This window comes from Rhodamnia argentea, chromosome 7 (genome assembly GCF_020921035.1).
Source record: "Rhodamnia argentea isolate NSW1041297 chromosome 7, ASM2092103v1, whole genome shotgun sequence".
Taxonomy (NCBI): Eukaryota; Viridiplantae; Streptophyta; class Magnoliopsida; order Myrtales; family Myrtaceae; genus Rhodamnia; species Rhodamnia argentea.
The window spans coordinates 21,835,594-21,905,408 of record NC_063156.1 but is presented as its reverse complement, the minus strand read 5'-3'; the positions used below and the strand labels follow the sequence as shown (position 1 = coordinate 21,905,408).

Sequence of the window (69,815 nt, the reverse complement as noted above, 5' to 3'; positions counted from 1 at the left end):
GTTTCTTAGTCTACCATAGTTGAAGATTAGTAGAATATTTACTTGAAGGACGACATCAACCTCCACCAACGTTAATGGACGAGTTGGAGGATGTCAACTCAATGCAAGCTGAATGAAGGGTTTAGCTTCTCTGGCCAACCATTTGAAGAAGAAAGTTTCAAGAATGAAATTTGAAAGAAAACATTATCGAGCATCATTGTGTTGTTGTCGTCTTGTGTAACTTATTTTATGGTTAAATGTAAAGTGAGTGATAAGAAGAAGTTTCTCGGTCTACCATAGTTGAAGATTAGTAGAATAAGTACTTGCATTGTATAATTTGTAATTATAGTTGTGTTGTTGGTTTGCTGCAAATTTTATATGAAACAAGAGGGTTGCTGCCATCTCTGGTTAGAAATGGAAGGTTGGAATTCATTGGTTGTGAGCACTTACAAGTTGGTTTGTTTAGTTATGCATTGTCAATCTTGATTTGCCTAGTTTTTGCACGAGAAGTTTCGTTTGCTGCAATGTTTGGTGGTAATGGTTTGTTGGTTTGATGGTAACAGTCTGCTGCAAACGCTGATCAATTGAAGGAGTAGTGACAAGTTCGCGAGTGACTATTTTAGTGCCCTAAGTTATTAATATGATAGTTTGAGTGCCAAGTTTTTCTGAAAGTGATCACTTAAGTGTCATAAGTTGTAAAATGTGACAACTTAAGTGCTATAAGTTGTAAAATGTGATCACTCATGCTATACAAATTTTTAAAAATGCGTAGAAATATGTGCATTAGAAGTCCTAAACCTTGTCATAAAAAAGCAATTGATTTTTAAAACTTACAAAAAGTACAATCAAGTCCTAAAACTTATCAAATTAGTGCAATCGAGTCCTTCCATTAACTCCGTCCATTTAAACTAACAAAAATGCCGACGTGGCATTTTTTTTTAGTAGCTTGTGTCGCCTACATGGTAATGATGTGGCTACAATGTGAAACGAAAAACTAAAATGAAGTCGTTTTGACATAAATTTCAAATTTTTAATTAAAATATTAAAAAACACACAAAAAGAAAAAGAAAGGTAAGGGTGGCAGGCCCTTGCCATTGCCGTCTCCATTGCCCGGCCAACAGGGGACGAGGGTATCCAATTAAGGCCGTGGTGACCCTCGCTTGTGACATCCCGAATTCTACTTACCCGATGATAGTAGCTAAATTGCACGATTAATTTTTGTTAATTTGAAGCTTAGATTGGTCCTCAAGATTAGACTGATTGTGAAGTATCATCGCTAAGGACTTTCATCGCGGTGATGAGAATTTTATTTTTTCATGAGATTATTTTTGGACCCGAGTAGTCAATTTTCCTTATAGTTAAAAATTATGTGGGCATAATTGAGATATTCAATCACTCTTTAAGGACCAAAATTTTGGAGCAAAATCACAAGTTTAATTTGCCCTATGGTTGCTGAAAAAACACTAAGACCTATATGGGTATCCAATTAACCTCCCATGTGTTATTTGCATGCACAAAATTTAGATAAAATTTCCAAATTAACCTTGCATGGCTGGCCACCCATCTCCCTTCCTCTTACCCGCACGTGTGTCCACGTTCAAGCAAGCTTAAGGGTTTAAGATCAATGACAAGTGGCATGAGGGTCTTGACACTTGTCAAGGTAACTTATAGCATGAGTTAAGTGAGCTCAAAAAGCTATTCTAGCCCTCAGTCTCTCTCTAATTATCCCCCCCACCTCTTTCAGCCGATACCCCCTTCATTGTGCCATTTTGCTCTCATTTTTGTTCTCACCTCTCTCTTTCCTCTCCCTCACCTCTCGGCCGAACCCTCTCTCTCGCTCTTGGGGTGTAATTTATTCTTCAAGTTCAATCTAAAGCTCTCAAGAGATCTAAGAGCATTAAGATGAGAGATTCTCAACTTCTACCCTATATAGATATTTTTCCCTTTGTTCTTGAGGGTAGTAGTTAGTTTTATATTCTCTTGTGTTGCATGTGGAGTCTAGATAGCTCAATGTAGAATTTTCGGCTTTTGGTCCCAAATTCGGTCTTGCATATTAAGAATAGAAGGATTGATGGAGAAATTGTGACTTGTAGTCGATAGATTGGTAATTGCATGCGACCTCGCAATTGATTTTCAAATCTATTTGTATGTTCGGTTCGAGCATGTGGTGTTTTGAAGACGTCGTGAGCAAGCCTTGAACTAAGTCCTTAAACTAGCTGTTGAATGAGTCTTTGTTAATGAAAGACCTAGCCGTGAACTCTAGCTCGCTAATTGGTCATTGCATGTCGAAAATTGATCAAAATGATGCAAGAATAGTATATATATGGTTCGATTCAATGGGGGTGTACCGAGATTTGAAAATAGATGCCTTAAAGTTAATAATTGGTGTTGGAATTAATCAAATGCTTGCTGCTTATGGATTGTTCGTGCTAGAATTGGACGTATACGGGCTGTATTTGGAGTAATTTTATCGTATATGGGGTAGTACATAGATGCATATATGTGTATGTGGCCAAAGGTATAGATAGGCCCACTTTTGGATATGGGTCATTGGTAAAAAGGGGTAAAAAAGGAAAGTTATGTAATCGATCTTGATATATGAATTATAATTGTAGCAGTATGTTATATAAAATGCGCTTTGTCCTAATATTATGCACAGGTGAAATGTTTCGTCTTTCGCTTGTGCTGATAAGATTAATCAAGGTTAAAGAGTACATACTAGAAAATGGCGTCCTAGAGTGTCACATCGCTAAGCCCCCACTGGCCCTTTTCGGTGATGGGAGCGGCGGTGGCAAGGGCTTGTTGCTCTTGCCTTGGGTTATTTATTTTGGTGTTATTTAATTATTTTTAATTTTATTTGAATGGTTAAAAAATTGGAATTTATGCCAAAACGACATGTTTTAGTCTGTTGTTTCACGTTTTAGCTATGTCATCACCATATAAACGAAGGAAATTATTAAAAAAAAAGCTATGTCAGCATTTTCATTAGTCTAAATAGACAGAGTTAACGGAAGGACTTGATTGCACCAATCTGACAAGTTTTAAGACTTGATTGCACTTTTTGTAAGTTTTAGAACTCAATTGCACTTTCATGACAAGTTTTAGGACTTCCAAGGCATATATCCCAAATGGATAATTTTGGTTCAATTTTTTTTTTTTATTGAAGTAGCTATGTGCTGGTGCATCTTATACTTGCACAAACACAAACGCAAAACAAGCCCCGCTCGAATACCAACACACCAGCCCAACCAACCTAACTAACGCAACCAAGCCCTGTACCAGCACTAGTACACTAGTCCAACCGACATAACCAACACTCCACACACCAACATAATTAGGAAAACAAGCACTACCAAAAAAGCATAATATGAAAATGTCAAAAACATTGAACTGAGTCATTTCATTTTGATCAAGTTGAATAACCAACTCAAACATCCACATCCACATATGTGTTTCCCACCAAAACAAAACAAAAGTATTGAACCGACATATCCAGCAAGAACCTATGAGACAATATGTGCAACCTTCCAGCAAAAATCAAAACTAAATTAATATATCCATCAACTTCCCATCACTCAACTTCCACAACCCCCAATTACTTTTCTTCCTTTTGATGGTTTTTAGTTTTGATTCCTAATCCTTATACTCTTTCTAATTGAACATACAGGCCATTCTTATGACCTTCTTGTCCCATATACTTTCTTCTTAGTAGTAGCCATTTTCTTTATAGGACTTATCATTTGATGGGAGCTCTCCGTAGCGTCATTGGTGGTGCGAGGATCATTTGATTTAAATGGAGCTGAGTTCTTTGTTAGTGGCTGTTTTGAAGCATCGGCTGTCTTCTTCTTTGGAACAACACCTGATGTTTTCTTCTTTGGAGCATTCTTATTTGGCGCAGCCTTTAACCGTTGAGTTTGACCACCATCAGAGATAAGCATAAAGGGAGAAAAGTGGACTCCTCTTTAGAGCCCTAATTTCACGTGACTCATGCCTTGCACCAAAAACCCCAAATTCCCTTTCGATCCCTAGTTTTGCACGACTCATCATCCACACCAATAACCCCAATATCTCTTTGGAGCCCTAATTTTTTGCTACTCACACCAACAACCTCAATTCCGAGTCCTAATATCATGCAACTCACACCGGACGCAGAAATGAACCTTACTGAATGTGAGCAATGGCCGGTGTGCTAGCGATAGAGAGTGACGGGGAGAGTATGATGTTGAGTGATATCGAGAGCAACGGAGAGAGTGTGCGATAAGGACAATCGAGCCGCAACAAGGATAGTCGAGCCCCGACATTTTGCTTCTGTTGGAACGACGTCGCTCATGCCATCATGGCAGTGGCGATGTCGTTGAAGACATGCCCAGCCACGTCGACCGAGCGACATTGTTTCTAAAGTCCACACAGATTGAATTTTTTATTTCAGGATGACATGTCACTTAAATGTTTCAATTATCAATGCTACACATATCTTTTGACCGTAATCTCTCGCCGTTGGTACTTAAGTGATCCTATTTTCTTCAATTTGACATTTAAGTGAGCCGGAGAAAAATTTTGGCACTAAAATGAGCACCATACACAACTTTGGCATTTCTGATGTTCTTTTGACCCAACTATTTAAAAATAGGGATGATGACACGACCCTCCTCCTATCCGAACGTTGCAACTTCAAACATAACCAATAATTTGGTTACGGGATCGGAGCTGTAAAATCGATCATATATATTTTTCCGATCTAACAAACTAAATCTCTAGAAATACCATTTTAATAGTATATCATACCCTAGATTTGACAATCAAAATTCCCCGTCGATATCACTTGTCCTATTTGCCACAAACTGAAAAACCCGAAAAAGATTTAGAAAGAATGGTATAAGCAACCACAGCTCAATGAATAATATATATCATACAATCGTTAAGCTCACCAACTTGATTGTCAAATACTTCTTTTATATATATACATATATTAATCATGTTATATACATCATCTATTATAAACAAACGAATACATAGGAATGATTCAAAAGGAAACCGCCTACTACCAACTACGATCATCAACGTGCTCCATTACCACCACTTTCATCCATAGCCACCCATACTTGAGTATCCGAAAAGGGTACAACAAACGACAGTGAGCTGAAACTTAGCAAGGAGAATTATTAACCCAAGAATTAAACCATCAATTCATCAATCGATAAGCAGAAATAATCAGCAACCAACCACAGTGTACATGATGAAATTCACCATAAAACAAGCACGTAAAGGCCAATGTTAGGCTACTATCGATCCTTGCCGATATCCAAACCCCTAACTTCTGTCCAAGCCTCCTCGAAGCTTGTAGTCTATGTCCTCATTAACTCAATCCTTAATTTGTGTCAATTCAATGGCAAGCAAAGTGATCCAATCCTTAAATCCAGCCTACCCGAGGTCTCAAGATGTTAGACTATCGCTTAGATCCAACATGCAAACCACAAATGCCACAAAACCACCCTTCACACACACGGTCGAACCACCCTAGGTACTCGATCCTCAATTCGCGTCGGCTCATGAACACTATAACAATCAACTCATATTTTTGGGTTGCCCAAGGCCCAGGGATACTAACTTGAGCAACAAATCGGACATGCAACTTCATCTTTCCCTCCATACAAACAAGACTTTCAATTGACATACCCATGCCCAAAATTAGCAATCCATGATAATCAAACGATCAATGGGTAAATTAGTCACAAGGGTAAGGAGCCTACTTACCTTAGGTTCGTGTAGGAGAAAAGGGGGAATCAATTCGCTGCTCGAATGAGCTCAAATAGCCCTTCCTTCCTCCTTAGCGCTACGGCCACTAAGAGGAGCGAGCTAGCGAGAGTCAAATGACTTCAAGGGCTGGATTACGAGGCTAGAAGGGCTCAAGGATCATCGGCGTCAAGCCATGGAATTGCCGGTGCAAGAAAAGAGCAAGAGATCATAGAGAGAGAGAGAGAGAGAGAGAGAGAGGTGAGAACTTTGGGGTGGTCTTCAAATGAGAGGAGAGAGAGTGAGATTGCACTTTTATAGAGGGCTTGAGTCGATGGGGGTCTAGGACGGTTCATGGGCTTCACGGTTGAATTGTGAACCAATTTTGCACCGGATCGATTTTACATAAGCTAAGCAATCAATCAAACACAAGCGGTCCATCTAATATTACCACTTTCGATTGTAGCATTAAGCTCAAATAATCCACTGCTCACCACATAATTGACCCCAACGTCACTTTTGCCACTAATCCAAGCCCGATATATACTATTCCGCTTATAAATTTCATCTAATGTAAAAATCACGCATGAACATAATCCGCTAACAACATTTTCCAATAATCCACAATTAATACAGAATCCATTTCAAAACTCAGCTTAATTATCCAAAAAATATTTCTTTTCACGATTAAATTCATAAAATATAAGATTTTTGATAAACCATATTCAAAGTCAAAAAAATTTCATGATTTTTTCATAATGATTAATACCATGAAAAATCCCAAACCGTACGCATATGACACATACCCTCCATTAGCTTCCATAAAATTTTACCGTGAAAATTGTTGAGTTAGATGACACATACTTGACAAGAAGAAAGGTTAATCTATTTGTTCACCGACGCTTTTGACGAATAAAGGGTAACAATCTTTCGATCATTAGGTTCTATGAACCAAACTCTACCAACGATAGAAGGTTTGCTCAGATATGCTCAAAAATCTATTTGTTCATCTCCTAGTTTCCACATTAACTTGTTAGGTCGACTCAGTTATTACTATGTGTTATCCAACTTAGCAATTTCTCGGTAAAATTAACGAAAACTAACAGAGATTAAATGTGTCACGCATGTATCGCTTTGAGATTTTCGATGACTCAAAAATTAGTTTTAGTTGAATTTGTTACATGTGTTCTAGTTTAGGACTTTTGGTGATCCAAAAATTAGTTTGGAGTATATTTGTCATATGTGTAACGATTTAATTTTTTTTGCGGTATTTACCCTTTCATAAAAGGTTTTGCAAACCATTTACAAGCAATCAACTCAAATTATAATTGAAAGATATCTTGCCATTTCAAATAGACAAAATGGTAGTAAATGTCGATCCAGTTTTATGCAACTAAAAATATAATTTCAAAATATTAGTTTATAAACTCAAAGAAGAGATAACACCGCTCACTTGGGAAAACTGAAAACCAACTTAAGAAGGTTACTCGAACCAATGAACTCGTGTTTTTATCTATTAATTAAAAATGATGTCAAAATTTGAGGAATACAATACTCTAATGAACCACTTGACTAAACTGCACTTAATCGTCGATAAAACGACTTCGACACACTAATGAAGCAACTCGTTTATAACGAATGTTTATGTTACGCGTATGTCGCATGCTATGCTTAGAAAATTCGTTCCAGTCAAATCATACTTTGGAATTGATTTTCATTAAACTCTATGGTTTCATAACGCCCTAAACTATTATTTACATATAAATCCACAGCTCAATAACTCCTCAATCGAACCTCATAGTTCAAATTCACATAACTTTAAATATGTGGCCTAATTCTGAAAATTAATTTGATAAGATGGATAACGAGTTCGATTGCTTAGGGCATGCATGATAACTATTTTATTTCACTATTTTTCTGTTCTCGCGAATAGGTGTGGAAAATAAATCTATCCAAGAATGCAACTTCATTTGTCTATATCCATGATAAATTTTTAGCCTAGAAATAGGTTTGGAACATAAATACAAATTTTCTACTTATCTATTTCTATTCTAGAAATAGAATAAAGACTCTTCTCATTGTTCACTTTCTCTCCGGCGTTCTTGTTTGTCGTGTGCACAAAGTCCGCCAAACTTCTCCATCTTTTCTTCACTCGAGTTCCGTCACCACGGGGAGCCTCGCTACCATTGTTGAATGTCTATGGCCGCAGCTGTAACTCCGCCTCATTGCAACCCCGGCCTCCATCGCAACAAGGTGAGTCTCTCTCCCTCTTTGTTGTCATGACCTATATTCGTCTCCCTCTTTGTTGTCCAATTCACGTTCGACTCGCAACCATTGCAACTTGTAAAACCCGATATGGGGATGTTCCGTTCCAATTTTCTTCATTTATTTTCTTTTATTACAATCATAGAACATTACATTGATATAATCTTGGAATCAAAACTTCTGCACTTGAATTGGTACACTATCTCTAGATGTTCAGTGACATGTGTACTTTTGCTAATTGGTTGATCGTGCTAATTAGTGACAATTCTTCTATTCATTCCAACATGTTGGTCTATCATTTATACGATCAAAGAGTGGGTTATTCGTGCCTATATTAGTTGTAATGTGAGGTGACATTAATGATTACACATGAATTTAATATACTTTGATGTTATTGTAATTGCAATTAATGAGTTGGCTCATTTGATGCTTAACCAGTCAAGGTTAAATGACATCCAACAGAGAGGCATTTATATTGATATCAAATGAATTTTTATTCTAGGACAAAAAGTTTGTGTTGTTATCAAACATGTTTCTTTGCTTGGAAACTCGTCCATGGAACCAAATAGTTATCATTCAAGGCCTTACTGGGCCGTAAAAACAAAGTTAATCCGACTTAGCAAGGTCCCCATGACGTATAGGCATAACCTTTCTCATCCTCTCTTTTCCTTCTTGTTATTGCCGCCATTTATGTTTCTTTTCCCTCTTACGATCCACATGAATCTAATGAAGAAGAAAAAAAAGGGGATTACATGAGCCACGGCTTGGTAAGGTAATGGGTTGAGCTCTTACAAGTTAATTGGACTTTGAGATATTATTTAGTGATATATACACTAGAAGTCCTAAAACTTGTCACGAAAGTATAATTAAATCCTCAAATTTTCAGAAAGTGCAATCAAGTCTTAAAACTTATCAAATTGATGTAATCAAGTCCTTTCGTTAGCTTCGGCCAATTCGACTAACAAAAAATGTTGACATGATGTTTATTTATTACTTTCTTTCTCCCACATGGTGCTAACGTGGCTAAACAAGAAAGATAAATCCAAAGTAGCGTCGTTTTGATCCAAATTTGATTTTTTATATATACAAATTAAATAACATTTAAAAAATAAACTAATTTTTTTTAAAAAAAGGAAAAACCAATGAGGGCTCTATATGCCCTCATTGCCGTTGCCCCCACCATTGGGGCAATGTCGACCCGGGTTGCCGAGCGCCACCGCCGACCGGGGTGCGGCCGGGTGGAGACTTCACCGGTGGCGGCCCTCGGCTCACTTTGGGCGAGGGCCGACGACTCTCACCCAACCTGGGGGAGGGTGCGACCCTTGCTTGGGGTTGGCTAGGCCCATCGGCGAGTGCCTGACGGCCAACCCTCACCCCAACCATCCCCAACCCTTCCAAGCAATGGTTAGGGTGGTGGGGCGTGGCAAGGGCCCCGCCCTCGCTAGTTTTCCTATTTTTTATTTAAGGAATATATTCACTAGAACTCTTAAAATTTGTCACGAAAGTGCAATCGAGTCCCAAAACTTTTAATCGTAAAATCAAGTCCTTCCATTAACATTATCATTTTTATTAATGGAAAATGCTGACGTGACATTTTTAAAATTAATTATTTATCCTATGTGGCATTTTTGTTATTTAGATTTTATCTATGTTATATTAAAAATAAGAAGAAAAATAAAAAATTTTATTTAAAAAAAAAACTAAAAAAAAAAGGAGAAAGCTGAGCTCGCTCGTTTGTAGGGGCAGTCGCCCCTCACTAGAGGGACCCGTTGGAGGTCGCCGACAAGGGGCAGGGTGACCGGCCCTCGCCGACCCAATCGAGGGCGCCTAGATCTAGGAGGCGCCGGCCCCAAGCGATGGTCACCAAAAGCGACTCTCCCCTGACCTGAGCTTCCACCGCCATTGCCAAAACACTTTGCATATTCTCCGTCCTTCACAGAGGATACTTCTCCTCTTCACATTCACCGATTCTGCCTCAAAACCTGAAGGAAATAATTAAACAAAAATGTCCCCAATCAAGCTTGATTAAGGCTCCAATCCTTATTGAAATTCAGCTTGACGGTTCTCAAATGCTAACCGTCGAGTCCGATTTTGAGAAGTTCGAGACTTCCTTTAAGTCGAGGATCGAATATGGCCCTGCTCAACAATTTTGCTTGATTCTCAAATCTACACCAGCAAAAACAAAAACAAAAACGCGTTATGCAAAAAAGGCAGAACTCGAATCCTCGACAATATAGGAAGACAAACTGACAAACCCAAAAACAACAGGAACCTAGCTGGGCAAGCCTTGCCTAGGCCTAGCAAGGGTCGCGGGCCCTCGTCTAGGGCCGATGAGGCCTCGCTCAGGGAGGGTCAGCATCACCCAGATTTGGGCACCCTCGCCCTTACCCGGCAGAGGTCGCCGGCCTCTCCGGTGATGGGCGGCCGCCCCTACTAGGGAGCCTAGCTTTCTCTTTTTTTTTTTCAAATAAAATTTTATATTTTTCGCTTATCTTTTAATATATTATAGATATAATCTAAATAAAAAATTATAAAAAAAATTCCACATAGGATAAAAAATTAATTTAAAAATGCAATGTTGGCATTTTCCATTAATCAAATTGACTGTGTTAATGAAAGGACTTGATTTTACTAATTTGCCAAGTTTTAGGACTCGATTGTATTTTTTGTAAGTTTTAGGACTCAATTGCACTTTCGTGATAAGTTTTAGAACTTCTAATGAACATATCCAATTTTTTAATTTATATATTTTTTAAAAAAAAATTAAAAAAATTAAGTAATATATATTAAAAATCAAATTTGGACCAAACAACGCTATTTTGGACTTAACTTTCTTGTTTAGCCACGTCGGCACCAAGTAGGAGAAAGAAAAAAGTAAAAAAAAATGCCGCGTCAATATATTTCGTTAGCCGAATTGAACATAGTTAAAGGAATGACTCGATTGCACAAATTTGACAAGTTTCATGACTTGATCACACTTTCTTGAGTTTGTTTCATCCACCAATGTGCATTTGTGTTTGTACCCCCTTAAATTGAAGTGACTTCTCGCGGCATTTTGCATCTCATAGTCATAGCTACCCCGGTTAGAGAAGTCATCAACTACTCCTCAGTGGCAATTGCATGTGCATGCGATGAGATATGACTTTGTTACTCTCAGGTCAACAATCTATTCTGTTCTACTATAAAGGTTAATGCAAGTATGTAGGATCATGATACTGTCATTGAACACTCTTCCAAGTATCTGTTGATTGATCGTCTGTAACATAGGATGTCTAGTTGGGGTAGTTTTTAGCTTAACTGGATTCTTTGGCCGAATAGTGTATACCTTCTGTAATGGGTCTCTCAAGTAGGTTGCATGTCGTTACGAATGCTGATTTTGAGATGGAATTCGCGTGACGGTTTGTGATGGGTAGCATGTAACCTCTTTGCTTTCTTGATTATGATTAGTTGCATTGCCTTTTCAAGGTGCGACATTTGGTGTCGAGATCTTTTTCGCCATTTCATTGCTGTTATCGCATTCTGAGAGCTAGTAATTATGTATTATGCTGGTTGGCAAGAGTTGCATGTAACTGACTGCCACTTTCTTTTCATTAATGATCAGAAAACAGAGTGTCCCAAGCTATCCGTATTATGTGAATCGTGAAAATTTCATCATACTTAATGTTCCGTAGGATCAACCCTTAAGATCATTTTAAAGAGCTTGCTATACTCTGAAGTGTGAACAGATTTTTCCCAGAGGCAAGGTCTCATCAGATGAATGGTTCGAAGTGTCACGATGCGAACGTAGGAGGCGGTTCATGTTTCTCCTTATAGGACGCATATATCAGCCGGCAGTATGTAAAACGGATTCTTCAAGTGAAAAATTCTACACCCCTCTTATTACTATGTTGAGATACAATTAAGGCGGTCGGCCTAGTGGCCGTGGGCGGGCGGACAGGCGTTTGGGAAATGTAGCTTAGGGTTGAAGGGTTGACGACCCATTAAGAAAGACGAAAGAAATTTTTTTTAAATCCATTTGTGACAATATGCGTTGCTAACTATATTTACTTGTTTGGATGGAGTTTTGCTTTCTAGCTGTGCTCTGAAGCTACTGGTTTGGTTCCTTGCTCAGCAATGTGTCGATCTGGCTAAATGTTGCAGTTACTTGTAGAGGTTGATGGAGTGATGCAACGAATTGATGGCTAGATTTGCCTCTACTTCAGGAATTAGTCTAGCTTGGAAGCACACGACTATGCGCAAGTTTTGGTAGTAATTGAAGTTCAGGTAAGCATATGGGAAATGTGCTTTCATTCAATAAGAGTGGATGTATGATAAAGAAGAGGCGGTTTTTCTGTTCTTCTTTTTCCTTTTTTGGTTTCTTTCCGGGTTGAGCATTCTTACGCGCTTTTAAGCTGGAAGTTCAGGTATAGAAGGCGTGTGAGACGATTTCACGGCGATGCCATTGGTTTGTTCTGCAATCGGTTTTGGTCCTTTGCTCTGTATTGCAGAGTCTAATAAGAATACCGAGGAGTTCGACGTGGCTAATCAATGTAGATCAGTTGTATCAGCTCTTCACTGCAGCAATTTTTACCAATTCCATCAAATTTTCCCCTTCTGTGTGTTTAGGATCTCCAGGGAGATGCAGAGAGATGTGGAAGGCTTCGGAGGTTCTCTCCTACATTTTGCAGGTTAACTTATTTCATTGTTAACACTTATTTTACAGTGAAAATCAACTGAAAAGGTATATGAATCCCCGTGGAATGATGCGAGCCAGTTGCTAGGTCTGGCTTTCCATGAGTCCTTTGATGCAGGATTTTGCTTTGTGTTCTCTAGGGAGTTTTCGCCACCACTCAACAAGCGTGCTCTTATCTAAGAACACATCATCGTTCACCTCCTTTTTAGCTTTCCAATCGTTCAGCTTCTTCTCCAAATCCAAAACCCTGTCCTTTATGCTGGTCCATGGTTTCTTGTTAGCAACTTCGACGTTGAGGTCCTCCACCTCTGCCAAAAAGCAGGATTCGCCGCTTGAATCTCTATCCAACTGCTCGGCATGTTCTCGCCATCTTTGCGGGTAGTGGTACCGCTTTGGCCTTCCTTTGGTCATGTAAGGACCCGCGTCTTCGTTCTTCATGTGCCGATAGTAGTTGGCTATGTCTACTGGCTCCACGAGCCGGCGAAACAGCGTGCCGAGGTCCACCCATTCTTTCTCCGCCTCGAATTTGTCAGGGAGGCGCTCCTGTTTTATCATTTCGATGATCTCGTCCCACATAGCTGCCAGCTCAAGTCTCTTCACGTTGGCCTTGAAGTCTTCTTCTTTCTTCTGCATCTTGAAAGCGTCATAATATCCCACGCCGTCGTTCCTGCACGTGGTCCGGTACTCCTCTAATGCTTTGAGGGCTTTGTTTATGGCGTCCTTCTTCTCTTGGATCGCGTTTCTGTTATCCTCTTTCTGCTTCTCCAACTCTCCAGCAGCCCGAAGGCACAGCCTCGCCGTTGTGCTCTATAATCACGAAACTATACATGGTGAATATTCGATTATCTTTTCCCAATTGATTAAAGATCATGAACTAGAGATTTCATTTTCCAGATTAAGTATGGACAATACCAGGTTAAGGTCATTCAGTGCGGCACCGATCGTCTTGACGTTAATATCGACAGGATCATCTGAGCTGAGAGGTAAATCTCGGAGGTTCTCCAAACAAACTACATTGTGCGTGGCCAAGCATCTATCTAATGCATCTCTATATGTCCAATGTGCCTCTAAGCTTGCCACTGCTATCTTCGGAAGCTCTGTTTCGGACTCGATCTGTAAGGAGTAAAACAACAGTTGAAGAACCGCGTCCGGGTTCTTCACGACCACCAACCTGCCAGTCTCGGTGAAAAAGACATATTGCCCGCACGGTTGGTAAGGGCTTCGCTTGATGAATCTAGACATGGTGTCAAATAATGTATGTTTGCTCCCCGTTACCGCACAAGCCGCGTAACTTGCGGCACATGCTGCATTCTTCATCACATTCCCAAATAAGGAAGCCAGTTTTGCTCTGTCAGCTTTGTGATGAGGGTCGAAGAAAGGGGGAATTTCTCGTAGCAACTCCGTTGCGGAAGAGCGAGGAGTGAGTAGGATCCGGGGAACCATGTCGAGTTTCGCAACAAAGTGAACAAAGCAATCAGACCAGCCGTCACGCTGGACGGCATGGCAAAAGGTGCGGTCGGTGGTAAGTGGGGATCCGAATGTTAAACAGAGAGGACGACGAGGACGAGGACGGGAAGTCTGCTTCTCGTTTGATCTTATGTACTTCTCAAGGAACCAAACAGTCGCGTATATCGCGATAGGACCGCCCGACGAATAGCCTGAAAATGTTATTTGCTTGCCGTCCGCCACTGCCTTTGCCACCTGAAAATCAAAGACAAATCCAGGGACCAAAACAGTCGCAAACGGTAGATTGCGAATCGAAGCGAACCAGATCGTGCTTGTTACGCGATATATGCACCTAAATCTTGCGGTCACATTCTATGAATTGAGGATAAGTATAGAACTGGATGAGAGCTTCAATGAAAGAACGTGTGTGGCTGTGAGAAAATACTTGGGCAAGCTCTAGTTTCCGATCTGTTCCGTTCTAGTGAGAGTTCATAAGGATTTTACAACTGCCGTCTGAGAAGATACTACGAGACAGCGGCGAAAATTAAACATCCAACGTCATTCGAGGTTCAAAGAATACCTCCTTGCGGAACGTTTGATTGCCATCCTCCTCCAGAATCCTTAGGAACCGTGCCGCGAATCCCTCGTTGACCACGGCGAACGCATCGGTCCCGAGTCTCCTGAGAGAAGGGAACTCGCTCCTGAGAGAAGGGAACTTCTTGTCGTCGATCTTGGCCTCTCCGAAGGGCTTTGCTTCGCCGTCGCCGGCGAACCAGTCGTCCGGAGACCATGATCCGGCGAAGGCCACTATGACCTGCGAAGAAGGGCCGTTGTTGCCGATCTCCCTCGCGACGAAAGGGCGCTCCTCCACGTCATCGGCAAGAGCTCCGATGGATACAGACAAGGCTGTCTTGATCACTTCCTCCCTGACGCCAAGATATGCGTCCATGGTCTGTGCGTACATGTGAGCTTGTCCGTGCAAAATGTCACTTTGCCGACAGTTTTGGGTGGGAGAGAGGGAAGCTGAGATACAGGCCCAATGGGAGTTGGTTGGAGTTTACTCAAATGTCCCTTCGATGATCGTTTTGGTGGGGGTCAACGGAACACAAGCCTAATAGAGGTGAGCGGTTTTAGGTTCCTTACAGGTTCCATCTGCAATCTGGAGCCTACTCGTCCAAATAGGTTCCTCATTTTTTGGAACCCGGAACCTACCCGTCACACCTTGAAACCCGGAACCTACCCCGTCACAGGTTCTAGGATCGGTTTCGAGGTACCCGAGAACCTATCAATTTCTTTTATTTTCTTTTATTTTTTCATTTTTAGTTAAGCAAAATGAGAGTGAACACTACAACATCTAAGAGAAAGTAGATGTGAGTGATTTTAGGCTCTGTACTGATTACATTTAGAACCCGAAACCAATCTATTGGAATACATTTATCATTTTTTTGGAACTTGAAATATAAAAAATTATTTAACTTCAAATTATACAGATGCCATATAACGTTATATGATTGTGCAAAAATATATACCAAGAAAAATATAAAAATTTATTTCAGAATCTAGGGTCCGGGTTTTAGGTAGTGGAACCTGGAACCTACCCATTGGAATAAGTTCCTCAATTTTTGGAACCTGGAACCTACCCTACATACCTTGGAACTTGGAACCAGAGCGGATTCTACGGGTTTCGATTCCAGGTTCTCGGTTCTACCCTAAAATCATACTCACCCCTAAAGCCTAACACGATCACAACCGTCGATCGCGTCGGTGGGTCCGCAATGAGTCTCAACATCAAGTGGCTGTGATTGGTGGGAATATGGGAGTGATGCAGGTGATTGGTGTCTCGAATTATTATCGACTTGTCCTGGAGAGTGGGTCGTGCCAAGCTCTGCTCTTTTGTTTTTAATTAGTGAAATGCAAGTTGGACAGCGACATCAAGGTGTGGTCCGTCCTGTGGGACGATCAATTTTAAAAAAATTTGGGGGCTCGCTTTCCCTTTCAATTTAATAATTAATACACCAAATGATAACGACCAAAAAAATAATAATAATAACTGATTTTAAACGACTTTAAAGCGCTTGGCTTTACATAAAGTCACATTCCAATTAAAAAAACAACGCATTTCACGGGACGGGCATATCAAGAGAAGGTGGCATGTGGCGCCATCGACCAATCAAGAATGAGATGTATGCACGTACGACGTTCACTTGAATGACCTTCATAGCACGCGAGCATCGATCATTACTCGATTACACAATGTCGACACTGCAACGTGATGCAGTTGATCACAGTTATTAATGTTTAGGAATAATGGGAGTTATGTGAGGAGACATCGAGGTCGGGCCCTATTGTTAACTTGTGTCCGTTGGTTTCATAAAGAAAAAGAAAGAAAGTAAATTGTAAAAAAAAAAAATGACGACAGCATCGAGAACGTGTGAAGGAATCTCGATGTACTATGGGGTAATTTAAATAGAATAAAATAAAAAGAAAATGAAAAAGAAAAAGAAAAGAAAAGGAGAAAAGGGATTCTTTTTTCACGTGACAAAAGGACGACAGCATCGAGAACGTTCACAACTAGGGGAGGTAGACATAGGCCAAGGGGTTGGTGAAATTTACTCAATTGTCCCTTTGATTGATTTGGTGGGGGCAATGACACATAGGCCCAAATGATTACAATCGTCGGATCGCATAATACTTTTCAAGGGCCTTCGTGTCGTGTCTGACACTTCGATACTCTCCAACATGCGATCGACATATGGATAGTGCTTCAGACACGCCAGCGACATGTCAGTCTAGCATCCCAACAAGCTATTTCGACATACATAAGATCAATTTTAAGCATTTTTAATAAATTAGGGATTAAGATGTAAATTTATTAAAAATACTTAAGACATATATCCAGTAATCCCAAAATTAATATACCCAGCTAGTAAAAAAAAAAAACTAATCGTGAATCCCTAACAGAAGAAGAAGAAGAAACTCACCATCGATATTTATCATGTATATATAAAAGTATACATTCTATATACAACGTGTCTCATCATGTTTGAATTTTTTATTTTTTGAGAAATTACGTGTTTCGCGTGTTGTGTCGTTTCGCGTGTTATGTCGGTACTACGTAGATTGTTACTGTTGTTGGACATTAAGGGCCTGGCCGGTCATGAACATACAACATGTTCAAAACAAGATAGCCCCTTCCGCCCTTGAACACGAACCTACGACGTACCTTATAGCAAAAAATCACATCGGGCATATGTTCCTTAAGATCATCAAGCCTTTAAGATCTTCGTAAAGAGCGTGCACATTTCTCAAGCGTGAACAGATTATTCCACGAGTGGGAAGGTCTGGGAGATGTGGCGTTTTTCTTGTTCTAGCTATAGGCAAAACTGCGTTGCTTGCGCTAAGGATTCCCTCGGGTCTTTGCTGTGCCTCCGTTCTCCTTCCTCATCTTGTGCAGCAATGTTTGCAATTCAAAAATGGTTTTTTTTTTTTGGTCTTCATTTCGTGCAGTGGACTTAGCCGGTAGACACTGATACATGGGAAGCTGACGTCTTTCAGATGCAGAACTCTAGCCAGTATGGGTCGGGTATGGAAAAATAAAAAAAAGTTCAAATTTTTTTTTTTGAAAAATTTTAAAAAAATATTTTAACAATATCATTTTTCTTGATTAATTATAAGAAACAAATATTTCATAATTTGATTAAATATAAAATATTTAAAAAATATGGATTGAATCGGATATGCGTCATTAAATTTGCGCTATATGAAAATGGATCAAAACAGATTAAATGATTCAATATGGATTGGATCATATTCAATCTGATCTAAACCAGATCTGACCCACCTATCTGACTCCTCTACTAGCCAGTTTGCATTGAAGCTACTATTGATGTCTTTTGAAGGGTAATTTATTTCATTTGACAGACATTTGTTTTACAGAGACAATCAACTGAAAAGGGGCACGACGACCCCTCTTCGCATGATGCTAGCCAGTTGCCGGGTCTGGCTTTTCTAACATCTTTTCAGCGGTGAGCGGAAATTTCAGCTTGGCATGAATTTTTTGATGCAGGACTTCAACTTATGGTCTGCACGCAGAGTTTGCCACCACTCAACGAGCGTGCTCTTTCTTAAGAACATATCACTCTTGTCCTCCTTGTCTTTGTTGTACCAATCTTCAAGGCGGGTCTCCAGATCCAAGACCTCGTTCTCTATTTCGTCCCATTGTTTCTTGGCAACTTCTACTTTGAGCTTCTCCACCTCGGCCCAAAAGCAGGATTCGCCGCACGAATCTTTCGGCAACTGCTCGGCGTGTTCTCGCCATCTCTGAGTGTACTTGTACCGGCTTGGCCTGCTTCTTCTCTCCATGTAATGACCTGCCACATCATCCCTAGAGTGTCGATAGTAGTTGGCAATGTCTATCGGCTCCACGAGTCGGCGGAACCGCGTGCCGAGATCCACCCATTTTTTATCTGCCTCGAATCCATCGGGGAGCTGCTCGTGTCTTAGCATTTCGACAATGTCATCCCAAATAGCTGCCAGTTCTAGTCTCTTTACGTTAGCCTTGAAGTCTTCCTCCTCCTCTTGCAATTTGAAAGCGTCGTAGTACCCCACATTGCGATCCTTGTTAGCGGTCCGGTACTTCTCTAACGACTCGAGGGCTTTCTCTATGTCGCCCTTCTTGCCGTTGATCCTTTCTAGGTTATCCAGTTTCTTCTTCTCCAACTCTCCAGCGGCACGAAGGCACAGCCTCGCCGATGCGCACTGTAATCACGAAATCACATATCTGTGAACTATTCAATAATCTTCTCTTAAGAACTTAAAAAGAGTACCAGGGAACTAGACTGTAAATATCGACCATACCAGGTTAAGGTCATTTCGTGCGTCATGATTTGAGCTGAGAGGTAATTCTCGGAGCTTCTTTAAACAAACTACATTGGGCGCCGCCAAGCTTGCATCTAATTCATCTTTGCATGTCCAATGTGCCCTTAAGCTTGCCTCTGCCATGTTCTGAAGCTCTGTCTCAGACTCAATCTGTAACGAGTAAAACAACAATTGGAGAACAGCATCCTGGTTCTCCACGACCACCAACACGCCAGTCTCGGTGCGAAAGACATACTTCCCGCATGGTCTGTAAGGGCTTCGCTTGATGAATCCAGACATGGTGTCGAATATGGTATGTTTGCTTCCCATCAGTTCGCAAGCTGCGTGGTTCGCAACACATGATGCACTCTTCATCACATTCACAAATAAGGAAGTCAAGTTGTCAATTGAAGCGGGTTCGTATTTCGGGTCAGAGAAAGAGACAATTCCTTGTAGCAACTCTGTTGCGGAAGAGCGAGGAGCGAGTAGAATCCTGGGGACGATGTCGAGTTTCGTGACGAAGTGGACAAAGCAATTAGACCAACCCTCACGCTGGACGGCATGGCAAAAGGTGCGGTCGGTGGTAAGCGGGGATGCGAATGTTAAACAGAGAGGACGGGAAGTCTGCTTCTCCTTTGATCTTACGTACTCCTCAAGGAACCAAACCGTCGCGTATATCGCGATCGGACCGGCCGATGAATGGCCTCCAAATATTATTTGCTTATCGTTCTCCACCGCCTTTGTCACCTGGAAATCAAAGACAAATCCAAGCTTACTTCTGAATCTATGCTCGGTCAATGATGAACATTCCTTTTTTACTGCTAACGGTAGGTTTTGAGAGAGATTTAAATTGAACCATCTATGTCATTGTCGACATCCAATAGGGAACACTTGGGGAGGGTGTTCTTTGTATTCCAACCAACGGAGACTGCATGTATAAAAAAGTCTAGACAAACCCCAAATCGTATATACACACTCAGACTAGCTAGTGGCCCCATATGTTTTGGAGTTATTACAGGTAGAAGGGGTTAATGCTAGTAGTCAATTTATAAATGTGAGGGAAAGTCTTTATCTTTTGACATAACTTTTGGAATAATATGGACCCAAGACCACCCAACACTGATATTAGAGCTCAGTTACCAACAAGTCTAGATTCAACAGTCACATGGGAGAAGTACGAATTGTTGTTGTTCCGACCAAGGCCCGATTACTCCGACTCAAGGCCCGATCTGTGAGGGGAAAATTATTGGAGTCATCCACGTCGATTGTGGAATAGGCCGATGGACACCGGGAAAAATCTCATCTTTTGAGTTACCTCCTGAGTTAGGATTAAAGAGGCCCAAGATTATCAAGCGTCATGGTAGATTGCAAACTGAAGCAAACCAGATCGAGTTTGTCACGTGATCTGTATACCTACATGCTATGATTTGAGGTCGAGCATAGAACTGAATGAGTTTCAATGGTAGAGGGTGTGTGGCCATGAGCATATACTTGCGCAAGCTCTGGTTTCCGATCTTTTGTGTTCCAGTGAGAGTTTCTATGGACTAAACTGGACGAGGTGAGGCATGCCCCTGAAGCCGAGAGTAGGCACTGCTCATGCTTTCTGAGCTTCAAACAAAGCTCGGGCGAACTCTAGAAATGGCCTTAAAAACGCTGTCTGAGAAATACTACGATCCTTTGACACATTGTATCAACGGCGAAAAACAGAGCATCATTCGAGAATACCTCCGCGCGGAACGTTTGACTTCCCTCATCCAGGATATGTAGGAACCTTTCCATGAATGCCCCGTTGACCTTCGCGACCGCATCCTTGCCGATGCTCCTGAGAGAAGGGAACTTCTTAGGGTTGACGTCGGTCTCTCCAAAGGGCTTGGCCTCGCTGTCTCCGGCGAACCAGTGATTCGGAGACCATGATCCTGCGAAGGCCACGACGACCTGCGAAGGGCTATTCTCGATCCCTCGCACGACGAAAGGCAGCCCCTCCGGATTTGTATGAGCTTCGACGGACACAGACAAGGCTTGCCTGATCACTTCCGCTTTGATGCCAAGATCTCCTCTCTCCATGGTCTGGGACTCTGAGCGAATGTGTATGGTTCTTCTCTGTGAACTTAGTCTCTGCGGAAGGTGCTCTGTCTTTGTTGACACTTTCAGCTGGGGTTACTCTGAAATAGAATCAAACGTCCCTCAAGTTGACCGGGTGGTGGGGGAGCAACGGCGCACAAGGCCAAATGATCGCAACCGTCGGATCACGTGAGTCTCCCGCGTTAAGTCTTAATGTTGGAGCGGCTGTGATTGTTGGAATAGGGAGTGATGCCGGGGAAGGGTGTTTTGGGCAATCGAGCGCGCTTGTCGTCTTGACTTGTGTTGGATAGTAGTTGGGTCAATGAATAAAAGACAGAGCACATCCTTTTCATTTTAATATGGTGAATAGGCGATGGATAGAGATATTACGTAACAAGAGCTAAGTTCTCTCTTGGGTCGGGTTCGGGTCGGAGACATCAAGATGGGGTAAACTTGTAAAAAATAAAATTTTCTTTTATCCGTCTTATCTCTAGCTCTCCTCTCTTTCTGACTTTTGCTGGTCTTTTTCAAAATTTTCACGAAAAAAAGAAACAAAATGTAAAATGTAAAAGCTATATTTTTTGAAATTACATGGAAAAAAAGAAAGAAAGAGGGTATTCCATTAGTCTGATTTTTCCCCAGCCTAAAAGACTAGTAAGCTTTCATTCGACGACTGGATGACCCGATAGCATTTGTCAAGTCAACAAGATATTGCCAGGAAACATCTCGGGCCAAACAAATGTTCCGCGTTGACTTTTGGTCTTTCGATGAACATGTGAAGCAATTTCAGAGAACCATTTTAAAAAGACAAAAGGCGAGAAGAAAAGGGGAATCCTTATCGCATGACAATTGAATTTCGTTTGTTTCGCGAAAAATAAGTAATTTGAAAAATATTTTCTAAATAGTAGTCGCTCATATCCCTGGCAAAAATGAATCAATGCAATGATAATATTTTTCATTAACTAATTATTTCAAGCAGCATATGCGATCATCTTTAAGAAAATATTTTTCAAATCACTCATTTTCCGCGAAACAAACGATACCTTAATTAAATGGAGAGTCACTTGCATGTGGAACTAGAACGTCACGCCTATGTTAACAAGTTTATTCTCTAATTTCAATGGCGACGAGAGCCTATGGTGCTCCAATTGCGATTAATCTTGATTATGCAGACCTGCGAATGGCAATATTGCACGTTTCAACAAAATGCAACTTCTCTGGGTTCTCATGAGCTTCAATGGATACATCTAGTGCAACCAATAAAAAACAAGATGTGTTCACATGTTGCGCCAAATTTAATAAGATTTATAGCATGCGAGTAATGATAATTGATCATTACACAACATCGTCACTATCACGTGATGTATCCATATGATAAAATGTTTTCTCTTGGCACGGGACAATTGTGGTGGTACCGAGAGACATCGAGGTGGGATTCACTAGAGTGTGGGGGATCAACAATTTTTAGCAAGTATTCGTTGGTTGTAGCTTTAACTTTAAAAAGAAAAGGTTGGTGATTGGCTTTTCTTTTATAACTTGAAAATACCGAATCTCTTAAATGATTTTCGTGTCAGCAAATGTTTTTGTACACTTTCAAAAACTTTAACGTGTACGACTGTTGTCGTGTTTCAACTTTTTCATCAAACGAAAGAACGAGATGAAAAGCAAATGTGAAGTCTTTTTCTAAGATTAATCAGTACCCCATCAACGTACCCTGGTCCCCACACGTGTATTATTAATCAGTACCCCATCAACGTACCCTGGTCCCCACACGTGTATTCTTCTACACGAACAAGAAATGGATATCCATTAGTCTCGTTTCCGACCCTAAAAAGATTACTGTGGAAGGATGGGCAATTGCATTTGTCGGGTCCACAAGAAATTGCCCGGAAACATGTCGGGTTACACATATGTTTTTGCGCAGACTTTTGGTCTTTTTGTATGGACATGTCGAGCAATTTCGGAGAACCATTTGAAAAAAGACAAGGAGAGAGAAGAAGACGGATTCCTTACCACATAGTCAATTAATCAAATAGACCCTTAACTACCGTCTAGAACGTCACACCAATTCGGGTCATTTCGTACCCTATTGGAGGCCCACGAACGTGCTCCTCTTCAAGATCCGAAACGACTGATCAAGGGCCCAAACGAGACAGTTCAGCTCGCTCATGGCCAAAACCTTCCTTTCCTATTCTTCTTCTTGTGTAAACTCGCACACCATAGTATGTATAATTATGTAGTGGCATGTGAAGTTCGATATCATGTTAAAAAGTTTAACTCAAACGCGAGAAGACATCGGCATCATAATGACTACATCGATGCTATAGGAATTTTTTTTTTAGGTGGATGCTATAGAATTGATGAGTCCTTGTCTCGAAGAATCGAAAATCGAGTTCCATTTGTCTTGAGTGTTGAGTAGGTTTGTGCTAAACTCATTCTCTCTCTCTCTCTCTCTCTCTCTCTCTCTCTCTCTCTCTCTCTCTCTCTCGTGAACCTGCAGTTGGAAAAAGGGCTTTTCGTTTCCCGAAAGGGCTCCAGCTGAATGGGTTTAAAGCCGAGATGAAACTTTTGCTTTGTTGAAACAGGTAAGACAACAAATGATGTCTCTAAGATGAGGAAATTGCCTTAAGATCCTCGTTGTCTCATGTTAACTTACACTGTGTAGGGGTGAGCATGGTTCCAGGGTAGAACCGAGAATCTGGAACCGGAACCCGTAGGATCCGGCCTGGTTCCAGGTTCCAAGGTATGCGGGGTAGGTTCCGGGTTCCAAAAATTGAGGAATCTGTTCCAACGGGTAGGTTCCGGGTTCCACTATCTAGAACCCGGAACCCGGATCCTAGATTCCGAAATAAATTTTTATATTTTTCTTGGTATATGTTTTTGCACGATCATATAATATTTTATGGCATCCGATGATGAGTGTATAGTTTGGAGCCAAACAAATTTTTAGGTTTCGGGTTCCAAAAAATGATAAACGTGTTCCAATGGATTGGTTTCGGGTTCTAAATGTAACCTGTACAGAGTCTAAAATCACTCACCTCTGCTTTCTCTTAGATGTTGTAGCGTTCACTGTCATTTTGCTTAACTAAAAATGAAAAAATAAAAGAAAATAACAGAAATTGATAGGTTCTCGGGTACTCTGGAACCGACCCTAGAACCTGTGATAGGGTAGGTTCCAGGTTCCAAGGTATGACGGGCAGGTTCCAGGTTCCAAAAAATGAGAAACCTGTTCCGACGGGTAGGTTCCAGGTTCCAGGTGAAACCCGTAAGGAACCCGGAACCGCTCACCCCTAACACCGTGTTTCCGACCAAAAAAAAAACTTACACTTGCAAGTTGCTGCGCGTGGTTTGCCTTCTGTTCGGTGGTGGAAAGACTTGAATCAATATTGCTCGTGTAGTTTTGCGCTCTCGATGCTATTGGCTCGGTTCCTCGAGCTACAATGTAGTCGAGCCGGGCATGAACGTTGCGGTAATTTAAATAGTCTATGGAGCAACGCATGAGTTCGTGGTCAGGTTTGCCTGTATTTGAAGCAAAGGAGATGCACATGTTTCGTAGTAAATAGAAGTTCGAATTGCTTTTGCTTTGGTCTTGCTCGTTCTTTTCTGTGCAATTCAAGCATATTACCACTGCATTATCGCTTTTATGGGATAAACTTTTACTGATAAGAAGCTGCTAGTCTGCTAATATTCTTAGTTATTTCTGACTACACGATCTCTCAATTAATGAGTGTTTTATGCAAAACTCACGGTGATGATGTGTTAATCTCCGGTTGAGATTGTACCGCCCTTGACAATGCTGCCAGGGAAATCCTCTTTTAGCTAGCTCTCCTCTGGAGCAACTTTATTATACGAGAACACATAGTTTACAGAGAAAATCAATTGCAAAGGGTAATAATCCTCTTGATGCCAGCCAGTTGCTGGGTTCCGGCTGTTCAGGCAAATCCGCTTTTAACTCGCTATTAGATCTCCGATACAGGACTTTGCTTCGTGGTTGTCGGGGAGAGTTTGCCACCATCTTGCAACTGCGGTCTCCTTCAAGAATGCATCCTTCTTCACCTCCCCTTTGTCGTGCCATTCCCTCAGTTTCTTCGCCAACTCCAAAGCCATCCGCTCGTTCAGTGGTTGCTTATTGGCAAACGCGAGGTTGAGCTCTTCCACCTCGGCCCAGAAGCAGGATTGGCCGCATGAACCTTTCTGCAACTGCTCGGCGTGCTCTCGCCATCTTTGTGTATACTTGTAGCGTTTCGGCCTTCCTTTCGTCATGTAAGGACCCGTGTCTTCATTCTTTAAGTGTCGATAGTAGTTGGCTATGTCTAGTGGCTCCACGAGCTGCCGAAACCTCGTGGCGAGCTGCACCCACGTTTCCCCTGCCTCAAATTTATCCGGGAGCTCATCTCGTTTTAGCATCTCGATGATCTCGTCCCATATGCCCGCTAGTTCCAGTCTCTTCACGTTGGCCTTGAAGTCGTCCTCATACTTTTGCACCTTGAAAGCATCAAAATATCCCATGCCACGGGTCTCGCACGAGGTCCGGTACCCTTCTACATCGGAGAGGTATTTCTCTATGGTGACCATCTTGTGTTCCACCTTCGTCTGGTTATCCTCTTTCTGCCTCTCCGACTCTCCGGCAGCACGAAGGCACAGCCTTGCTCTCGCACTCTGCAATAAGAAAACCATAGTTGGTGAACATTCCATTACACTTGCGAAGAATATTGGAAAAGTGAGTTCGTTACATAAAGGAAAATCCTTGGGCGACTCACTAGATTGAGGCCATTTAGGGCGGCGTCGATTGTCTTGGTCACGATATCTGCAGTACCATCTGAGCTGAGAGGTAATTCTCGGAGGTTCTCCAAATGGACTGCATTACGCATGTCCAAGCTCTTGTCTAGTCCATCTTCATAAGCAAGATGTGCTAGTAAGCTTGCTACTGCTGTCTGTTGAACATCTGATGCAGGCATCAGCTGTAAAGAGTAAAACAACAATTGAAAGACAGCATCCGGGTTCCTCACGACCACCGACCTGCCAGCCCCGGTGCAGAAGACATACTTCCCGCACGGTCGGTAAGGACTTAGCTCGACGAATTTAGTCATGGTGTCTAACAGCATATTTGTGCTGCCCATTAGAATGCACGCCGCATGGCTTGCAACACATGATGCATTCCTCATCACAGTGCCGAACAAGGCGGTCAATTTCACCTTGTCAATCGAATCGGCTCCGCGATGTGTGGAAGCCGAGATGAGGCACGGGAGGATTTGTTCTAGGAACTCTCTTGTGGAGGAGAGCGGGGCGAGCAAAATCCTGGGAACAATGTCGTGTAACATGACAAAGTGGACAAAGCGATCGGACCACTCCTCTCGCCGAACAGCGTGGCAAAAGATGCGGTCGGTGGTAAGAGGGGATCCGAACGTTAAGCAGAAAGGGCCGTGAGTCGGAGTCTTCCTCGATCTTTTGTACTCCTCGAGTAACCAAACGGTCGCGTATATAGCGATCGGACCGCCGGAAGAGTGGCCGGCGAATATTATTGGCTTGCTTTTCCTCATTGCCTTCTCCACCTGGAAACGAAAGACAAATCCCAGTTTGATTCGTAGTCAATGACGAACATCTCTTCCATTGCTAAGAGCGTGTGCAGAGAAATTGAACTCAACCCAGATCGCGGGTGATGCGATGTGCCAATGTACTTACTTCCGGGGAGTTAAAAAAAAAAAAAAGGCAACTCATCCGAAGAAACTGGAAAATGGATTCAAGATTCAAGAGTACCTCAGCGTGGAGCGCTGACTTCTCTACAATCTGCAGGAATTGCCTCATGAAGGATTCGTTGACCGTAGCAGTTATGTCGTTGCCGATGCTCCTGAGGGAAGGGAACATGGCGAGATTGACCTCGGTCTCGCCGAAAGCTCTGGCCTTGCCGTCTCCGGCGGACCACTGATCGAAAGACCAAGACCCGGAGAAGGCGAAGACGACCTGCGAGGGGCTGCCGCGGCCGATCTTCTCGACAAGGAAGGGCTTCTCCGGAGCCTGGTGGGCCCTGATGGAGGCAGAGCAAGCTTTCTTGATCACCTCATCTTTGATGCCCAGCTCTTGCCCGCGGCTCCCCGTGTCCATGGCTTGTGCAGATCTATACTATGCGACTTCTTCTCCTTCTTCTTCTGCTGCCGCTGCTGCTATTCGGGCGTCTGTTCGAACTTATTGACTGGCTTAGCAGGGGAAGGGCGAGGAGATATAGGGAAGATGGGGAGTGAAACTTCGTCGATGGGGTTTTGTTCTGTCGTCGAGCTTATCGTTGACTTGCTTTTGGGGTCTTTGTACGCACATGCTTGGAAATAGCCCCTCGTTTGGGAGAAAGGTTGCCGCAAGACAAAGCATACGATGCCTTTTCTTGTTACTACAGAATCCACCGAGAAAATATTAGGTACCGTCGGGGAACCACATCAGCAAATACCCACTCCATCCATCGTGCGACACGTGTCGCACGGGCCCACTTTCCAGAAAAAGAAACTCTCCTCTCTCTTCCCCGTCTCTCCTCCGCGTGACCTCTCCGACCTCCTACCCCCTCTCTCTTCCGCCTGATCCCTTTTCCCTTCTCCGACCTCGAACCCGAGCCATCGCCATTACCAGCTGCGGCGGAAAGCATGATTCGGAGTCTCCGGCAACGGGCTCGCCGCCGATTGATCCCTATCCCTTCGTGCGCCTCACGAAGATGCCCGAAGCCGAGCTTGAGCGGCCATGGCTGCGATGGCCGCGAGTCGAGCTCGAGCAGCCATGGCCGAGACAGCTTTGCCGGTGGCCGGCGAACCCAAAGCTAAAGCTCGAGCGCGAGAGGCCATGGCACCTGCAAACTTGAGAGTCCTCGTCCCTCCCCTTGTCGTCGCCCTCAACTTCATCAAAGACTCGAGCAGTCCTCCCTCGCCGGCATCGCTAACCGAGCCGATCTGATCTGCCCGAACGACGCCGACGACGGCGATGCATGAGCCTTCAGCCGCTCATCCCGAGCAGTGCGCCAGTCGTCGGGGTCAGGCGGACGAGAGATGGGGTAAGACAGAAAGAGAAAAATGGAATTTTGGCAAGTGGGGCCCAATCGCCACGTGTTGCGCAATGAGTGGTGAGCTGGACCACGTCAGATTTACCAGGTCTGGATGCAATATTTTCTCGAATGGACTGACGTCTGCGGCCATTGGAGAAATCGAAAGTAGGGGTTTGCTACTAAAACGGGCTTCCTGAGTCGATGAAATGAAGAGAGGTGTCTTGTCTTGGTAGGAAGATGGAAACGGATGCTGACGTGAGCGAATGCCACGTCAGCAGACATAAGCTTTACGTGCGTAAAATACTCAAAAAATAAAAATAAAAATAGAAATAAAGGATTGGTGCAATAAACCTAATTCGTGATAGTTATGCGCATTTCCTTGTAATTTCGGAAAGCAACAGGAAGTCAAAAGACTTAAAAGAAAACAAAAAAGGTTGTTTGAGATCGGTCATTGGTCAGTCAATCGGATGCTGCGAGGAAACACATCGGAACATGCGAGGTTTTCTTCTCGGTGATTGAACTCCCATTTCCATTTTGAAAATGCGACGCCGTACTGGTCTTGTGCTAATAGATGATAGGGAAAAAAAATTAGATTGTTATTTTTTTCTTCTTCTCGAGTACCAAGAGATAGACATTACTCAATTATCAAGCACTCTCTAAGTGAAATCTCTTACCGACTCAGCAAAGAGGTCACCTGTGGACGAACTATGTTAGAACCATTATGTCGCGACTATCAAGCTTGATAGGGCACAAACTAAGGTTGCGTGCGTTTGGTTCAAAAATTTTTTTTTTTTGGGGGTTTAAATGTGCCTTGGGTTTTCGGCATTTTTGGAAGGTAGGTTTCAAGGTAAATGAACTTTTGCAAAATTGCGCTCACTAGTATTTTCATGTTCCAATCTTATCCTCATAAAAAAAAAAAAAAAAACTGTTCTTCGTTTGTGAATTGCATATCTAGGTCGCCAATGAAGCTCTCCCGAGGGTCCGTGAGGCTAGCAAACTTTTGCCAATGATCGTTGACAACCATGAATCTTGTTAGGCAAGATTTGAAGAATCGCGGTTCACAAGGTCAACGCTAACTAAACCTAGGGTTATCCAACCTTTTCATCCCTAGATTTATGTCGATTGCGAGCCTCACCGGGGTCGTGCGACCTCAGAGCTTCTCCTTTTGGGTTCGTAACGAGCCTCTGCTTCCATGATGAAAATGATGAACAGTAGGGACGCCCTTATGCTTCCACAATGGAGACAATGAATAGCAGAAACGCCTGGGCTCATGCTCGAGTCGCTCAAAGGGCACAACTTTCCACAATGGAGACGATGAAGAGACGACCTCCCTCTGTTTTTGTTTTTCCCCTTTGGCAAACATCGAAACTGCTTTGCAAAAAGGTTACACCAAAATCACTTAACCAGACGATATTTGCTTTAAGTAAATACTCCTTGAGCTTAATGCTGTTTTCGGTCGTGTCCTATAGACTGGATCGTCGTGAACAGCAGAAATCTAAATGGGCTCAGTTTTTAGACCCAATGGGCTCAATTAAAAGGCCCGATAAGGATTTTATTGGAGAAACGTCCGGCCCAAAACCTTCTTTCGCTGCTTATTCTTCCTTTCTCTCTCCGTCGGAGAAGCACCGAAATCGCCATCGATGGAGGAAGAGAAAGCGGCGGCCTACTACGACGAGCTCACTCGGAAAGGCGAAGGAGCCGCGAGGTTCAAGCAAGGGCTCGGCTTCTCCGCCTCCAGTGACTCGGCTCCTCCCGCCAGAGGATCGGCCTTTGTCTCCGCTTCTTCTTCGTCGTCCTCTTCTTTCCTGAGCAACTTCGTGAAAGCATCGAGCCCCACCAAAACCTCGCAGTTCGAAAAGCAATCTCATCTCGAGTCTATCCAGAACAAGCTCAGGAAGAAGCCGGATGATGCCGATAGGCATCAGTCTAGGGTTTCGGATCGGAACGAGCGCGGAGATCGTGGAAGTCGGAGGCACCGATCTAGGAGTGCGGAGAGGGAGAGGCGGTCGAGAAGGAGAAGCAGGAGCAGAGATAGAGATAGGTACAGAGAGAAGGACAGAGACAGGGACGGGGAGAGAGATAGGGACCGAAGGAGGAGAAGTAGGAGCAGGGGCAGAAGTGCGTCGCCGCGGAGATCCGGGGGGGCACGGGGCGCGTCTCCTCGAGAGAGGCGGAGGCCGGAGAAGAGTAGGAGTGATTACAGAGAGAAAAACGAAATGGAACGATCGGGGAAGGAGCAGAACGGCGGTGGAAAGGCGGTTGATTACTCACGGTTCATCGATGGATACGACAAGATGGTACGCTAGTCTTCTTAGTCTGAGTTTTGAATCTAGGCAAGAGGATATTGATTAATGCTATGAATGAGTAATGCCTTGTCCAATTGTATCGAATGGAATCGAATTTTTTTTAACTGAAGCCTTGTCCTTAAACGGTGTAAGCTTTTGTTTCGTGAACAGACTGCAGCTGAAAAGGTTAAAGCCAAGATGAAACTTCAGCTTGCTGAAACTGGTAAAATTCATGATGTCTTGGTGATGGTGCTTCTACCGTCTTGCAATTCCCTTTCTGGAACATTTTCCATGGAAAACTATTTCCTGCGCTTGTTAATGTTTTGTGATTGAATTGCAGCTGAAAAAGATGAATCAAATGGAATGGGCCCTGGCTGGGAAAGATTCAATTTTGACAAAGATGCTCCGGTTGATGATGAGGAAATCGAAGGTTAAAGCCTTATTCCTTCATGTTAACTTGCCGCGCATGCGAAAGTGTACAGAACTTGGATCAAGAATCTTGTTTTGCTTTAACTTGCAAATGTTCCGGTGGCTCTGGTTTCTTGCTTGTGACTATTCTTGTTCGAGCTGTGTGTATTTCTTATTCATATCGAATAAGTCTCGTCAACTGGACAGTTTGTTGACACCTCGTCAGGTCATTATCTCCCTGACCCTTCGTTCCAGTGGTGCACATTTCGACGTTGATGGAAAATGTTGTCATTGCAGATCATTGAGGCATGCTAGTTCAACAACATTTATTATGCCAACGAGTGAGAAGAAAAGCTAGTTTAGCAGTATTTCGAAATTTTCCTTCGTTCTTTCTAGGGATGCTTTAGTTTTGATGAGGAGGAACTGGTGTGTGGCTTGTGGTCTTTTGATCATATGGTTTTCTGCTCTGACACTTTACAAATCAATAGTATAGCATGAACATAATTAGAGCAAACCCCTAGACATTATTTTGAGCGTACAAGGTATTTCATTTTAATGCCTTCAACACTGAACAGTGTGGTAGTGGCATTGTCTTAACAGCAATACTCCAATTGCTAATTAGCATGGACAGAAACCTGGGTTGAATTCAGTGGACTACTACTGACTATGGACATCCATTGGTTTCTGCAGCTGCTGAAGATGATGCAGCCTTAGTCAAGCATATCGGGCAGAGCTTCCGTTTTTCAGCTGTAGAGGTGCTCTCAAGTCTGAATTTGGTTAAAACACTCTAATTGCTCTGATAATAGAGGACTGCATGATATAGCATCTTTTGTGAGCATCTGATGTCTTTTTTTCGCATCACGGTGAAGGCGAGAAGGGAGGAACAGATAAAGACTGCACATGATGAAGCAATGTTTGGATCTTCTCGTACTTTATCAGTCGAAGAGCAGGAGCCCAACGTGGAGAATGAAAACAAGAGTGTTGAGAATATACCTGCAGCAAGCCTTGTCAGTGAAAAGGTACGAATGTACGTCAATTCTCGCAGTTTTCATTTGAGGTGCTTCCTGCGCTACTGAGGTGAATCCATGTCATTTTTAATGTGAAATTAGGTACTTGCTAGGCAACAAGGTTCGTGGCGTGACCGTGCTCGCAAAGCATAAGTGAAGAAATAGTTCGATGGAACAATCTAACCCCCCTTTTATGGATTGCTGAGGAGATGTGCTTTTGAAAACGGTGAAGATTTTGAAAGGATTGTGACAGGCAAAGAAGTTTGGGTGGCATGGGCATAGACCGGGAGCATGACAAAAGTATATGCTCCCTCTTCAATTCTCAAGAGTTGCAACAAAGGAATGAAGCTGCATGGTCCTTGGCTTTGTTTCCCTCCTCCTGCAATTACACCCAGTGACCATGACAATATTGGTTAGTGCCGTGAAGCTTCTGCAAGACATGATCGTTGGTTTGCAGGTTGCAGCCTGCAGATAGTGTGGGTCGCCTGTCGTATTGAAATCTAACTTGGAAGATCGTTGTTTTATCTGTGCTCCGTCTATGACGAGAAGGAAACTCGCCCTCAGCCTCGTGTTTTGCTTGTTTGTTTTTGTATAGTCATCATCCACCTTATACTCCACTGGCGCTGTCCCTCTGAGGCATAAGTCGAACCGATTCCTTGCATTTCGGGAGCCAAAGCTGATGTCAACGTGTCTTCTCCATCATATCTGGCTGTACATTGGCAAATTATTGGGAAGCATGCGTGTAACTCAATACTGTGTATCTATTCAACGGAATGTATGGGACTTACCGTGTCAAAATTGGAAACATTGTATGTCATTTGTTCGGGAAAGATGGCGACGGTTGTTCAATTTGACTGTTCGATGTATCCTGAACGACAGTGGTACAAGTGAAAAACAGTGGGGACTCGCTCTCCCAGCAGATTCTGGCTTTTACAGCATGAACTGGCATTGAGTTCACATTGCGAAAACGTGAGAATTTACTCGAATTTCTTCTTGCGTTACCTGATATTTGCCTTCGAAATCTTCTATATATTAAGCCAAAGATCCCCCACCTTTCGTTTCCCTTTTCATTTGTCCCCAACACCGAAGGATAGAAAATGGATCTGCAACTGAATAACAAGAAGACCCAAAAAAAAAGATGTAATTAACACCGAACTTATAACTTTTCGTTTCAAAAGCTTCTGCATGGAATTACCCATTTTCATCTTTAGCCAATTGTAAGTTTTTTTTTTTTTCGTTTGGCTGAATTAGTCGATGGTACTTTTTTTTTTTTTTGGGGGAGGTCTGGATCAATCGTAAGTTGGCGCTTGTGTCTCTTTCAAAATTTCAAACCCGCCAAAAAAAGGCACCCCCTCTCTCTCTCTCTCTCTCTTCTCTATCTCTGTTTTCATTCATCGGAGGTTTGAAGATGGCCTCGAATGCGATCCCCACGGTGAATCCATCGGAATCTCTACAGAAGCTTCCAAGTTACAGCAGGAAGCAGAAATCTCTTGGCCTTCTTTGCACCAAGTTCTCTCTCCCTCCGGATCTGTTTTTTTTTTTCCATACGTGTCTGGTTCTCGTCTTGGGCATACTCGTAAATCTCGAATGGTTGATGCAGTTTCTTGGGATTGTACGACCGAGAAGGCGTGGATTTGATTGGTCTCGACGAGGCCGCGTCGCGATTAGGTCTGAAATCTTAGCCTTTTTTTTTTTGTAGCTGCCCTTGAGAGTTTAAAGCGAACCGCGCTTTTATTACGATTGAATTGGCGTAAGAGGGTTTGGGATTTACAGGCGTGGAGAGGCGACGAATCTACGATATTGTCAACGTCTTGGAGAGCATCGGAGTGAGTTCTTCTTCTCTGGGGTCTTCTTCGTTATTTCTGAAACGTTCATTAACTCCACTTTTTGAGGGAATGAACGTGATTTCAGGTTCTAGCAAGAAAAGCCAAGAACCAGTATACCTGGAAAGGGTTGGGAGGAATTCCTAACGCTTTGAAAAAGCTTAAGGTAGTTCACTCACCAGTTCATGCAGAACTCTCTACAAGTAAGAAACTGCAATTGGAGTATTTCGGAAAAAGGTCTAATGTGATTCGTTGTTGTTTTTCAATTTAGGAAGAGGGATTGCGCGAGAACTTCAGCATTTCCAATTTCGCTAGCTACAACAGAGTGAGAAAACAGGGACCCTTTTTTTCTCTAGCTTTCATAGTACATTCAATCCAACCAAGAAAAAACTTTTGAGGGTGTCCCTTGGATTCATCCCTTGTGTTCTTTATAGGTATCAGATGATGAAGAGGACGATGAAGTATATTCTGATCCTAACATGGGAAGTCAGGAGGACCAATCCAACCCCGCCCCCGTGCTCAAAGCTACTGGATCAGCAACAACAGGTGATCTCTTTGGAGGTTGTAGTGTACAATTTTGCGACTTTAACTTTAGATATTTGCACATTGAATCCTCTCATCTGTTTGTTTGTTCCCATTTTACAATACTTGGCGGCAAATTCTTTGTCAAGTATTTTACTAAGTGTGCCGATCTAAGACAGTTTTAGTATGATCACTGGGGAAATTTGGAAGGATGATGTGTGATTGCTCTGAGCATCCTTGACTATCACAACCAATTTATTATTCTCAAACCTCTCTCTCTCGTGACATCTCAGACAATAGAAGAGAGAAATCTTTGGGACTTTTGACTCGGAATTTCGTGAAGATTTTTATCTGCTCAAATGTGAGTCTTGTACTTATGTGTGGTCTTAATTTGTGAAAACTTCAAATTTACTCTCTACTGATATAATGAGCTGTCTGAGCGTTCACATCTCTGTATTATTACAATTGCTAAGGTGTCTGTGTTCTCCCTTGATGAAGCTGCTAAAATACTGCTGGGAGATGGTCAGAGTTCAATTATGAGAAGTAGTAATCATCTTCCTCTTCACATCTCATTTTGCTGATGAGGGGATCTTGGAAATTCTAATTAGAGTTCTCTCATTCTGCAGCAAAAGTAAGACGACTCTATGACATTGCCAATGTATTGGCTTCAATGAACCTTATTGAGAAGGTAAAGACTTATAGTATCAAGAGCGAAATCATCCGTAGACCGAACTTTGTCGTACTATTCACTGAATCTTTGTTGCTAAAGCGGAAAATAAATTCTAAGACTCCAATGTTTCTTGGTGATATGCAGACCCATACTACAGATACCAGGAAGAATGCTTTCAGGTGGTTAGGGCTCAGAGAGAAATGGACTGGATCTGTTGACGCTCTAATTAGTGATGATCCTAAGAAAAGAATGTTTGGGACTGAAATCACCAACACTGATTTCAAGAGAAACAAAATGAGTCCCTTAGTTGAGGGAGTTTCAAACTTCAATTCGAATGTACAAAAAAAGTCGAAGAACGAGAGACTAATAAAGGAGCTCAGCAGAAGCAAGTCGGAGCAGGATTCAAAAGAGAATGCAAAGAGTTACCAGTTTGGTCCTTTTGCTCCTCACGACATTCCCAAAGACATTGCCTCGAGGACCGACAACAGGCGTGCGCGGCAACCCCATGACTGGGAGAGTCTTGCATCCGCGTATAGTCCTCAATATCACAACCAAGGTATTTCATGTTTATCAAGTGGTGCCTCAAGATATTATCGATGTTTAGTAGAGAGAAAACACTATCTGGAGCTGTTTTTGCCATGGCTGACCTCCGAAGCTTTCAATTATTTATTGTAGTATGACACCTTGGTCTATTATCTACTGCTAGTAGTTGAAATTACACTAGAAAACCAAGATAATTTGCTTCCAATGCATTTCTCCATCGGCAAAAAAACCCTCACTTTACGAGTTCAGATCTTGGCTGTGAGGTTAAAATTCCAAGCCATTTCCAATAGATAATCCTCAAACTTATTTTATTGCAACTGTTTATTCACCCTGCTGGGGTCATGGTCATAGACGTGGTCATGCTTCTGTATTTACTGTAAGTGTATATTATTGAGGACCGTCTAGCGTCTGTCTGGTTGGATTTGGGTCTGTACAATGCCCTGGTCAAACCTTTCGTTCAGGCAAATACTTTCAAAAGTGAAAACTGAACTGCATCGCCTCGACCCCCGCTGTCACCAGAAACACGTACATACACTACCCTTTTGTCCTTAGAGGTCAGTAAATGCAGAAAAGCAGCCCATTTTAGTTTATTTTCCCCCCCTTTTCGATTAATTGAAAATCCGCTTTGACAATCGTTGGTTTTCTTATGATGTTGCAGCCTTGAGGGACCTCTTCGGCCACTACTCGGAAGCATGGAAGTCTTGGTTCTCCGAAGTTGATGGGAAGAGCCGCTCTAGCGCAAACACATGATGCTCCCGGATCTCATTGAATGCGGCATGATACCTAACCGATTGCTCTTTATCCTCCATTGGGATGGGAGATGATCTTGTTTTGTGCATAATCTCGAGGCCGTAACTTCCAATAGTCTTCATTTGTATATCGACACATCCTAACAATATTACCATACTACTCGTTTGGTAATAGTCGACTACTTCGATGGGCACTTTCTGCTAGTCGACGTCCAATTTTTCTTTGCATATGATCATGTCGTGGGGGCACACAGTGATTGGAAGAGAAGACAGCGTGGAAATGGGCTGAATCTTAGGTGCTTCAGCACATGAAGATAGATTCTAGCTAGGGGTGGCAAAAGCTGGATTGATGTAGCATAAAACAGTTCTCAATTTGCAAGAATTGCAGTTTTGCTATACACAGCTCCCTGTTCGATAACCGTTTCCTTGATTGTACTTTTCATTTTTTCTGGTAGAATTCCTCAAACGTGATGAAGGGGAATAAAGTGGCTGAAGCCAGAAAATATCCTCTCGTTTTTTCCCAAGTAACTTCAAGTTACAAGATGAACCATCTAGGATTTTGTCCGGCCTGAAATCCGCTGAAGGAACATATGTAGAGAGGTGATCGGTACTCCCGATTCCTATCATGAGCATCTAGAGTAACTATTCATCAATTAATCCATCACAAAAGTTCTGAGGGTTTCACTTCCCGCAGTTCAAGAAAAGTTTTGTGTGATAGAAAAGACCTCTCGACAGTCTCTCGTTACAATGTCTGAATAATCATAAGTACCCAGTAAGTATGCTTAAATCACACATTCTGCTCTCGTTTCCAATACATCATATACAGCCCACAGTAAGCTAGTACCAAGATCTTTTCACAGTTCAATATTAACACGTGCTATCCATCAGTATTACCATTAATCAGCAACAATGAGAAAGAGAGACTTTGTCTTCGGGTCATTAATCTCAGCTTAAACCCTTATTCCGGCACCCAGTGTTGAATTCATCAATCGTTTGAACTATCCATCGGGTGCTATCCATCAGTATCACCATTATTATTGTTTTTACCGACTACCTGTATCATAAAATTATCTCATCTTGAACACTGACATTCATAGTCTTGTTAGGGAGGACGATGCTGTTGATCACCACCACCTCGTCTTCAACGGTCACAGCTTCACCTGCATTAAGATATTTCACATAAATCTAAAAGCTGTCCATATATTTACACCTTGACGTAAAACTACAAATGGATGGGAAAGCATCTCAGGGGTACCGAGGATTGTTATTCCAAGTTTCGCATTATAGTCTCCTCCACCCTGTAATCAGTAATTTAACTCAAAATTAATGGCCCAAAACCATTCGAGAAAAGGAAAGAAAAAAGACACATTTTGAATAGAGAGAAGCTTGTTCTAAGGCACTCATTATTTTAAGTTTGATATTGCAAAGGGAAAGAGAAGAAACAGGACGTAATGTCCCACTGTGATTACACCATTATGATACTGTTCTGTCAAAAAAAATTTCGCCTTCAAAACGTAACTTATTTGCATTTTATATCACCCTCAACCCTTAAACGAAAGTCTTTAAGCGTGTCCAGGAGGGAGGGGGTTACTGAGTGAAGTTAATGCAACGTAAATCTTTGTGTGCACCATTCAGAAGTTATAGAGCAAACTGTTATTTTCTCATCCATAATAAATTACAGTATTCTGGCCAAGTCTTTTCACTTGCCTGGGCGCGCGACCATTTCCCAATGGAAGATTTCCACCCAATAATTGAATGAGTAGCCACTGCATTTTCCTGAATGAGGAAAAACATAAACATCAAGCTTGTGATCAAATTGCTGCATTCTCATATCTTATGACCGGTAGCAAACCTTGATCTCAACATCATCGAGGATGATACAATTCATAAGCCTGGCACCTGCTCCTATGCGTGCATTAGCTGATATGGAGACATTAGGTCCAATCTGATTTATACAAAGATGCAAGCTTCAAATATAAATGTGGGAGGGAGAACCATTAAAATGTAACAAAGAACTATGTAACTACTGAGAGACTTTTGTATGGTTGACAGGTATAAAGGTGGTGAAGAGAGTTCATATCTTTGAAAGTTCTGTTGCTACCATTGTTCTAAAACATGTCACAGCAATTAAAAATAATTAGTCTATATAGAAGTTGCTAAAGTTGATATCTGATCTTTTGAAACTTCTCTCATATGGATATTAATACAAGCATCCACTCAAAAGATCCTGATGAAACGTTGACAATTATATCAAGCAAAGAACAAAAGCAACACCTTACATACAATATAAAGCTGACATTTAGGATAGTGGAATTGCGTTCAGCGGAATGCACATACAGTGTTCAACAAATCATCATGTAGTGAGAGTTCAAAGTTCAAACATCATAAGATATCAGTTTTATCAACAGATAATTCAAGCACATCAAGAAGAAGAAATAAAAAAAATGACCTTGGCAGTTGGGTGCACTTTTGCCGATGGATGAATATAGACATCGCCAATAATGGTAGCACCCTTTGTACCATCTCCACTTGCCAAAACATGGGGAGAGGTAAAGCGAAACTGTGCAAGATACAAACCTGAACATTTCAAGGACATTCTGCACGATTTGAAGTAGTCAATCAGTTACAAGACTATTCAAACTCAAGTTGCCAAAATAGATCGAAGAAACGACATTATATCCAGCATACCCTGGAGTCTTTATCTGTTCCCAGAAGTCCATGGTTTCATATGTATATAGCTGCCTTTTTCCAGCTAGAGGTGATAAGATATCTTGATCCAATCGCACAAAATCTGTGGGGAGAGTCCTGTTGAATTGCATATATATTGGGAACGACGACAAAAGAAGAGAAAAAGGATTCTACTGCTGAGACAGAAGACACATAACAGCCGAAAGCAGGGACAAAAAACATGAAGAGCATTTCTAACTTACAAACAATGAATAAAAAGTGATGTAGAGTATAAAGTGCAACAGAACAAAGAATGCCATTCATCAGAGAAGTACTATTAGACTTGAAAATATTTCCTAGACAGATTTGACAAAGTTTCATCACATGCAAAAACAATGAATGAACCTTAATTCTCAACATATTTCTGCTTGATTTGACTGCATAGACAGGTGGTCTATAATTTTTCATTTGCTTCCACTAAAATAGATTGCCATCAGTAATTTGTTTAGTACCATTACACTAGAGTCATCCTAGTTTGTCAAATAGAAGGTTTACTCCGGACAACAAAATCATCAGAAATAGATTACTGCAAAATGATCATGCAAAGTTGCAGAGTGGATAACCCATGCCTCCACTGTATAAGTAGATATCCCAGCAAATAAGCAGAAGGCTCTAAAAAAAGTGAAATCCATACCTTGTCGCCGGTTGTAAGGCCTCAAAGCTAGAGACACGTTTCAAATTGGCTGAGAAGTGACGAAAAGTCAGTTCGAAACTAGATTAATTATAGAAGCTGCTTCTAAGAAATTTGAAAAGCCATACGTAAATTCTTAATAAGCAAAGCAGATTTTAGTGGAAAAGCTGCAGACTTGCTAAAATTGCAAAATGAAACATTCCCCAGTAATGAAGTTTACATCTAGAACCTAAAGGACTTAGTTTTCCACATCAATTTAACTGACCTCTGTCTTTCCGTTGAGTGGACACATTGCGGATGGCACCGAATATATCTGGTGTAAATATGTATACACCACAATTTATCAGGTCACTCACCTGCATCACAACGTAATATCAGCTCTTAAAGGGAGAAAAAGAAACAATATAATGGGTTGTGAGATGAATGCCAATCTAGACTATGCCAGAAGCTCAATTGTGAAAATTGGCAAAGAAACAAATCTCTCCAAGAACATACAAATGTCTCTGGTTTCTCTGTATAATGCAACAACTCTTTGGTACTTGGATCAGCTATCAGTTCACCAAACTGGCTTGCTAATTCTGCATAGACCTGGAGGACATACAAAGAATAAGACACATAAACGGAGAGCCTACAGAGAGACAACAAGAAACTGACCAACCTTAATTACGAGAAGGGTTCCCATCCCACCATATCCTCTATGAGCCTCTGCAAACGACAGGCAAGAATGGAACTAAGATTTCCTCAACCAATAAAGAATCGTGGCATAGCTTCCACGAAAAAACCGCATGTAAGTATGATTATCACAATAGGAAAGCATAGTTCATTTTAAGGAAAAGGATAGCAGTTACCGAGCATTTCGGGCAAGGGGAAACTGCAGCAAACATCACAGTTCAGCAAGAAGATATGAGACTACAAAGAAAAAATAAGCAACACTATCAGTTTTAGCTGGAAACTACAGAAAGAACTTAACAATTATTAAGTACAATGGAATCCTAAATCCACTGCAATTATAGGAGATAATATCATTACAAAGAAAATGCATCACAGCTCTTTCATATGGAGGGAAATATTTGGCCAGCAACAGGCAAAAACTAGATTCAACCTGAAACTGAGGATGGTTAATTTAAGTACAGACAAACTTGTTTCAACAGATTTGGTCAAGTATACCAAAGCTCTGAAGGGGAAAAAAAAAAAAACAAAGGAGACCGAGATTGTCGTCGCTTGCATTTCAATTGCTTCCGCAGATATAATCAGTTAAGACCCGAAAGCCAAACTTCGGATCCAGTGGAAGGACCCCAGAGAATGGGGAGATCCCATTGGCATGAAGTAAACCTTGCCTTGGTGAAATTGAAAGTAAAAAAGGCAAGAAGAAAAGAAAGCGATAGAGCACTTAACACAGAGAAGGGGAAAGGTATAAGAAGTCAAACCGGGCTGTCTTCCATAATTAGATCTCTGAAGTTATAGAGACCACCAGCTGAACCATGTGGCTTGTCTTCCTTTAAATATCTGAAAGCGATGACAAAAGCAACAACAACATGCAATGAAACCAATTTAGTGAGCCTCTAAAGTAGCCTACATGCGCCATTGAATATGAGAACAACTTGCCTGACAGGAACCTTAAGTTCGTTCGAAATTGAGGAGACATAAAGCGCGAATTCGCGCTCCTCATAGAAACCAATGAGATAGATCTGAGCTAGATTTGGAATCTACACCACAACCAGTGTCCCCAATTACATTTAAATTGAAGAGAACGAAAAGGCAGTAGTACCCAAGCAATCCACACATCCAGCAATTGTCTCTTAATCAAACATCCAAAACCACACGTACCCTTTTACAAGCAGAGATTGGGTGGTGAACCATGGGCTGCCCAGCTAAAGGGAAAAGCGGCTTTGGGATATTCAGCGACAGCGGCCGAAATCGAGTACCTGCGAGAAGGAAAAATTGCGGATAAACAACAGTGTGAGCAGATAACATGATCCAGAGCGCCTAACTTTCCTCTACATTAGAACGCATTCAATTCATTTCTCGGAGCTTGACATCCATGATTGGAGAACAAATGAACATGTGCTTTTCATTTGGTCCGGCAATTAATGTAACTGCAAAAGCATATCAGTACTTGAACCAGAATAAGCTAATTTCTACGGACACCGACGCTCCGAGAAAAGATACACCCACATTCAGACAGGTACTGTCGTTCGATCCAGCAAAAACACATTCAACGCACTAATCCCTCCGGCGCTCTCCTCCTGGGGGGGAGGGAAAGCCGGATCGAACGGAGCTCCCTCGCGGAGCTCAGGCGTACCTTTGGTCGGGCCACCGACCATGATGACGGCGACCACTCTCTCCTCGGCGATCCCCATTCTCTGGGGGGGACGAGAGCGCTGGATCCGGATCTCGAGCAACCTCGATCGTTTCGGAAAACGGAGGCAGGCGGAACTAGAGACGAAGCATGCGAGCAGCAGAGGAGGAATCGAACGTGGGAATTAGCCGAGCCAATTATTGGGACGGTCCACGCCCGGTCGCTGGCGACCAGAGGCGCAGCAGGCACTACGCTCCAAAAGTTTTGCCAGTACGTCACTTCGCCAATACAGAGCAGAGCCCGTCCCTCCCGCATGCAGCGAAGTTTCCCCACCTTGTCGTTTTTAGCTTTTTCATCCTCCTCCTTCTTGGGGGGGATTTTCCGTGGCTGATGACGAGTGATGATTGAGTTGAGCAAAGGGTATGCGGTTTCAATATCGGTCCAGATCTATGAAGCACCTAACATTTTTCGGGGCCTCCGTGTCGTCTCGGTGTCGTGCTAGACGTGTCTCGAGCCGTTGGAATAGGTTCGACAGTGCGGATCGCAAGTCCTTGGCCATCTCGTCTATCTGAAGAACGGAGATCACTACAACTATAATAAGAGCCAGAAGTGTTCGACCCTCCGAACACGCGAGTCCAGCATCCTCGTAACGTCATTCCAAACGGCCAAATTCTTTTCTTTCTACTTTAATTAAGTGAAATGAGAGTAAGTGCAGAGATGAAAATCCGCATTCGGCAATAGCAACGGTACATACAAGACGAACACACAAGTAAGAATTAAATAAATAACAAAAAAGGCTCAAAACTCGCGTCATGAAAAGATTCTCAATTCCCAATTTGATTCTTACTCGGGAACAGAGAACCGAATCGAACTGCACAGTACCTTTCACTATTTTTTTTTTTTTTTTGGGAGTTGAAAGAGCGACCCTCGCGCAACATTCTACGCGTCCATAACTTATTCTCACGTATCATTAATGGAGAACAAAAATTATTGGTGCGCATGATATTAATTCATCTGAAAGGTGCGCGTAGGGCAATTAATAAAGACGTATGGTATGGGATTGATTGTCTTTTCGAATTCGTGCTTTTTATTCATGGCATGCGGAAAAGAACAAATGTATTTCGACATTCAATGCTTTTCAAATGGGCAAAACGAGGGGAAAAAATGCTGACGGTTTTAAATTCTCCTTACCATTTTTTCCCCACAAAATAATAAATATAAATATTTGAAAATTTTCAAGTCGATTTTTTATCCCCGCGTTTTTGGCATGGGTGAGCAAAAAGAACCTATCAGACCGGTCCAATTTTCGATCCCATAAAATTGAAACACGTAATTCTTGGTCCGGTTCCGGTTCTAAGGATGGAACCGCCCACCCGAACCCACTGTTTTCTTTATTTTTATTTTTATTTTTAAAAAAACTATTTAAACTCTTAATTATTATGGGTACTTTTCACACATTTAAAATGTGAAACCGACTATGTGTTGCAAGACACATGAAATAGGTTCCGTCGGACCGCCCAAGAACCGAACGTTAGGTTCTTTTCGGTCCGATGGTCCCTCCAATCGGGTTCCTAGCTTCGGGAGGGAAATGATTTTCCATGCTACCACTAGTCAAAATTAAATTTGTAGAAGGAATATGTGAATAGCGTTTGCAAAGAAATGTGAAACACTCTCAAATATATAATAATAACCGTACTAAATAATTTTTCATATTCGAATCACTGCTCTATCATAAAACCGTGCTTTGTTATGACAATGGTTTCTTCACCTTGGTTAGGAGATGGGTGAAGTGAGGGACCCATCGGGGGATAAGAACAATACAAGTGCCATAACTTTCGTACAATGCTCATTTAAGTGCCATTTTGTTTACCACTGCGCAAACAACAACCATTTTCTTCCCGAGCTCTATTTCTAGCCATGAATAGATTTTTCTATTTTTATTCCTTGGAAGAGCTTTCGAGCAAACACACTTTTGATAACGACACAAAATTTCTGTCACCAGAATAGAAATATATTTGATAACATCATAAAAATTTCTACGGTTGCCGGCGGCTGGGCCTCGATGGAGGAACGGCGATGGGTGGATGGAAACCGGCAGATGGCGATCGGTGGATGGCGAACGGCGAACGGGAGCCAAGGACTAGAGACCTGTGGACCGCGAACGAGAGAGCGGCGGCCGGCGGATGGTGAATGACGAATGAGAGCCGGGGACCGGCGACCGACGAAAAGCAATCGCAGCCTGCAGTAAACAACGACCGGCTTCCGACTACCGCTGCCGAGGTTTGGAGACCAAGAGACGGCGACCCACGACAAGGACGCAAGAGAAAGGGAGGCAACACACGAAAGAGAAAGAGAGGGAGCAATGAGAAGAATTCTTATTTCTATTCCAAACCTATTTCTAGGCCAAAAATTTATCCCGAAAATAGAAAAATAAAATTGCGTTATCAAACGGATTTCTATTCCATACTTGTTCCTTGAAACATAAAAATAAGGAAATAGAACTATTATCATGTGCGCCATTAATTGCCATAATTTCTAAAAAAATATTCACTTGAGTGCCATAATTTTTAATCAATCACGTAAATCCCAAAGTTTTTTTAAAAACGTTCACCAAATTGCCGAAAATCGAACGTTGCATAGCACATGTAGTGGACATTCCTAAAAAGTTGTGGCGCTCAAGTAATTATTTAAAAACTATATGACACTCAAGTAATCAAAGAAACAAAAATTATGGTACGCAAGTGAGAGCCGGGTTTAAGTTATAGCGCTGAAGTGATCAAAACAAAAAATCATGGCACTCAAGTGAGGGTTGCATAAAGGTTATGACATTTTTCGTGAAGCCATGAATCTATATAATTCAGGATCGTAGGGTCTAACTAGATTACGGGTGGATTAGATCTCAAAGTGATCGAGTTTGAGTAGGTTGGAAATCCATGGTCTAGAACCATGTATCAAACCAATGGTTCCCAACTCCGTACGCCTAGAACCTGGAGTCTCTCTAGTTCCTCAAATCGGATGTAAAGCTTTTTGAACACCGGATTTACTCTTGGTCAAGTATTAGTGTGAGTAACTTTTCATATTGGAGGCCAATGCTTCTGTTGGGGTATGGTTCATACTTTTCATCGACAGAAAAATCACGGGATCATCTCGCTTGCCTTTACTTTCTATTTCATTGTGTTTGTGCGCCAAATCCTAACGCCTTCAAATCTTGGTGTAAACTCGAACTTTTTCAGGATTTGTTATGGACTAAACTCGGCTGATTGCACGCTTCTAATTTAGGTTCATGGCCAAACCAAAGATATAGTTCGGCTGGGGATTTACTCAAGCATATGGTTGTTTGGTCTTCAAGGTTCTCGAGTCTCTGAATTTAGAGCACAAATCTCGTTCATGAATGAATTTAGAGCTTGCTTCGGAATCAAGTGACAAAAAATTGCTGTTACTTAAGTATATTTAATTATTATCATTTGTTTGGTCTTAAGTATATATATATATTTTTTGTCTGGTTGACCCTTCAACCACACAAAATCCTCCTTGGACGTCAACCGTTAAATTAATTCTGTTGAAAAGGCTAATGTTAAAACACCTCCAATTTTGATCAATTTCCAATTCTACCTCAAACTCTCTTTTTTGTCTCAAGAAAACCTTCAATTTTTAGTGCAGTCTCAATTTTACCCCCAGCTTCCTTTTGTCTTTAAAAAAAAAATCACGACTTTAAGTCCAGTCCTAATTTGAACGGCACAATACCCAAAAAAATTCCAACTTTAACCTATGTCCTAATTATATCCAAAACATTTTTTGTCTAAAAAAAAACCTGCAACTTTGGTCTCTCCCCCAATTATATCCAAAACTTTTTTTGTCTCATAAAAAACATCCCAACTTTTACTTTTTTCTCAATTATACCAGCCTAATACCAAAAAAAAATCCTCAACTTTAGCATTTGTCCTAATTATATAAAAAAAATTGTCTCATAAAAAACCCCATAATTTTTAATTTTAGCCCAATTCTACCACCACTAGCCTTATATCTATAATCATTGTTAGTTAATCCTACGAGGCTCGAATTTCTCACTAAACTTATCAATGAATATTCGAAATTCAAAAATAGCAAGTTACACGGACAAAGAGATTTGAGATCATTCATCTATATAATCAAATCTCCATGTCTAGTCATTCTATGGGCTATTGAGTGCCGGGGAGAATCCGAAACACATTGTCTTGAGTGGCTATATATCTCTTAGCAATGTATAAGGGAAGTGGACAACAGAAGAGAAGTTGGTGGGTTTTTCATGTTAGCATTGCTGAGGTGTAATTCATTAACGACGTGAAAATGACATTAACTAACGATAATTATGAACGAAAGTGATGCGTGCGTGAGGCGGGCGAATGCGTTTTGACCGATTGTCGAAAGAAGTGAGAATAGATCAGAGTGGGTGGGGATGGAAATTGATCAAAGAAGGTAAATGTAGGATAAGATACGATCAAATCAAGGTCTAAAGGCTCGTCACCAGCCAAGAGTCAAGATCGAGATTCGGGACAGAAGCTCACCACCAAGGTTTAAAGGATAACCACGAACCAAGGCTAAAATGCGTTTAGTTCAGCTAAAGAAATCGATATAAAGTAAATTCAACTTAGGAGAAAAATTCTTATTCATTCATTAAATCCGATCTTACAATAGAGAAGACTCCTCAATTAATAAAAGGATTAAGATAAGGCAAAAAGAAAATCAAAGACAATAATTTCGTCTACCAGCCTTGTACAGCCAATAACAATATCAAAAGATCTACTAATATCAAAGGAAATAACTCCAATGAGCCGCCTATTGATGTGTCTTTGATTTGCCATCAAATCATCAACTAATTAAGCAAGATATGGCTTGAAATCAGCAATCAATCACATCTTGAACATGCCACAAAATCAACAATCAACCACATCTTCAATAGGTCTTTGAATCAACAATCAATTTGATGAATCGATTGTTTTATTGGAAAGCAAAGAATGGATACTTTGTCATCAACAATCCTAATCGATAGCCTTCATGTAGACACAATCCACCTAAGCAAGTTGTGACCAAAATTAGCCTTAGTGTGAATGAATAATGATTGTGTAGAAATTGTGGATGGAATCAATGATTGCTCATTAACACCGGATGTATCATTAATGACATAATCGGATGCTACCATAATAGGAAGATTAATGGTCGTAGAATTAGGGCAAACGTAAAAGTTAGGGGTTTTTTTATGAGATAAATTTTTTTTTAAAATATATCGTCGCAAAATTGAATTTCATCCGCAAAATAGTGAAATTAAATGTTCGTCATTAATTTCATCGCAAAAATATTTTTCGCTAAATTCGTCGCTAGTTAACAACAAAAAGTCTTTCGTCGCAAAATTGAATTTCATCCGTGGAATAGTGAAATTAAATTTTTTTCGCTAATTCCATCGCAAAAAATATTTGTCGCTAAATTCGTCGCTAATTAGCGACAAAAAGTCTTTCATTGCAAAACTGAATTGCATCCGCGGAATAGTGAAATTAAATGTTTGTCGCTAATTTCATCGCAAAAATATTTGTCGCTAAATTCATCGCTAATTAGCGACAAAAAGTCTTTCGTCGCAAAACTGAATTTCATCCGCGGAATAGTGAAATTAAATGTTCGTCGCTAATTTATCACAAAAATATTTGTCGCTAAATTCGTCGCTAATTAGCGACAAAAAGTCTTTCGTCGCAAAATTGAATTTCAACCGCGGAATAGTGAAATTAAATGTTCGTCGCTAATTTCATCACAAAAATATTTGTCGCTAAATTCGTCACAATTAGCAACAAAAAGTCTTTCGTTGCAAAATTGAACTTCATTCGCGGAATAGTGAAATTAAATGTTTGTCACTAATTCCGTCGCAAGATTATTCATCGCTAAATTCGTCACTAATTAGCGACAAAAAGTATTTCGTCGGAAAATTGAATTTTGTCTACAGAATTTTGAAATTAAATGTTCGTCTCTAAATTCATCGCTAATTAGCGACAAAAAGTATTTCGTCGCAAAATTGAATTTCATCCGCAGAATTGTGAAATTAAATGTTCGTCGCTAATTCCGTCGCAAAATTATTTGTTGCTAAATTTGTCACTAATTAGCAACAAAAAGTATTTTGTCGCAAAATTGAATTTCATCCGTAGAATTGTGATGTTAAATGTTCGTCACTAAATCCGTCGCTAATGCCGTCGCAAAATTATTCTTTGCTAATTTACGACAATCGTACTCATCGCTAAATTTCGTCGCTAAATCCACCGACAACTTTTCGTCGCTAATTTCAATAGTTCGTTGCTAATTCTGTCGCAAAATTATTCGTCTCTAAATTCGTCGCTAAGTAGCGACAATCGTACTAGTCGCTAAATCCACTGACATTTTTTCATCACTAATTTCAATAGTTCGTCGTTAATTTCGTGGATGAGTAAAATTTCGCCCTTTAAAATCCCTTTACGTTCTCTTTGCACACTCTTCTCTTCACTCCGCTCTCTTATCTCGTTTGTCTTACGTCTTCTGTCTTCTCTATTCTTGTTTGTGCCTTACTGTAATCCTAGAATAAATTATTGTTTATTTTACCATTTTCTTACATCAATTCCCATAAGCTTCATGAATCTTAATAAATTTTTTTTTTTAGGTACGTGTCCATTTGAAGGTCTCGCAATTCAAGTGAACGTTGCAATTCTCGTCAAATTGACAACTTTCTATTTGGGTAAGTGTTCTTGACATGGTAATTTTTTCATTTTTTCAATTTCAAAACTATTGTTTCGTCTGTAAATTAGTCGCTAATTAAGCACAAAAACAAAATTTTCGTCGCTCGACTTTTGGTTCTCTCTCTGCAGCACACTTAATTTGTGATAGCTTTGCAAGATTCAATGCGTGGCTAAATTTTTTGTTTGAATTAAATGGGTTATGAAAACGACGTCGATATCAATTTCCGCATAGGCTATCTTGAATTTTCTATCGATCATATTATCAAACACAAGACTTAAACCAAATATATTCCATCCTTCGATTTTTATCTAGACTACCCTTTCATTGGACTTTCTATGACTATGCTCTTGAAGTGTATAGATTGATAGGATTAATATTCATCATTAACTTTATTAGGTGATTATTTTTTTCTTATGTTGATCGTTTCTCAGCATGTGTAAAGCACGTGCTTGCGATAATTCATGTACATGATATTTAAAAAATCACTTGATTCATTGCTTTCACAGACTTGCTCAACTATATTGTAATGAAAGCCTTCAATAAAGTAGTGTACACTTTCAATTTTATATCTGCATGGCAAATCCTAAAGTCTTCGCGGGATTGGCCATGCAAAAAAAAAAAAAATTACGATCTCTTTCAAAGGAAAGCCAAAAAGCTAATGCATGTAAAAAAAGGCAAAAATGATAACAAAAAAGATTAAAAGAGATGGAATCTTTTTGTTTCTTCCATGAGCTCTGTGACGTCCATGAGCAATTATAGAGATGGAATCTTTTTGTTTCTTCCAAGAGCTCTCCTTTCTAAAGTGATAACTGGGGTTCAAGCCCCGATATTTAGTAGTTAATTCATCGGTTGTTCAATTAGCGATGAAAGATATGGTCGTCGCTAATTAGCGACGGAAAATGTTCGTTGCAAAAAATTTTGTCGCTAAATTGGTCGCTAATTAGCGATGACCATGTCTTTCATGGCTAAATTTGTCGCTAATTAGCAACAAAAAGAAAATTCGTCGCAAAATTTGGCGATGACAATTACCGTCATTAATATTGCAATTCTTAAGTAATTTTTTTTTTGGTACGTTTTCCATTTGAAGGTCTCACAGTTCAAGTGAATGTTGTAATTCTCATCAAATTGACCACTTTCTACTACAAAGATTTCCATCAAATACTTAGGTAAGTCTTCTTGACGTGGTAATTTCTTCATTTTTCCCAATTTCGGTCAAAGTAATTGTTTCGTCCTAAACATAATTTTGATTATTAGAATTTCATGATTTTAATTAAGAATATTAAACAATACATATGATATTTTTAATATGTTATGAGATTTTTTAATTTTTATACAGACATGATGCAAAGGGACAGGGCTTGGATGTATAATCAGAACTTACCTGGACGTCAAGAATTGATCGATGAATTTCGATCTGGGTTGGAATAGTTTTTGCACTTTGCTAGTAGTAAATTTGAGTTCATGGATGGAAATAAGTTAAGGTGTCCGTGTAAAAAGTGCGGTAATGGTAAATTTCATGTGTGTGATAAAGTGAGAGAACATCTTCGTAGATTTGGGTTTACTCCAAACTACTATAATTGGACTTGTCATGGTGAACCATTTATATCCGATGAAGAATATCGAAGAAGTGACCAATTTTCAGTTGAGGAACAATGTAGCTATTATAACCAATTGAACCCATACCAGAGGATGGTCATTGATGCAATTGGTCAGAATTTCATTTTAGAATTGAACCATGCAAGTACTAATTTTACTCCTACACTTGAACAAGTGGGTATTAGCTACGCATCACAATTCAAAGAGGTAGGAGTAACAGGTGTTGATGACAACGTGTATAGTGAAAATTTTCCATCCAATCAATTCCGGGAAGTGTTAAAAGCGCGAGATGAACCTTTATGGGCAGGTTGTGACAACCACACTAAGTTATCGGTGACATCAAGACTGTTAAATATCAAGGCGGAGCATAATGTCTTTGAGAATTGCTTCAACTCTTTTGTTGACATAATACGGGAAGCAATACCTCGTGATAACATCATGCCAAGTGATTTTTACGACATGAAGAAGCTAGTGGATAACTTAGGCCTTCCAGTTATAAGGATTAATGCATGTAGTATGGGTTGTATGTTATATTGGGGGATGATGAAAATGCAGAATCTTACAAATTTTGTAGCCAACCCAGGTACAAGATTAGCGGGAGACATGGTCGTAATCAGAAGTGTAGACTATGCAAGCAAATGTTTTATCCGCCCTTAATCCCTAGATTGCAAAGCTTTATGCATCTCAAGCCGCTTCTGAACACATGACTTGGCATGCAAATCATGAAACAGAGGAGGGTCCGATGTGCCATCCTTCGATGCAGATGCGAGATGCATGGAAACATTTTGATAGAATATATCATGAGTTTGCGGTGGAGTCTCGAGACATCGGGTTTGGTCTCTGTCTTGATGGATTTGCCCATTTGGGAAATCAGAAAAAAATTATTCATGTTAGCCAGTTATCTTAACTCCATATAATCTTCACCTGGTATGTGCATGAAGATACCTTATATGTTTTTGACATTAATCGTGCCTAGCCCGCAAAATCCGAAAAAGTTGATAGATGTTTATATGCAACCATTGATTGCAGAGTTACATCGCCTATGGGATGAAGGTGTTCTTACGTACAATGTTTCTACCGATCAAACATTTATAATGAAGACTGCTCTTCTTTGGATGATAAATAACTTTCCAGCTTATGTTATCGGGATGGAGTACAGCTGGGATCTTAGGATGTTCGATATATATGGAGAGATCAAAGTCATTCATATTAAAACACAAGAAGAAAGCCAGCTATTTTGACCGTCATAGACAATTTTTGCCTATAAATCATACATTCCGAAGGAATAAAAAGAGTTAATCAAGAATATGGTTGAAAGAACACCCCCACCATTGAGGTTGATTGGTGATCAAATTTGGGAGCGAGTGCATGACTTTCCAACCGTTGTTGAAAACCCTCATAGCACAACTATTGCGTACGGAAGAACACATAAGTGGACTAAACGCAGTATATTTTGGGATCTACCATATTGGAAGACCCATTTTATTCATCATAATTTTGACGTCATGCACATATAAAAGAATGTTTTCGACAATGTCATGAATACTGTGATGGATGTCACTGGAAAAACAAAAGATAACTTGAATACAAGAAAAGATATGAGAGATATTTGCGATTGGCTAGTACTAGATGTGGATGCAAGCATCGGGGGACCAAAACCAAAAGCAGTCTATACATTGGATAGGGAGCAGAGACGGGTTATTTGTCAATGGTTGAAATCAGTGCGATTTCTCGATGGATATGCTTTGAACATCGGGAAATGTGTTGATTTGAATGAGTACAAGTTGTCGGGTTTGAAGAGCCATGATTGTCACATTTTTATGGAAAGACTAATTCCAATAGCTTTCAAGGAACTTCTACCAAACTTTGTATGGGGCGTCATCACAGAGTTAAGTAATTTCCTTCATGATATTTGTTCAATAGTGTTAAAAACATCATACATGGAGAAACTACAGAGAGATATTCCAATCATTCTTTGCAACTTAGAAATGATATTTCCTCCATCGTTCTTCGATTCAATGAAGCATCTCTTAGTTCACTTGCCTTATGAGGCCAAAGTTGCGAGTCCCGTCCAATTTCACTGGATGTATCTATTTGAGAGGTAAAATATTATTTTTAATAAATTTGAAATTAATTTGTTACTTATTATGTTCTGATAAACTTCTTCCTATTGCAATTAGGTTCTTATATCATTTGAAGAAAAAAGTGAAGAACAAGGTATGTGTTGAAGCTTCAATTTGTAATGCATATATTGTGGAAGAAGTGACAACATTTGCATCATATTATTTTGAGCCGCACGTGCGGTGCAAAAGGCGGAGAGTAGGAATAAATGATGAGGGCCCCATTGATCCTAATTTCAAATCATTCTCTATTTTCAATTATCTTAGTCGACCAAGCGGCGCATGTAAGTTTCGTTACTTAACAGACGAAGAATGGCGGGTAGCCCATACATATATTTTGCTGAACTGTTCAGAAGTAGAGCCATACTTTGAGTAAGTGTACTTTTGCAAATATATTTATTGTATGTCAAACATTTACTAATTTCATTCTGGTATTTGTTAATAGGATTTTCCAAACTTCAATGTATGGATTACCACCAAATGAGTTTGACCGTTTGTGCGATGAAGAATTTGCCGCATGGTTCAAAACATTTGTAAGTTGTTGCCTATGGACGAAAAGCAAGTTATTAATATTTTATTCATCATTAATTAACAAATATATTATTGACTTTGCGTGTGTGACTTTAGGTTCATATAATCATGATCAAATTGAAGAGCAAGAATTGCTATATCATCTATCATGGGGCCCACAACCAAGGGTACGAACTTGGCTAGCATATTTCATAAACGGGTATAATTTTCACACTCGAGAGTACGGAATGGGAAAAGTCATAATGAATAGTGGTGTGTGTGATCGGTCATCCAATGGTGGTAGTGCAAAAGATGATTTTTATGGCTTGTTGGATGAAATTATAGAAATAGAGTACCCCGATCCATTAATGCGGGTTGTGTTATTTAAGTGCATGTGGTTCGACCCCGTCAAAGGAATGAAGGTGCATACGAAATTTAATTTGGTTGAAGTAAATCACAAAAAAAAGGTATATGAAATATGAACCATTTGTCTTGGCAGAACAAGCAATTCAAGTATATTATGCATCATATCCTAGTTTGAAACGAGACAAAACTGATTGGTAGGCTGTATGTCAAACGAAAGCACGAAGAAAAATCAAAGAGCATTGGAAGGATACAGCGTATCAATAAGAGGAAGTTTGTAACACAATTGAAACCGAGGAATATAATATTCTGACTTTACGAGATCCATGTGGAGCAGTGATAGATGTAGATCCAACTGAAATTCGCAAATCAAATGTAGAAGGTGTTGAATAATCTGATTTTGAGACAAAGGATGAAGATGATGATCCTGAAGAAGATGAAGATCAAAATCAAGATGATGACGAAGGTGAAGATGAAGATGATGAGGAACATGAAGATGAGGATTTTTGAGACTTTTTACTAATTTTGTGTAATTATTACTATTATTATTAATGTTGTTACTATCATTATTATTGTTATTATTATAGTTGTTGTTAAAATTCATCACTAATTTGGTTGCTAATTAGATAGAAAAAATCATTCATTGCAAAATTGATTTTAGCCGCGGAATTGTGAAATCATAAGTTCGTCGCAAACATATTCGTCGCTAAATTTGTCACTAGTTCGCGACAAAAACTTATTCGTCGCAAAATTTATTTTCACTCTTAAAACTTCGTCGCTACTTTCGTCGCAAAATTATTCGTCGCTAATTTGGTGGCTAATTAGCGATGAAAAACTATTCGCAGCAAAAATTGATTTTCGAGGTTGTGAAATCGGGAGTTCATCACTAATGTCGTCGCAAATGTATTCGTTGCTTAACTCGTCGCTAATTGTCGCCACTAATTGGCGACAAATAACCATTCGTCGCAAAATTTATTTTCATCCGTGGAATTGTGAAATTACAAGTCTGTCGCAAATTTCGTCGCAAAAATATTCGTCGCTAAATTTGTCTCTAGTTGGCGACAAAAAATTATTCATTGCAAAATTTATTTTCATCCTCTTAAAAATTCATGGCTAATGTCGTCGCAAAATTAGCGACGAAATTAGCCATGACAATAATGACCGACCGACCTTATGAAACTTGTTAGTCCGTTGCAAAATGTGTTGGTAATTAGCAACAAAAAATTCATTCGTCGCAAAATTAGCGACGAATATGGTCATCGTTGCTAATTGGCGACAAAAAGTGTTCGTCGCAAAAATTATTTGTCGGAAAATGCGTTGCTAATTAGAGACAAAAATATTTTCGTTGCTAATTAGCGACGAAATTGTAAGTTGTCGGTAATTAGCAACGGACTCCTTTCGTCGCAAACTTAATTGGCACGCCCTCACTCTCCGATCTCACTCTTTGAGCATGCCCTCACTCTTTGACCTCACTCTCCGAGCACACCCTCACTCTTTGACCTCACTCTCTGAGGACGCCCAAATCTTACGCCCTTACTCTCCGAGCACGCCCTCACTCTTTGACCTCACTCTCCGAGTACGCCCAAATCACGCCCAATTCAAACCTCCGAGACCGAAATCCCCTCCAAGACAACATCAAACCTCCGACATCCAAATCTGCGAGGTCGAAGCACGCGCGAGAAGGAAGCTCCCTCAACCCTCATTTCACGTCTTTTCTCGTCGCCTCTCAAGCTCCGTACAGTCGCGGTTGCTGCATCTTCAATCCGGCTTTGCCGCGATTTGCTTCGAACGAGTTCTAAGGTAGACACCCATTCTCTCTCTCTCTCTCTCTCTCTCTCTCTCTCTCTCTCTCTCTCTCTCTCTCTCTCTCTCTCTCTCTCTCTATGTTTAGGGATTCGTCCGCCAATATGTTTCAATCAGTTTCTGGATTTGTCTACCAGTCATTTTGGGATTTCTCTCTTAGTGTCCCCGCCAATAGCCAAGTCATATGCCGACTTTTGTGCAGAAATCTCCACCACTAGAAATCGTCCACTTTGGACCATGAATTGGATTCCTCATGGGAGCATCCCACACCCAATATGTTTTGATCTCTCTATTTCTCTTTTGTCCCCATTTTGCCACACAAACAAGCGAACATGTAGAGGGCATCCGGAGTTTTTACCTTGGTGAGATGCGATTGCGGACACTATCGGCCAAAAGACAGAGCAAGAGAGGGAGGCAAGAGATGAGACCGCGAGATGCACCGAGGGAGCAGCGTCGAGAGAGAGTCGCGGAGCGAGAGGGATATTAGGGTACCGCTTCTTTGAGCCCTATGTTCTTTCTCAACTTTTATTATTGGAACAAATGGACTTGGGTATAAGTAATGGAATGGCTAGACTAAGAATCACTACGTGTCGTCAAAATCTCAGAGAAGGTTTAGCTACTTAAGACTTGCAGCTTGAAGAACTTTTGTCAATTCTTTTCCTAACTCTTCGCGGCTTCAATTATTGTTTGCAAAGAGGTTTCTTGAGTAAATTAATGGGAAGGTAGGATTTCAATTGGTTTATGTTGATTTTGTTTTGTTCTTTGAACAAGTCGTTCATATGTTGATGGCATGGTTTTTTTTTTCCTTTTTCAATTTGAGGCTTGAATTTTATGTATAATCGTGCTCATCATGGTTTCGATTGGTTGCTGACTACGTAGTATGTAGAGCTTGGTTGGGTTCTTTTTAGCCATTTATTAATTTTTGTGAAGGTAGAATTTGCAAGTAGTCTTGCCTCTAGGTTCGTTTGCTCTCTTGTTTAGATTCTGAATTATGAAAAAAAACAGAACAGCAAATTTTTAAGATGTTTCAAGTATTTTTCTGGGAATATGTAAGGTCCGGTCCAGCTCCATTTATTTCGGTTTTTGTTATGCAAAACATATGACATTGTGAATCCATGTTCGCAAGTATGACGGTTGCTGAATTTCCTAATTGCTATTCTCAGCAGCTGAATTGGGTTTCAATGTAATATAGTTTCTTCCTTTAGTTTAGGACTCTTTGGATTCTATTGCTCGATGTGCTGTTTTCTTGAGATGTTCCTTATGTTTAAATGAAGACAATCTCTATCCATGATGTTTTAGAATGTGTGCCAGTAATTTGATCTGTCATGTATATGCTCCCTTTATTTTTCGTGGAATCTGATGTGGACAAGATTTCAATAGGTTCCTTTTGTCACGACTCGAACCCCGCGCTCGTCGACATCCCACCTGCCACGCTTATGTACAGTTTTCCAGGATCCAAAGGCCAACAAAAATAATTAAACACGTGTGGAAGCGAAAACAAATCCCGATACAGAAACCAACAGCAATACGATAACTTGGGGTGGTAAAAACAAACTTATGTACATATATACATAGTTGTTACAAACTCTCAAACCTAGGGCTTCGGAGGCCACCGTACAAGCATGTGACCACCTATAACAAAAAGATTACGTGGTCGAAGCCCACTATACTTCCAAAAGAAAACGCTCCACAAAAAACAAGATGCCAACTATTCTAGGCCTTGTCCTCATCTTTAACTACTATCTCATCCCAAACCGCCAACTGGTCCTCATCCACTTCCGGTGGTTGTTCCGCATCCGATGGCTCCACAACTTCCCCATCTTCTCCTAGTACCATGGCTTCTGGTTCGGGCTCTAGGACTTCGGGTCCAGCATCGGGATTCACTACCATACCATCTGGAGGTACAACATTAATGGGGTTGTACTCCCCAACTCCATCGAAGGGAACATCGAAACCACTCGGCGGTCCCACGGTCAAATCCCCGTGGCGGTACGTCCATGCCACATAAGTTTGGGGCTTCCAGTAGAGCTCTCCGGTGTCCACCCAAACCGTTGTCGCGTGCCTATAATACACTTTGTCCTCCCCAACCGGATACTCGATCACCAACGTATCCATGTCCCGGGGAATGCCGAACCTCGGGGGTGTAACACTCATGGTTGAGGCGGAGGGTCTGAAAAAAAAAGCGAGTCCACTATGGGTGAGAATAAATCTCAGTAAGAAAGTCCATAATCCTAGGTTAGGGCACTAGTGCCTCCAGACACGTCCTAGGTGAGCAATTTCCAACAAATCCTTCTTCAATAAAAAATTCCACAAATAAATTCTAGAATATTTCATTATTTCTCCAAAAATTGCCACACCTTCATAAATATTTCACGTTACTCCCATATCAGCGTTCCACGCATCAGACGATCATAACAATATTCCACGTACTCCAGAGCCCGCGTTTAACGCATCGAGCTATAATATAAATATTCCACGTGGATCCAAGGCCCACGTTTAACGCATCAAGCTATCGTATAAAATTACACGTTGGTTCAAAGCCCGCGTTTAACGCATCGAGCTATATTATAACTGGATAGACACGTGTAATAACGCCTCAAGCCATTATATAGTCCGGACCCGCGTAATAACACCTCAGGTCACTATCTCGCGTTTAACGCCTCAGGATAATATAATAAGCACAACCCCGCGTTTAACGCCTCAAGGTAAAATAATAATAACAGAGCCCGCGTCATAACGCCTCGGGCAAATTATGGTCTTATAAAATACGAACCCCGCGTCATAACGCTTCAGGGTAAAAAATTTCACATTTTCCTCTCAAATAATCCTCACAAAGACCATACGACAACAATAATTCCTCGATCGTTCGTTCGATGCCACACGATCACTTAAATCCTTCCGATCGATCGGTCTTCGCCACGTGATCTTGCTAAATTTCCTGATTAGCAGGTCGAGACCATCCGGTCTCACCAATTTTTCTCCAAATAAAGATCGGGACCACATGATCTTTCTAATTTTCCTTAACTGCCCAATCGAGACCACTCGATTTAAATACACTAAATAAATACTCAATCGGGACCACGTGATTCACTCATGTCGAATAAATAATAAATCGGGACCACCCGATTAAATCACACTCAAACCGTCGGCCAATCGGGCCTCACGATTAATTTTTGTCACCACAAAAATTAATCTACGCCACACGATTAAAATTATACTAACGTAGCAATTAATAATCACCGTACGATCAAAATTATACTAACGTACAATTAATACGTACCATACTATTAGACTATACTAACGTGGCAATTAATCAGGACCGTACAATTAAAATATCCCCACATGCAATAAATCTCCACCACTTGATTAATCTACACTAAGCAGGAATTAATCTCGGCCGTCCGATCAATCTTCCTAAGCAAGATTCAGTATAAGCCGTTGGATTAAAGCATGAAAGGCAAGATTAAATCCTAGCCATCCATTAACAATCATGCATATTCACTATTCATGCAAGAACACATCTTTTTCTCTCTCCTCCCTTCATCAATTCGGCCAAGCCATATTCAAGCACAAATCCAACCAATTTTTCATCCAAACTACTCATTCTAAAGTCTATTAGCAACCTAAATACCTAATCTAAAGTTATGAACCAACTTACACAAAGTTTAGCAAATTTTCCGGCGAGAAGTCGAGAGAACTTTTGACCCCAACCGGCAGCTCCGGCGACTCCTCTTGATCGGCTAAAACCCTCAAAGATCCAGCGGTCCCGGGCGATTTACGGTGGAGGTTAAGCTCCGGCGGTTCAAGGCGACACCGGTGGCGGCTTGGAAAATTTTCGGTGAGAGAGAGAGCAAAGGGGAGTTCGACCAAGTGAGGGAGTGTGAGGTAGAGAGAGAAAGTTGTTTGCAATAATGAAGAAGAAGCCCAAAAATTCATTAATAAAAGGTTAGGATAATTCAAGGATAGATATTTTGGTCTAAAAGTCAAGAAGGGTAAAAAGGAAATTTCCTCCCATCAAAGACTACTCAAATTCAGCCAAGAGGGTGATTTGACCGAAATGCCCTTCGGCCAAAGTGAAAAATTGGGTATTCTCCAAGGGTGAATGGGTCTTTTCCCATTTCCAATCCAAATTTTATTTTTCCCGAACCCTTTGGGGCAAACCACGAAGAAATCGTACACTGGATGAGAAAACGTTCAAAATTTAATTATTGAAACCCCTGAAGGTTCGACGTCAAATTCTGAAACTCGATTCGCGATCAATCTCGATCAATTGAAATTTCAGCGTATCTCAAACTAATGGGCGGCTTTTAGGAGTTACGCGTATCAACCCGTGACTTATATCACGTTTAAGAATTTCTCGAGCCATGGCGACTTTGGTTGTCATTCAATTGCAAGGGTCAATCACTAGTCCCGATGGACACGATCGTTAGAAAATAATTTAGAAACGTTTAAAACCCACACGAGGTTAAGCAGAATCACCCGTGATCCAAGCGTAGGGTATTATCCAAATCGTTCCTTAATCATTCTAGGATCGGCCTATATTGGTCCAAAATATTCCCTCGACAATTTTCATGGCCAAAGAGTTAGTCCAGGATCAAATTCTTAGATCAACGTACTTGATTTTCATAGCTAGCCATTTCCATTTGATTAGTCTACTCGATAGGGATCAATTCTGAGTGAGATTAAACTGAAATACATCAATGAGACCTTTCATTTATTCAAGGCCTCAAAAACGAGTCGGAATACGGGATGTCACACCTTCGGTGCCGTAGATTGCTATTTATCGAGAGCGATAGCAAGTTTCTTTCATTTTCTCAAGTTTCATTTGCTCTTCGAAACAACATGGTAAGCTTCATGATATATGTCATTATGTATCCCTGCTACATGTTCTTATCTTGACTACTATTTGTCTAACATTCCTACTTGTCGGTATAAACGTAGAGGTCACATACGTGGCGTAGTTTCACAAGGAAGACTAGCCCCATCCCCTTCCCCGCCCCCTTCCCCTTCCTCGTCCCCATCCGTTTCCTCTTCCCCTTCCCCTTCCCTAAACCCTCAACAATTACATGGTGATGGACAACATGGACTCATTGGCCCTTCCTCCGTCCCTCAAGGGCATATTAGGGAACAACTTGGATACATGCGAAGTGAATCTCCTTCAATTCCATGTCCTTCGGTTCCGCCCTCCATGCAACACTCGAATGATGAGGGAGGTGAAGAAGATACCCGATTCATCATATGCCCATATGGAGATTCGTGAGTACTTCATTTTTTTTTATAGTATATATGTAATATTAGGGTCATCCCTTTGTTTGGATTTTAGATATGGATGTCAACACTCTAACCTTTTTGTAGATTCACGAACGCTACGTACGTTGTGAGGCAACTTAATAAAATAGTGAATAACTATTGGAGGGGGCCATGGAATAGTTACTGCAGCGCGCCAAAACAAGTAAAGGATTTGTGGTGGAATGAGTTCAAGGTAAGTTTTGTCTTTCTATTTCTCACAAACCGAGTTCGATGTAAATAGTTAGTTGTTTTTCTATTGATTACAGCGGAAGTTCGGTTGGGATGAAACGGAAGAGGATAAAGTTAGAAGAATTTTTAAGAAGAAAGCCGGTGATCATATACGAAATGTGATGAATAAAGCAAAGAGAAGTCAAGGGAAGCCAAATTTCATTACCGGTGACGATTGGACAGAAATAAAGAGAATTTGGGAAAGTGAAAAGAATATGCAAATGAGTGAACAGAACAAGAAGAATCGAGCTTCTAGTTCTCTCGAAGGGTCTGCGACATATACGGGGGGTTCTATCAACATTGGGGAGCATAAAAAAAGAATAGTAAGTCTGTTTAACATGTTGTAAGTTAATTTAATTGAATTACTCATTTATGTTTCAATTTTCTAGGCAAATGAACTGGGGACGGAATCGACATATACAGCTACATTTGAACGCACATTTCAAAAGAAAGATAAGACATGGATCGGCGACCGAGCAAAAGCTATTAAGGTATGTAAGGTTATACTTTTGACTTTAGGGAAACTGGAATGAAAACCATCGGTGCTTTCAATATTTATGGTAGTTATATATATGAAGTTATTTTATTTTCATATCTATTTTGTTGATGTAGGAAAAATATGACGAGCTTTTAATGAGTACGGCTAGTAGTGGTGATGGTGGGGCTGCGTCTGAGCTAGTAGTTGACAATATGGCATTATGGGTGGAGGCATCGAGTGGGATGAAAAGGGGGAAATATTTGGGATGAGATCCTTGTCAAGGGTATACACAGCAAGGGCTGCAGCAAGTTCATCCTTTAATGCGGCTATTTCAAGGAGGACACGACTTGATGAACAAGTGACCCAAGAATTGACCCAACCGAGACATTTACTTGTAGAGAAGGACAAAGAAATAAGAGTGGTCAAAGAACAAATGTCATAGAAGGATGAGAAAATGAGAGTGGTCAATGAGTGACATAAATCTCTAGAGTCTCAAATGCAATTGGTATTGCGACACCTCAACCTAAATCAAGATCGGGTTCCTCCTGTACCTCCCACTAATCAAATTGGTGATGGGCACAATGATGACCGACACAATGATGATGAGATTGTTGATGATGATGATGATATTGTTCGTCTAATACTTGGATGAATAGCAATGTTTTGGGGTAACTATGACACACTCTGTATGGTGTGCCTTTTTTGTTTTTCCCTTCCTTTTATAGGAATGTTATTGATTTAACATAATTCCCTATTTTGAAGTAATCTCTATTCTTTTGCATGTAGGGTCATTCCTAAAGGTCTCATGCATACATTCGTATGTCTATGTGATGCTTTAGTAAGTTGACAAGAAAAGCCACGGAAGTTGTAGTTCAATTTGAGAAGTGAAAATGGAATTCGTGCTAAGGAGTACAGGTAGTTCTAGTTAAAGACCCTAGTGTATTTGTAAATCGCATCATGTGGGGCCTAGATGGTTCACTATTTGGTAAGTTGGAACTATAGACCAATAAAAGAGGTGCGTGTTACTTCGTGAAGTGTTAATCTTCTCAAACCGTTATATGATAAGAGTCCCTCTCTCTTTTGTCAAACAGGCAGCAGCTTATGGTTTGCTAATGGTCGCCACAAAAAATGGAGGTTCGGTTGATATTCATAGGGTATGCCTTATCAATCAGTATTTTTTAAACAAATTTTCTATGCATATCTTAAATTATTCTTGGTAATAGATCTCCATAGCTTGTCAAACCGACTGAAAGGAAAAAAAGTGCGGGTTCTTGACAATGGCCTTCTTATTGATCCCCATGATCAACGATCGATTGTTGGTGCGGGACCCCGTATGCGACAAATAACAGATTTGCCTAATAACTTGATGATCGGGGATATGCCAGCCATTCTAGACAAAATTGTGAAAAAGGAATTGGCTCTTGTTCAAGCATCCGTAGTTCGTGCCATTATGCTAGCTGTTGAGAAGACATTATCTTCAGCTCTTCCGGAGTCCTTCCAGGTAAAAGTTTAATTCTCTCTTAGCAGGAGATCTCCTTTATTTTGATTCCTCCTTTTCTTATTTTGATTCTTCTATTTCTTATGATCCAGAGAGGAGTTGGTGATAAAGTCGTTAGTCAACTAGAGAAATCGGTTAATTCAAAACTTGAAGCCACAGTCACCCCGATAAATCCTGGCACAGTTCCAAACTTCTGGCGGGCAAGCTATTCAGGTTAGTATAAGTTTGACCAAATTGTCTTTACAGGGAAATTCTCTAAGGCATGCAAGATCCAAGCCCATTAAAGAAGATAATTAAAACTTTCTTGTGCACTCATTTGCAAAAGTGAACGAGGCTTTAGTACGTCTTTGTGCATTCATTGAAGCAAAGGAGTTTAGCAACTTCTTTTTCTTAAATGAATATTTGTGCTTGTTCATTTTATGAGTGCTTGATTCTTGTTCTCTTTGCTTCCGAGAAATCATTTTCTTTTTCATTAGTAAGGTCTTTTTTTTTTTTTTTTTGGTAAGGAATTAGCAAGGTCTTTTTGTAGCTTCTATTTGTAAGAAAAAAGTTTCTTGGCCTTTTGCTTATATCCTTCCTCCTCCTTGCTCTTTTTCCTTTTGCTTCTACTTATTGTGAGGTTTGTACATTTTGCACATTAGTTAATTACCCAAGTTAGTTATATGCATTCATGTCTTGAGATTCCTATATGATTGCATGAAATGATGAATGTCATGCGGGATGCATTAAAGTCTACTTTGGAAGCTTCGGTGATCCTTGCTTTTGAGATGTCTTGTAAAGCTATGTTTGAGCAAGTAGATACTACGTTCTAGAAAGGAATCGTGGAACACACTTCTGCAGCTCAGCAGCATTTAGAATCTATTCATTCTCCATTGACACTTGCTTTAAAGGTGTGTAATCTACTTTCCAACTTTGACTATGCCTGGCATTACCGCCTTAATTACTTCGATAATTATCATGTCTTGGCTATTCATTGGCTGTGCTAGGCAAACTTTCCATGCTAGATAAAATGATACTAAGATTAAGACCATCACAAGGTTTGGGATTGGAAATCCAGTTGAAACCGGATTCGGGACCGATACTGTGTCTTGAGCTATTTTAGTACTCTTTTAACTAAAGGAATGTAAAATTTGGTGCGGTAGTGTCTCGTGAGATCATCTCCAAAGATTTGCAAACTTATCTGACATCGATTTCTCATAGACTGCGTTAAGGATCAAATTATACATGGACTTTGTTCCAGATTAATCTTACAAAGTGCTTCCATAAAGCAATTCTCAACCGGATTCCACATCTCCTTGATGCCTTTCTTATATTTTGTCTTAATATTAATTGATTTAAACAATCAGCTCTTGCTTGGTACTTGGATACATATCTTCTTATTTGAGAAAGTGTTAAATATAGGCTTCAAATGTATAAGATGGCAAGATCCCTACAAATGTTGACTATCATAATGCCACCCTGTTTTCCATTGGCTGTGATTATATGTCTAGAAATGTAGTCGGATTTGGGATACAATTGGATTGAATAAGGAATCCCTTGTATTTCATATATTCTGCCATTCTTTAGGGCGATAATGGATAAAAGGTTAAAAAGAGACATGTCCTTTTTCTTAGGGTGTTTGGTGGGAAATAGTATACAATTGGGTAAAAACCTTAAAAATCAAATAAATAGCCCTAATCTTGGGCAATCATCTGCCCAAGGTCTACAACTTTGCAATCGTCTCTGTTGTAGTGTTTGCACCATCCCCCACACATGTTGTGGATCTTGGTAAAGAACAATTGTAACTTCGATCCTGTTTGGCCATCCGAGAGAGGGAGAGGGAGGTTGGCTCGGGGGGTAGGCGGGGGAGATTAGGCAACTATCCCGATGCTTTGAGAGGGAGGGAGGGGAGATTAAGCAACTATCCCGATGCTACACACTGTTCGTTCTTCTTCTTTTTTTAGTTTTTTCCCCTGTTTAAATCAAGATTTTCTCGGGATGGTAAGTACAATGCCATAACTTTTGGGTTTTTTGGGGGAGGGGGTAAGGGAGGGAAGGAGGGAGAGAGAGAGAGAGGAGATTAGGCAACTATCCCGATGCTGCAAACTATTCGTTCTTCTTTCTTTTCAATTTTTTCCCGTTTAAATTAAGATCTTCTCGGGATGGTAAGTACAATCCCATACCTATAGTCTGGACACTTTAATCTAACCTACGGTGTGCCACCAAACACCGGTTATGAGATATTTGAATCTATCCAACTAGACCTAACGCGCCCTTAATTATTTAATACGAGATGCTAGATAGGATTGTGTTCTTTAATTTTTTCAATCGGTTCATACACCCCGGTGCCCGACTAATGAATCTTCTCTTCTTACTTGTCAGAAGATGAGGAAATACTAATGCTTTTCTTGTTTATATTGGTTTAAATAATTTTTTTAAATTCTTCTAGATGGTCTAGAACAATATTAATTTTCATGCTATTTTGCAGGATGCCATTAATTCAGCGTTGTCAATGACGCCGACCTTGAGTGGAGATATGGCCGATGCTCAACGGAAGCTTTTAGCTCTTGTCGTAGCTGGAGCTAACTCACCCGTAAGCCCATTGGTTACAGATAAATAGGCAGCAGCTTATGGTTTGCCAATGGTCGCCACAAAAAATGGAGGTCCGGTTGATATTCACAGCGTACGCCTTATCAATTAGTTTTTTTAAAATAAATTTTCTGTGCATATCTTAAATTATTCTTGGTAATAGATCTCCATAGTCTTTCAAACCGACTGAAAGGAAAAAAAGTGCGGGTTCTTGACAATGGCCTTCTTATTGATCCCCATGATCGCAGTCGATTCTTTGAAGCTCTTCTAAAGCTGGTGGCGGATAAACAACTGTGGGCTAGGTGCCGACAGAATGGACTGAAGAATATTCACCTCTTTATGTGGCCAAAGCATTGCAAGACTTACCTCTCTCGCATAGCAAGTTGCAAGCCCATGCATCCACAGTGGCAAAGAAGTGAGGATGGTCTTGAAAATTCAGAATCTGATCCACCAAGTGATTCCTTGAGGGATATCCATGATCCGTCCCTAAATTTGAAGTTCTCATTGGACATGGAGAAGACTGAAGCTAGTGGAAATGAGAATTCAGTCGGATCCGAAGAGAATACAGTAGATAGAAGGAACAAATTAGAGAATGATGTTATGACATGGTCCAAAGGTGTTTTAAAGGATAGGAAAAGACGGGTTTAGTGGAGAAATCTGATCAGAATGCCAACTCTTCCAAATTGCCACTTTTAATTATATTTAAAATAGAAAAATAAAAGAAATTATTTTTTCATACAATCAGAAAATTCGGCTCGTGCCCGATCGTCACAAAATTTATCGCTAGAGAAGATTAAAAAATTAATAAAATTTCATCTCCGGACTATTCGTCGCTAAAGAATAAATACAAAATTAATCGCCCAAAAAAATATGTCGTCGTTAATTTTGTCGCTAAATTATTTCAAATTGAACTTTTGCGATGAAAAAATTCACCCAAATCGGCAACAATTTTTCCCATAAATTAGCGACAAATCTCTATTTTTGTTGCAATTTAGCGACGGAAGTAACCCCTTTCGTTGCTAAATTTCACCACGCGTAATTGCCGATGAAATAAATTTCGTTGCTATTTTCGTCGCAAGATACTTTAGCCACGAAATTTTTCGTGGAAAAAGCTGTTACTAAACCTTCGTCGCTAATTGGCAATGAAATTACCAACTAAACTATTCGTCGCTAATCAGCGGCGACATTTTCCACAACAAAATTCGTGGCAAATTAGCGACGAATTTTCAATTTAGCGACAAAAATTCAATTTTCCGTTGCTAAATTTTTTTATTTTGACTTGGCAATGAACATTTTTTCGTTGCTACTTTTGTGACAAATCCGAAAATTATAGACGAAATTGGCTGCGAAAAATTTCGTCGCAAATTAGTGACGAAATTTACCACGAATAATTTTGTCGCAAATTAGAGACGACCTTTGGCCACAAATATTTTCATCACAAAATAGCGATAAATTTTGCCACAAATAATCTCATCGCAAATTAGCGACAAATTTTGCCACGAATAATTTCATTTTGCCACGAATATTTTCGTCGCATGCGACGAATTTTGCCATGAATAGCCTCGTCGCATATTAGCGACGAAATTTGCCACGAATGGTGTCGTCGCAAATTAGTGACAAATTTTGCAGCAGATATTTTTTGTCACAATTTAGCGACGCCGAATTGGCGACGAAATTTTTTTCGTCGCTATTTTCGTGGCAACTTCATATAGTGACGAATTTTGCCAAAATTTTCGTGGCAAATTCCATGGCTAAATCCTTGTTTTTTTGTAGTGTGGGACATAAGTGAAAGTTGGAGTTTTTAATGAGACAAATAAAAGTTTTGGATATAATATGGATAGTAGCTAAATTTGAAAGTTTTTTTTGGGTATTAGGCCTAAATCTAACCCAAATCTTTTTTTTTTTTTTGTCTAAAAAAAATCTCCCAACTTTCAACGTCCCGAATATGTCCCTAGTGTGCATGTTGTCCAAGTAGGCGTTATTTATCCAATGTGGCATCCATGTGTAATTGCTGACGTGGAATTTAGGTGCCACGTCGGGCAACTTAAAAGAAAAAAAGGAAAAATTGAGAGAGAGTTCGTCGAGTATTCATCGTGTAATATTTACTTCTTCCCTCCCTTCCCCTCTCACTCCTCTGCCAGCCGTTAGGATGCCGCCGCCTTCGCCGTCCCTTGGTTGCGACGTTGTCGGTGACCTTGCAGTCCCCTCCGAGCTCGAGGGGAACCGTAGACAGCCTTGAATGAGCCCGACCAGCCCGACTCTCCTATTTTCGAACTCCTCCTGGCCTCTGCAACTCTCGGCCCTTGGCCAACAGGGAGTTCCTACATAGCAGCTTGGTCCAGACCTCGGATCCGAGCTGATCCGAGGGCCAAGCCGAGCCCTGGATCTGGATCAAGTTTCTCGCACTCAGCTGTCGCCTCGTTGACAGCAACTTTGAAGGGTGAGTTTTCAGTGTGATGACTGAGCACTGAGCAGAGCATTGCAAGCAGACAAAGTCTTGAGGTTATTGAAAATAGCACCCAAAATCAGTTTGAAGCTCCCATGGCCATGGACGTTGCGAGTCTGAAGCGCAAAGCTCAACCGGCCATCTCTCTCGATTTTCTTTTTATCATTTACGTTACAGGACGTGCCACCTAAATCCATGTTAGCAAGTACACGTGGACGCCACAGGCAACTAATGGCTACTTTGACGGCATGTTAACAGGTGACGGATTTAGTATTCAAGTCAAAGTTGGAGAACTTTCCGGATAAAATTGAGATTGAACCTAATTTCTTTTTTTTAGGATATCGAGCAATTTCAAAAATCAAAGGATAGTCATATTACTGCTTCCTTATCATCGGAATAAAGACAAAAGTGCTCAATTCTTTTCTCGGTTTACCGGACTAGACATATGATCTTGATATATGGCAGGGAGAATACTTCAAAAGGCCACACTCGATAAAGGGGTTATGAGGTAGGGATTTCATGTCATGTAATCCGAGTCAAGTTCACGTCCAATGTGAACAAGACCCATTTAAAAGGCAAAGTACAACATACTCCTTAAATGACATTACAAAAAAATACGGTACGTTCTAGAGATAGGAGTATGAGTTATCATATGAATACATATAAAGAATAAAGAAATGCTTTAGACGATACAACCCACGTATAGGCATATATAACAAAAGAATACTGTGTTCATAATCAATGCCACCGCAATTGCTTGAAGAGGAAGCGTTTCCGGTCAATATTTTCTAGATACGTCTAGAAGCCGAGAAAGCACGCGGCGTAAGGGCAATCGGCCGCGTTCAGACCAAACGGGAAGAAGGGCGTTATCGTCTTTTCGTGAGGATCAAATGTTGACTTCTATTCCCCCTCGTCCCCCCACGGCAACGACGTGTCGAGTTCCAATTGGGTCCTTGTTTCTAGATGGTGGGCCCACCAGTTTCGGAAACGCACCGCCGAGTTGAACGACGCGCCCGTTCGGCGTGCATTCGTTCACTGCAAATATATAACGAGATCGAGTTGTGATTACAACTGCAATCTCCAACGCTCATTTCATTTCGCGCACCGAAGCTTTTCTCGATTACCATCTCTCTCTCTCTCTCTCTCTCTCTCTCTCTCTCTCTCTCCCCAGAAATTTTCTTTCGTCTTCTCGGCAACAAGATCTGGTGGTGAACATGGAGGCGAGCCGTGAATCCTCGACATGGGCTGATCAGTGGGACCACACCCCGTCGCCGGTTCCGAACCCGACTCACAGCTCCAAGAGGCTCGGAGGATCCACCAGAACCGACCGGTACAAGCAGAAGGTAGGAGAAGGCCTCGTGAAGACCAAGACGGTGGCATCGCACGGCGTGAATAAGGTCAAGGAAGGGACGGCCGTCGGGTTTCGGTGGGTCAAAGACAAGTACCGCCAGACCACTCAGAAGCACTAGCTTAGGTCCGGCCACCCCAGATTTTTTGTATCATTTGTGTGTCATGCTGATCGTATATACGTATGTTGTGTCGACCGGTTTTGTTTCTCAATAAAGATTGGTCAATCCTTCGTATTTCATGATTCATGTTGGATTATTTGATTTCATATGTAATTAAGTGGTACATCGAATTATAGTTTTGGAGATTGGACTTCATCGGACGTGTTGACTTTGGATTGCTTGAGGTTCCATCCATGACTTTTGATCTTGCGGTTCATGTAGATCCGTTGAAAGTAACGAATGTGGTAAATCGTTTTACAATGACGTGACCCAGCCGAAGCTCTTCAAATGTTCGACTAGTCAACGTTTAGCAAAAAGTGATACATCAGTTAACGGCTGATGTTAACTTCACGGTACAGCCTTCTCGGATGTATGGGGGTGTCAAAAAAGCCCGCATCAATCCGATCCGGCCTGATCTGAAAATTTACCTAATTTTCAGGCCTTTTCGGGCCAAGCTTGGTACTCGGGTTGTGTGGCTCCAGCTTTTTTAAATACCCATGTTTTCTTTTTAATTTATTTTATTTTTCTTTTTTCTTTTTTATATTCTTTCACTCGATGGGTTTGTGAAATAATTTTGATTTAAAAAAAAATCCCACCCGATCGAGTTGGGGCACATGTAATTCGGGCTCGGGCTAGAAGATGTGAATCCCCTCGATCTCGGCCATCAAATGGTGTGAGGTCACATCCGTCGCTTGTATCTTGCATGTAAGAATGCTTTGCCGTCTTTTGTATTTGAATTTGGACTTATCCATGTGTCATGTCATGTGGCGTGATTGATCCTGAAAATACGGGAAAATGATACTAGAAGTCCTATAACTTTTTTACGGCGTCCACTTTAGTGCCTAAACTTTTCGATATATCATTTCATTGTCATATCAAAGAAAAAACGATCACTTAAGTACCCCGACGATAAAATTCGCAAAACAGTCTCACATGGCTTTTTTAATTAGATTGTAATGCTTATGTGGACTTTTTTTTATG

General features: G+C 40.9%; 6 protein-coding genes across 9 annotated transcripts; 3 read left to right on the top strand and 3 right to left on the bottom strand.

The window, feature by feature from the left end:
* Positions 1–12,620: 12,620 nt before the first annotated feature.
* LOC115734746 (protein EDS1L-like) lies at positions 12,621–21,103 on the bottom strand. 3 transcript variants are annotated; one of them, XM_048281617.1, is made up of 4 exons: positions 20,888–21,079; positions 14,676–14,909; positions 13,562–14,350; positions 12,621–13,456 (listed from the first exon to the last, which is right to left on the bottom strand). In XM_048281617.1, the coding sequence occupies exons 1-4, from the start codon at positions 21,014–21,016 to the stop codon at positions 12,734–12,736; spliced, it is 1,875 nt and encodes a 624-aa protein (XP_048137574.1). In that variant the 5' UTR covers positions 21,017–21,079; the 3' UTR covers positions 12,621–12,733. The 3 variants fall into 3 exon arrangements, with proteins under 3 accessions (XP_048137574.1, XP_030521504.1, XP_030521506.1); XM_030665644.2 differs by lacking the exon at positions 20,888–21,079 and having other exon boundaries at positions 14,676–15,140; XM_030665646.2 differs by lacking the exons at positions 12,621–13,456; positions 13,562–14,350; positions 14,676–14,909 and adding exons at positions 17,985–18,853; positions 18,953–19,699 and having other exon boundaries at positions 20,678–21,103.
* Positions 21,104–24,813: 3,710 nt separating this feature from the next.
* LOC115734747 (protein EDS1L-like) lies at positions 24,814–27,238 on the bottom strand. The gene is made up of 3 exons (XM_030665645.2): positions 26,771–27,238; positions 25,774–26,565; positions 24,814–25,672 (listed from the first exon to the last, which is right to left on the bottom strand). The coding sequence occupies exons 1-3, from the start codon at positions 27,113–27,115 to the stop codon at positions 24,962–24,964; spliced, it is 1,848 nt and encodes a 615-aa protein (XP_030521505.1). The 5' UTR covers positions 27,116–27,238; the 3' UTR covers positions 24,814–24,961.
* Positions 27,239–29,633: 2,395 nt separating this feature from the next.
* On the top strand, positions 29,634–32,676 carry LOC115734753 (serine/threonine-protein kinase fray2). The gene is made up of 6 exons (XM_048282898.1): positions 29,634–30,331; positions 30,491–30,542; positions 30,660–30,749; positions 31,418–31,482; positions 31,597–31,746; positions 31,837–32,676. Exons 1-6 carry the CDS (start codon positions 29,675–29,677, stop codon positions 31,885–31,887), a joined length of 1,065 nt encoding a protein of 354 aa, XP_048138855.1. The 5' UTR covers positions 29,634–29,674; the 3' UTR covers positions 31,888–32,676.
* A 353-nt stretch (positions 32,677–33,029) lies between these two features.
* Positions 33,030–36,439, top strand: LOC115734751 (E2F transcription factor-like E2FE). Of its 2 annotated transcripts, none has more exons than XM_030665651.2 (11): positions 33,030–33,243; positions 33,335–33,402; positions 33,508–33,560; positions 33,646–33,723; positions 33,829–33,882; positions 33,992–34,103; positions 34,373–34,440; positions 34,553–34,622; positions 34,706–34,767; positions 34,894–35,305; positions 35,951–36,439. In XM_030665651.2, exons 1-11 carry the CDS (start codon positions 33,143–33,145, stop codon positions 36,040–36,042), a joined length of 1,170 nt encoding a protein of 389 aa, XP_030521511.2. In that variant the 5' UTR covers positions 33,030–33,142; the 3' UTR covers positions 36,043–36,439. The 2 variants fall into 2 exon arrangements, with proteins under 2 accessions (XP_030521511.2, XP_030521510.2); XM_030665650.2 differs by having other exon boundaries at positions 34,553–34,625.
* A 315-nt stretch (positions 36,440–36,754) lies between these two features.
* On the bottom strand, positions 36,755–41,893 carry LOC115734750 (mannose-1-phosphate guanyltransferase alpha). The gene is made up of 15 exons (XM_030665649.2): positions 41,702–41,893; positions 41,227–41,324; positions 41,005–41,105; positions 40,827–40,905; positions 40,248–40,308; positions 40,058–40,104; positions 39,895–39,987; positions 39,665–39,755; positions 39,403–39,451; positions 38,730–38,846; positions 38,491–38,638; positions 37,894–37,986; positions 37,749–37,817; positions 37,297–37,339; positions 36,755–37,201 (listed from the first exon to the last, which is right to left on the bottom strand). Exons 1-15 carry the CDS (start codon positions 41,757–41,759, stop codon positions 37,101–37,103), a joined length of 1,248 nt encoding a protein of 415 aa, XP_030521509.1. The 5' UTR covers positions 41,760–41,893; the 3' UTR covers positions 36,755–37,100.
* Positions 41,894–60,007: 18,114 nt separating this feature from the next.
* Positions 60,008–61,450, top strand: LOC115734988. The gene is made up of 5 exons (XM_048282636.1): positions 60,008–60,075; positions 60,175–60,301; positions 60,375–60,659; positions 60,726–60,827; positions 60,949–61,450. The coding sequence occupies exons 1-5, from the start codon at positions 60,008–60,010 to the stop codon at positions 61,081–61,083; spliced, it is 717 nt and encodes a 238-aa protein (XP_048138593.1). The 3' UTR covers positions 61,084–61,450.
* Positions 61,451–69,815: the final 8,365 nt, after the last annotated feature.

Bases quoted from the DNA above. Each gene is read 5' to 3' on its own strand.
- LOC115734988 (XM_048282636.1), top strand. From the start codon at position 60,008: ATGCAACACTCGAATGATGAGGGAGGTGAAGAAGATACCCGATTCATC. The intron at 60,076-60,174 runs GTGAGTACTTCA...ACCTTTTTGTAG, and splicing joins ATATGCCCATATGGAGATTC to ATTCACGAACGCTACGTACG. The intron at 60,302-60,374 runs GTAAGTTTTGTC...TATTGATTACAG, and splicing joins TGTGGTGGAATGAGTTCAAG to CGGAAGTTCGGTTGGGATGA.
- LOC115734753 (XM_048282898.1), top strand. From the start codon at position 29,675: ATGGAGGAAGAGAAAGCGGCGGCCTACTACGACGAGCTCACTCGGAAA. The intron at 30,750-31,417 runs GTTAAAGCCTTA...TGGTTTCTGCAG, and splicing joins TGATGATGAGGAAATCGAAG to CTGCTGAAGATGATGCAGCC. The intron at 31,483-31,596 runs GTGCTCTCAAGT...ATCACGGTGAAG, and splicing joins TCCGTTTTTCAGCTGTAGAG to GCGAGAAGGGAGGAACAGAT.
- LOC115734747 (XM_030665645.2), bottom strand. From the start codon at position 27,115: ATGGACACGGGGAGCCGCGGGCAAGAGCTGGGCATCAAAGATGAGGTG. The intron at 26,566-26,770 runs GTACTCTTGAAT...TTTCGTTTCCAG, and splicing joins AGTCAGCGCTCCACGCTGAG to GTGGAGAAGGCAATGAGGAA. The intron at 25,673-25,773 runs GTGAGTCGCCCA...TTCTTATTGCAG, and splicing joins CCCTAAATGGCCTCAATCTA to AGTGCGAGAGCAAGGCTGTG.
- LOC115734746 (XM_030665644.2), bottom strand. From the start codon at position 15,059: ATGTACGCACAGACCATGGACGCATATCTTGGCGTCAGGGAGGAAGTG. The intron at 14,351-14,675 runs GTATTCTTTGAA...TTTGATTTTCAG, and splicing joins ATCAAACGTTCCGCAAGGAG to GTGGCAAAGGCAGTGGCGGA. The intron at 13,457-13,561 runs GTATTGTCCATA...TCGTGATTATAG, and splicing joins CACTGAATGACCTTAACCTG to AGCACAACGGCGAGGCTGTG.
- LOC115734751 (XM_030665650.2), top strand. From the start codon at position 33,143: ATGGCCTCGAATGCGATCCCCACGGTGAATCCATCGGAATCTCTACAG. The intron at 33,403-33,507 runs GTCTGAAATCTT...TGGGATTTACAG, and splicing joins CGAGGCCGCGTCGCGATTAG to GCGTGGAGAGGCGACGAATC. The intron at 34,104-34,372 runs GTGATCTCTTTG...GTGACATCTCAG, and splicing joins TACTGGATCAGCAACAACAG to ACAATAGAAGAGAGAAATCT.
- LOC115734750 (XM_030665649.2), bottom strand. From the start codon at position 41,759: ATGGGGATCGCCGAGGAGAGAGTGGTCGCCGTCATCATGGTCGGTGGC. The intron at 39,756-39,894 runs GTATGTTCTTGG...GTTGTGATGCAG, and splicing joins CAGAGAAACCAGAGACATTT to GTGAGTGACCTGATAAATTG. The intron at 38,847-39,402 runs GTATGGATTTCA...GCAATTCAACAG, and splicing joins GCCTTACAACCGGCGACAAG to GACTCTCCCCACAGATTTTG.